Source organism: Choloepus didactylus, chromosome 8 (genome assembly GCF_015220235.1).
Source record: "Choloepus didactylus isolate mChoDid1 chromosome 8, mChoDid1.pri, whole genome shotgun sequence".
Lineage (NCBI taxonomy): Eukaryota > Metazoa > Chordata > Mammalia > Pilosa > Megalonychidae > Choloepus > Choloepus didactylus.
Genome location: NC_051314.1, coordinates 139203794 through 139275882, shown reverse-complemented (window position 1 = coordinate 139275882; position 72089 = coordinate 139203794). Strand labels below are relative to the sequence as shown.

Genomic DNA, 72089 nt, shown 5'->3' with positions numbered 1-72089 from the left:
ATAATAAATTCAACTCATCAAATATTTCCACAGAAATGTTTGTTCTGATCTAATTATGGCATTATCTGGAAATTGAAAATAATCAAATTGTCCTCAGGTAGGAGTGGGAGTAGTTTATAAAGGAAAATATCAAGGGAATTTGGCTTTGTTATAATAGTTCTTGAACTTTTTGGATAATATGCAGAAAACCATATCACAAAATTCTAAACACAGTTTCCTTGAAACTGATTCATGGATCCAGTTTCAGTTAAGTACACAGACTTTTGCTTAATTCTATGCTCTACTTTTCATCATGCTATCTAATAGTACCAAAAATTATGCTTCACCTCTCCTCACTGGTATTAGAACTTTAATGTTTTAAAAATACAGTTAAAAGGCAAGCAGAATTAATATTTATCCCAAAGTCAATAAGCTAAAACTCATCCACATTAATAAACCACTCAAAATTCATGGCAGCATAAAGCATATCCAAGAATTATGAGGAGAATTGAGCAAGCTGTGGGGTGAGATTGGGCCAGGGGGAACTTGACCTTGGTCTTCCTATATTATTACACAAAGGCAAGAAGACTGGGATGATGTAAATTCTTCCTGTTTCCTTGCAACCAAATTATTAGAATTTCCTGGGGAATGTTTGATTTGTGGGTTTTACTTGCTTACTAGTTAACAAGATGAAGTTTAAACTCATTCCATCTATTGAGATTCTGCCATGTGGTGGACACCGTGTTTAGGCTGTGAATATGAAAATTTATGAAACACAAAATTAGAGTTCCTGCTCTGGAAAGATGTGCAGTAACAGGAGTAAACTAGGCCCTGAGCAGAAGAGGAAGTGAATAAATATTAGTAGAAATTAACTTTGGAACTTTGGGGAAACATTGTCTTGAGGAAGTCATCTCGGATGTAAGCTTTGAGTAAATCTTAGGTTGTCTTTCCCTGCAAGGAAATAGGGTAAGAGCTAAAAATAACAGACTCACTGAAAACAGCTGATAGCTGAATTCCCACCCATCTTTTTAACTGGAAACTGTGGCACATAGAAGTTACTCTAATGTCATTATAAAGCTTATTAACATGAATTAATTAACTAATTTGCATTATACAGCTTGCTACATAACAGAGAAAGCTTGTTTGTCCCGAAGTACATGATAGCTAAGCATAGAACTTCTGCTATGGAAGAGAAGTGTTACAAAAAGCCTTTAAGGTGTAAATTGTTTTATTGCTCCAATGGGAGTCTTTACAATAAAGAAAAGATCCAATCCTTAATGAAAGGCAGACAGGAGTCACAAACCTTTTCCTTTCTCTGTCTCTCTCTCTTCCTGTAAGGAGAGACCAAAATCAAGTTGTGGATATGCTGATATTTTTAAAGCAATTAGGCAATGGACAATAGACCCATGTGTCATTCTCACAGTAGACTGGTCTATTGATAAGAAGCATCATTCAAAACTCCAACCTCCAAGCGAACTAAAGATCTGTTGTGAATAGACTAAAGGCAGCAAACAATGGATTGCAGCAAATAAAACCTTGAGGTTTCTAAGCCATGAATCAAGGGCTTTGTGCCCTATGAGGACAGCGATGACCTTCATCTTCCAAAGGCTTGGCACAATAAAATAAGTCTGAGGAGTAGGACTGATGTGGATCTCACAGGACAGTAATAAAATTGAACGATATTTTCTGTCAAATCACAAATGAAGAAGCACTTTTTGGTAGATTATTGGATCTAAGAAAATCAATGTTTCCACATCTGACTTAAGCATTTAAAATATTTGCAGGCATCTAGAGTTCTGCTTTGGACAATCGCCTCCTTTTGTTAAAGAAGGAGGGTGGAATTGAATTGGGGTCAGTTAACCACTGGAAGCCTTTATATTTTCCGTCAGTGAAATATTTGAAGACGTGTTTAAAGTGGCTCTTCTAAATAAAAATGAAAGCTGTGACAATGTGGAAATATCCAAAATTAAAATGAATAACCACTGAGTAGTGTTCTTTCTTAGCATTGCTGTGTCTTCTTGGTTTAATGAGGAGTGATGAGATTAAAGTGAGTAAAGGGAAATCTAGGCAGAATCACAGGTACAATTATGTACTAGTGAAATCTGTTTGTCTGCAGATGAGTCTCTGTGGGGAGCTTCTCCAACTGAGTTATTGAAATTCAAACTGGACAGAGCACATCAGAGTATATACCACAGATACAATCTTATACTTCAACTAGACATACTAGATAGCCTAGCAACTTTTGGTTTTGTTTGTTCAGTATTTTAATGAATGTGATTTTGATAACCAAAACTTCCTTAGCTGGGATGCCTATCATTCCCAATTATTAATTATGCCAAGGCAATAAGATCATCTGCTTAGGGTATGGCAGGGAGTGAGTTAATTTATTGGACTATTGTGTGTCAGAGATCATGCTTGGTAGCTTCCTAATAAATAAGTAAATAAATCCATAAATGTATTGTGATCTTAAAATTATGAACCCACTATTTCAGATGAGGATGCTTATTCTCAGAGAGTTTAGTGTTACATGCATAGTCTGGTAACCAGTGAGGAAAGGAAATGATGAAGGAATAAATGAATGAATGCAAGCTGGCATTTGAACCCAAGCCTCTCTGACTTCAATCTAATGGTCTACCCACTGAGGGATTTTATGTCTCCATAATAAGTCTAATTGCATTGATGGTATCTCCAAATATTGTGGAACATGCATTGATAAGAAGCCACCTGCGTATGACTACTAAGTACCTCAAGCTGGACAGTGCTGTGTTCTATAAATTACAAAATTGCAGTCATCTTTCATCAATTTGTCTCTGATTACAACTGTGAAAGTAGGATGAGTGACTGAGACTAATATCTTGCTCATGGGATAAGGTGATGTGGATAGAAAAAGAAGGAGAAAAAACTATTCAATAATCAATGGAAAATCAAGGATGCTGTCATATTTTCCCTCATTCAAATACTTCAAAAGAAGAAACCACTATGCTCTACCTGTGTAGAGAGGCCAGACTGGCAATAAAACCTAGTGTTTTCAGTCCTACTACTCACACATTATAGAAGGAACAAAATTAAACATAAGTGGTGATTTTTTTAAATATTGAAATTGAACTTAAAAACAACAATTTTTTAACTGTAGTTTAAATGGAAAAGGATCGAAGGACAGCTCCTCCTGACATGAGTGAGTAAATCATGAGGAAATTAAATCTAGCCATATACTAAAGAGAAATTATCCTCCTTCCATGAATGTAAAGGAACTTAAAAAATAAAATAAAATAACTATTTGCAGATATTGGATAGCAGGCTGTATAGGACCGTTATCCCATAAGGAAGGCAAACAACTGATGGGAGCCTGGAGATAGTAAGTCTTTCCACCTGGAGACGATTTTGGAACTGCCATGCCAGAAGATCCCAAACAGAGCCCAGAAATCTTGATGAGCTGAGGATACAGAGAGCAGATATTGGGGATGCTGAATGGGCTATAATATATTGGGCAGGGTACTTGAAAGGAGGAAATTTTGCAGTTTTCCAGAAATCTTTACAGAATTCTATTGATTCTTCGGCTGAATACTAATGTGCACATATTGAATTCTGGGTTAAGAGATTTTTTTCTTTCAGAACTTTAAAGATAATACTCCATTGTCTTCTGGCATGCATAATTTCTGATGAGAAGTCTGCTGTATTCTTCTCTTTGTGCCTATGTATTTTGGGGGAGGTGGGGTAGAGTGGGGTCTGGCAGTGTGATGTTAGGTTAATTTGTCAACTTTACCAGGTGATGGTGTCCAGTTGTTTGGTCAAGCAAGCAATGGCCTTATTGTTACTGTGAGGATATTTTGTGAACTTAAATCATCAGTAAGTTGATTGCATCTATGACTGATGGCATCTACAATCAACTGAGCAGATTGCCTTCAATATCGAGAATGTCTCATCCAGTCAATGGAAAGCTTTAAAAGTAGAAGTGATGCTTTCAGCAGTCAGAAGAGAGAATTTCCGTCTTTACTTCAGCCAGCCAGCTTCTCCTGTAGCATTTAGCGAGAACCTTCATTGGAGTTCCAAGCTTGCAGCATGCCCTACAGAATTTGGACTTGTACATCCCCACAGTTGCATGAGATAGTCTTATAAACATCTCGTAATATTTAGATATCTCCTGTCTGTTCTGTTTTCCTAGAGAACCCTGACTAATACTGGCAGATTTCAAGATTTACTCTTTATCTTGAATTTTCAGCAGTTTGAATATGATGTGTAGAGGTGTTTTTGAGTGTTTCATTATTATTTATACTGCCTAATACTCTCTGAGCTTCATGGGAATGTGGTTTTGTGTCTTTTACCAATTTGGGGAAATTATTGACCACTATTTGTCCTAATATTTCTTGTGTCCCATTTTCTCTCTCTTCTCCTGGAATTTCAAATACACACATGTAGGACAATTTGATATTATTCAAAGCTCTTGCTTGTATTCTATTTTCCTATTCTTTTATTCTCCTTGTTTATTTTAAAAATGTGTAATTTCTACTGAGCTAACTTTAATTTAATGTTTCTTTTCTTAGCTGTGTTAGGTCTACCAGTGAGTCTGTCAATGGTATTTTTCATCTAGGGTACTGTGTTTTCAATCTTAGAATTTTCATTTGATTCTTTTTTTTTTTTTTTTTTTTTTGGCTTTTTCAATGGGGATTTATTAGATTGTGAATTTACGGTTCTAAGGTCATGAAAATGTACATCAAGAGGTAGATACCTTCTCTGAGGAAAGGCTGATGGCATCCGGGGTTCCTCTGTCACATGGGAAGACACATGGTGATGCCTGAGGACCCTTCTTCTCCTGGGTTCTGGTCTCAAAATGGCTTTCTCAATTTCATTGGGTCCTTATTGCTTCTCCCAGGGCATTTTCTTCCTTTACTTCTCTCTCAGCTCTCTCCAAAATGTCTCTGATTTTTATCCTCTCATAGAGGACTCCAGCAAGGAGATTAAGACCCACCTTGAATGGGCTGTGTCACATCTCTGTGGAAACAACCTAATCAAAAGATCCCACCTACAATAGGTCTGCCCCCACAAGACTGGATTAAAAGAACATACGCTTTTCTGGGGTACGTAATAGATCCAAACCAGCACAATGAGATCATAGAATATTTGTCCTTTTGTGTCTGGTTTATTTCACTCAAAAGTATGTCTTCAAGGTTTATGCAAGTTTAGCATATATCTGACTTTCATTCCTTTCTCTGGCTGAATAATATTCCATTGTGTATATATACCACATTTTGTTTATCCATTCATCTATTGATGGACACTTGGGTTGCCTCCACCTTTTGGCAACTGTAAATAATGCCAGTATGAACATCAGTGTGCAAATATCTGTTAGAGTCCCTGCTTTCAATTCTTTTGGGTATATACCTAGAAATGGGATTGCCTGGTCATACGGTAATTCTATACTTAACTTTCTCGGTAACTGACAAACTGTATTCCACAGTGGCTGCACTGTTTTACATGCCCTCCAACAATGTATGAGGGTTCCTATTTCTCCACATCCTCACCAGTACTTATTTTCCATTTTTTAAAAATAATAGCCATCCTAGTGGGTGTGAAATGGTATCTCATTGTGGTCTTTTGGCACTTGTTACATTCTGCCGTGTATTGCAATTATTTCCCCTATCAGACTTTAAGTTCCTTGAGAACAGAGATTCTGCCTTATGAATAGTTCTATCCCTCATAATCAGTGGCAAATGCAAGGTTTTCAACAAATGTTGGTTAAATGAATGTTGAGTGAATAATTGGAAAACATGTTTAACAGCAAAGCATCTTTTTTGTGTGTGTGGAATAAAGAATAAACAAGAAAAGAGGCATGTGGTATTTAAGAACAGAACAAGTTTTGGGTTCAAATCCAAGCTTTTCCTTTGACCAGTTTTATGAACTTGGGTCACTACTTGACATCTCTGATCATTTATTTTTCATCTAAAAAATGGGAATCTAAATGCCCACTTGAAATCATTGTGATGGGGATTAAATATGACAATTTCCAGCACTGCTCCATAAATGATAATGTAATTATTAGTAGAATCCTACACATAACCCAGTTATGTCTCCATCACTGAGTTGTTTCCTCCTGTGGACCAGGTTACCTTTCTGAGCATTCTAGTCAGATGTTCCCTTAAAATTACCTGTTTCCCTCACGTACAAATGAAGTGTTTTGCTTCTTAAAGCATTTTCTTTCTCTTATTTTAAATGTAATTAAACCAACTTTGTAGGCCAAGAAAGAAAAAAGACTTCACACATACTGTACTACAACTGGGCATGTCTCCTCTTTTGGTCGGGCATTCCAGATGGCTGCTGCATTCCGTTAGCCTTTTCTTTACTTATGAGGCTTTTCTGGAATTGATTTTGTTCTCAAGAAGCACCAAAGACCCTTAATGAAACATGGCAGATGTTCTTTAAATGTATCACAGTAAAAATATGCATAGGAAGTGAATAAATCTGTTTGTGACTCCAAATCAGGAAGAAACAGGAGTGAAGCCACAGATGATTATCCACAAATCATGAGCTAGCCCCAGCAGACACCAAACCATCAGGACATTTTTGCTTTGCCTTAAATAGGGGAGCAAGGAGATGCCTCCTCTTTCCTCCACAAAACCACTGCAGACCTCAACAAATCATTCAGTTCTTTACTCCAAGGCAGTTTCTGCGAATTTTTAGGATCCTCTAGATGGAAACTTCAAGGCTTTGGGAATATGGGTGGTTGAAGGGTGAAGGGCTTTCAGCAGCATCTTGAAGCTGGGAGAAAGACCAAATCTGGGCATCATCAAGGTCATGCTTTCTCCCCAAAGACTGGCCTTCTGTTCTGGGTCTGGCAGCAGGTGCTCACTGGCTCCTCTGCCACATGGCAAGGCACATGGTGGCATCCCCTGGTCTGTCCCTTATCTTCTGGGTTCCATTGATTTCAGCTTCTGGCTGCTCCCCCTGTGGCTTTGATTCTTTTGTAAGAGTTTCTTTCTGATAAAATTCCCCATCTATGCATCTGTGTTATCATCCTCTGAAACAAGAGCCTTTATTGTTTTAATCATAGCTATTTTTAAATCCATGTATGATAGTTTCAATATCTGAGTCACTTCTCAGTCAGAGTCTGTTGACTGTTTTGTCCCTTATATATTTTCTTGTTTGTTTGTTTTTGTCCTTTCTTTACTGTGGGTCTCATAAATTTTGGTGAAGCCTGGAAATATTGTACACATCAGTAGAGAGTAAGAGAAATAGTATGTTTCTGGGATTGAGCATGGCTTTTATTTTTTTACGCACCTCTGGTTGGGTGGTGGAGTCAATGTAGTCAGGAGCTGAGCTGGGTTTGGGTTTTACTGTTGCTATAGTTATCCTCAGTACACTACAGACTTCCAATTCTTCTGTCATTACCTTGTGATTAGTATTATGCTGTATGCCAGGAGATTTTTATTAACATCTGTTCCACTCTCAATTTAAGCCTTCGTCTTTCACCTGCACTTCAGAGAAGTTGTTTCTCCATTTTCTTGCCCCTCTCCCTGAAGTAGACTGCTGTTACTTGTTGCTCAATGCTTGATAGACTGGTGGGGGTGATGAAGGTTGTCTTCTTTATTTTTCTGCTTCTGCCTTAACGTTCAATAGGTGAGGTGTTCCTGGGTCTTGTGGGTGGAAGCTTCCCAGTGATCCTGTCCCTCCCTGAGTCATAGGGGATCACTAACGGTCAATGCTCATGAGAGTTTCCTTCTCCTCTTCCAGTGTTCCAGCTTTTGAATTTTGTTTGCTTGTTTCTAATTTACTTGCCTCACCTGCAAGGGGTTACTGCTCTTTTCCTAGTGATTTATATAATTTCTTCCATAAGGGAGATAGGGAATAAGGCTCTGAGCAGGGCTTTGTGACTTTCCTGCAGTTCCTGCTGGTTCCCTCTCCTTGGCTTGCCAGCCCTACCCACAGTCTTTCTCATGAATGCCCAGTGAGGTCTGTAGAAAGAATCTGTGAGTGGGTTCAAATTCCCCAAATGTCAGTGGCTCCCATGGGTTCAGTCCCACTATCAGCCTTTACTAACTCATCATAAACTTTAGCTGATTTCTTATCAGCTTGTATAAAGTCCAGTATCTATCCAAGGTAAGCAAGTGCTTGCATCTTGTGTCTTCTTAAAGGTGCCATATTTCGTTATATTTGGAGTGATTTTGTTGCATGGGACCTCATAAAAATTACTGATTATGCAGAATACCTGCCGTTTTCTGTTGAAGGGGTGGAAGCTTTCTACAATATAAGAGGATTGTTAGGTAGTTTGTGACTTAGGAACTGATAAATGAAGCAGATGGTTGAAAAAGACTCATTTATATTCTAACGAAGAAATAAGTTTAAGTTATATATTTTTCTCTACCTAACTTCATTTTTTTCTCCACCCTCAAATTTCTATTTTAAGGTCATTTGATGTACTTTTTATTTGGTCAAACATGCTTTTTAAAATGTACTACAGGATTGTATTAATTTTGATTCTTCAAATTGAGTGACAGTGATTCTTCTGCAGCTTCCAGAAGTGGTATTTAAAAATATTTTTTCTAAAATTGCTTTACAATACTGACCTTTTAAAGGGCATATATGGTTCCTTTCCTCTTTTTTTCTTTATTTGAGTTAAAATTATTTATTTTATATGTGCTTTGATAACTGAAAGTACATATTGAGATTACTATATTATTAATCCACATCTTATTGCTGTATTATTGATGATAATCACCAACATCTATAGAAGATACAGTTTGCAAGTACTTTCACCTATAATATTATTATTTCCATTTGAAGGAGCAGGAATTGACATTAAACGAGAGATGGCCAGTAAGTTGCAGAGCAGTAATTTCAAACCAGATCTTCTACCTCCAGAATATATTCTTTTTCCAATATATCACAGTGCTTTGTGAGACTTACACTATTTACAAGCAGGTACATAAAAATACGTGGATCTCATGGAGGACTGTGAAACCATGACTGTAATGCTATATTTAATTCTAAATGAATCATGTTTTATTTTGTAGTTTCATTTCAATGTATGGGTATTTCATGGCATATAATTTGTTTGAATGCCCTTTTTATAAAATTTGAATCTCTCTCTCTATATATATACATATACATATATCATTTTAAATTTGAACTCTTATTTATCAATATAACTTGGTTTTTTTTCCTGAGCCATTAAATGTTTTCCAAATAGTTAACCTCATAATTTTATTCAAAATGTCATTTCAAATAAAATAAAATTAAAAGTATAATTTTTTAAAAGTCCAAAAATATTTATGCCTTTGGGTAAATACTAACTTCAGCTTTCTTTGAAGTGATTGCCATTTCATGCCTATAAAAATACATTTACTTGGTTCTGAATGAAAGGTTGTAAATGTGTTTCACTTAAAAAGAGCACTCAGGCATAATTATAAACAAAAACTTTATGTGTTGTTACTAGTGATAAATTATCAATAATCACTGGAATATTTAAAAAACCCATTAAATGATGCATTAAACAAGAAATCTAACCCATCATATCCAACTTATTAATGTTAACTATAATTTACTTCTGCATAAGTACCCATAGCTCTCCTCTATCACCACACAAAGAAATGGTGACATTTCATTGTATTTAAACTTGCCTTAAAGGTAGAGACTTTTTTTAGATTTATAAGGAAAAAAGGGCATACCAGCATTAGAGTAAACAATTCTTCCTTAAATTTGACACTAAAATCACAAAGAGAAATGAAAAGGCATTAACTGATCAGTTAGGAAGGAAATTACAAATCTGAGAATTTAAGAAAATTCTTGTATATGATTTGAACAGAGATCTTCAATTATGCATATCAATATACACCTTAAATGATTAGGGTGCATATTAAATCTAATGTATGAATTATGGGAATAAATTATTGTCTGAAGACTGTTAGGTACTTTAAATGTAAAGAATATTACTGTAATTAATTGTTTATTCTCTAATGATTTTTGCTTCTTCATTAAACCTCTGTTGTTGCTGAAATAATTCTGTTTTATAAGACAGTCTTTTTCTTTCTTTTCTAGGACTGACACCCATGTTCCCCACTTCCATCACCATTTTTCCAATATAGATGCTGTCCCAGGATAACTGCTTTATTTATTGTGCCGGTTTGAATGTATTGTGTCCCCCAAATGCCATTATCTTTGTGGTCTTGTGGGGCAGAGATTTGCTTGGAATGTGCCCCACCCAGCTGTGGGTAATGATAATTTTGATGAGATGTTCCCATGGAGGTGTGGCCCTGCCCATTCGGGGGTGGGCCTTGATCAGTGGAGCCATATAAACGTGCTGACTCAAAGAGACTGAACAGAGTGCAGCTGTGAGTGACGTTTTGAAGAAGAGCAAGCTTGCTAGAGAGGAATGTCCTGGGAGAAAGCCATTTTGAAACCAGAACTTTGGAGCAGACGCCAGCCACGTGCCTTCCCGGCTAACAGAGGCTTTCCGGACGCCATTTGCCATCCTCCAGTGAAGGTACTTGATTACTGATGTGTTACCTTGGACACTTTATGGCCTTAAGACTGTAACTGTATAGCCAAATAAACCCCCTTTTTATAAAAGCCAGTCCATCTCTGGTGTTTTGCATTCTGCAGCATTAGCAAACTAAGACAGATTTTGGTACCAGAGAAGTGGGGTGCTTTTGCTGCTGACTTTGCAAACACCAAACATGTTGGAACGGCTTTTTAAATGGATAATGGGGAGTTTCTAGAAGAGTTGTGAGGAGCTTGATAGAAAAGGCCAAAACTGCTTTAAAGAGACTATTTGTGGAAATATGGACTCTAAAGATACTCCTGACAAGGCCTTGAACAGAGATGATGAATGTGTTGTTGCAAACTGGAAGAAAGGCGATCCTTGTTTTAAAGTGGCACAGAATTTGGCAAAATTGAGTCCTGGTGTCAGATGGAAGGAAGAATTTAAAAGTGACAACCTGGAATACTTAGCTGAGGAGATCTCCAGACTACCTGTGGAGGATATACCCTGGCTTCTCCTTGCAGCTTTTAGTAAAATGAGAGCGGAAAGAGATAAACTTAGAACTGAACTCTTGGGTTCAAAGAAACCAGAAGCTGATGGCTTGGAAAATTACGGGCTTCCAGGGGGTGGAATCCCAGAAGCTACAGCCCAACGTGAGGATGTAACCAAACATGGAACCCAGCCACCATTTCAGTACAAGCCAAGATTGGAGATGGAATTATCCAGAAAGGATTTGTGGAAACTCCTGTTGTCTGATGGCTTTGACCCCTGTGTGCTTCATGCAAAGCCAACAGAATTTTTGCGAGAACTTTATAGACAGAGCCGCTGCCAGTCTGGACTGGAGGAGACAGACAAGGAACAAATTGCAGGAAAAATTTCTTCAAAGACAGAGCTATGGATGTTGAGGTCTGGAGTCAAGAGGCCTTGGGCTGGGAGAGTGGAGCAGCCCACATGCATGGAAAGGGTGAGTTTGCCCCGGAGGTCGAGGGTGGGCATTCCACCTCAATGCTCTGGAAGAGTTTTGCCACCCGAGGTCCCAAAGAGGGTGGAGCACATTCCCAGGGAATTGGGGAGAGCCTGGCTGCCACCACACTGTTCTCAAGGGGTTGAGCATGTGCCCCGGAGATGGAAGGGAATCCGGGAGCTGCCCCGATATTTGAGGAGGGTGGGGCCGAGAAGGTGGTCTCCCCAATGTGTGGGTATGTTGGAGAACTCACCCAAGCGTTTGGAGAGGAAAGGGCTGCCGCAAAGGCCCTTGGGAAGGGTTAGGCTCCCGCTCTCTCAAGCCCCAAGTATGCAACGTTATTCTGTTAATGACTCTCAGACTTTGAAATCTAATGGAGTTTGTCCTGCAGGTTTTAAGAACTGTTTTGGTCCTGTTAACCCTGTTTTCCTTACTGTTTCTCCTTATGGCAAAGGGAATGTTCATCCTATGAATGTCCCTCCTTTGTATATTGGAAGCATATAACTTGTTCTAAGTCCACAGATCCAAAGCTAAAGGAGAATTGTGCCTTAGGACTGACCACGCCTATATTTGATTTTGATGGGATTTTGTACTTAACTTTTGTTACTGAAATGATTTAAGTTTTTTGTGATATTGTGGTGGAATGAATGTATTTTGTGTTTGGAAAGATATTGTCATTTTGGGGTCCAGGGGGTGGAATGTGCCGGTTTGAATGTATTGTGTCCCCCAAATGCCATTATCTTTGTGGTCTTGTGGGGCAGAGATTTGCTTGGAATGTGCCCCACCCAGCTGTGGGTAATGATAATTTTGATGAGATGTTCCCATGGAGGTGTGGCCCCGCCCATTCGGGGGTGGGCCTTGATCAGTGGAGCCATATAAACGTGCTGACTCAAAGAGACTGAACAGAGTGCAGCTGTGAGTGACGTTTTGAAGAAGAGCAAGCTTGCTAGAGAGGAATGTCCTGGGAGAAAGCCATTTTGAAACCAGAACTTTGGAGCAGACGCCAGCCACGTGCCTTCCCAGCTAACAGAGGCTTTCCGGACGCCATTTGCCATCCTCCAGTGAAGGTACCCGATTACTGATGTGTTACCTTGGACACTTTATGGCCTTAAGACTGTAACTGTGTAACCAAATAACCCCCTTTATAAAAGCCAATCCATCTCTGGTGTTTTGCATTCTGCAGCATTAGCAAACTAAGACATTTATATTTACGTAATTATTTTTATAACCATATGCTTACAACTTATATTTATAATATTTTATAATAATCACTGAGCTTCAAAGACAGGAGAGTTTAGGCAAATGGGGATGAAAAACTAATAATGGCTCAACAAATACATAATTCACAGAAATTCCATCAACACTAAATATCTTAATTCTTTCTCTAAAGCTATACTTGCTCTTTCTTGGTCCATCATCATCTTGGTCCATTTAGCAATAGCATCCATTTCCTGAGCGTATTCAAAGCACACAAATTATAGTAACCACTGAGCAAATTTTTACTTGGAATAATCCCCACATCATCTATGTTGGAAGAAGGGGAGAGTGGTAATATAGAAAACCCGAGAAGATAAAGAATATATATATATATATATATATAAAGAATATATGTGTATATATATATATATTCATTTATGTATTCAAGAATGAAATACATTATGTTCATTATTATATTCAAGATTATATTCAAACACACACACACACACACACACACACACTCTGTTCCCACATTATTCCATTGTACCATTATACCTGGAATAATGTGGCTGTTTTCCCTTTTTAATATTATTATGTATCCTGATGAGTTGCTCATAATAATAATGAGTTGCACCTGAAGTCCCTACAGATGAGACAGTGAAAAATTGAAAATTCTCGTATCAATCACACAGCCAGATCTCACAGATAATTGGAACCATTGTCATTCAACATTCAGCAGTGAGATTAGTGGCAAGAGAGGCTCTACAAAACTGTTTACCTTGCCACCTTCCCCACTGTTCTGGTTTGCTAATGTTGCCATTTTGCGGAACACCACAAATGGATTGGCTTTTATAAAGGGGGTTTATTTGGTTATAGGTTATGTCTTGAGGCCATAAAGTGTCCAAGGTAATGCATCAATAACAGGGTACCTTCACTGGAGAAAAGCCATTGGCATCTGGAAAATTTAGCTGGGAAGGCATGTGGCTGGTGTCTGCTTTCTCCCAGTTTGTGTTTCAAAATGGCATTCTCCAAAATGTCAGTGTCAGCTTTCAATAGCCATCTTCAAAATGTCCCTCTAAGCTGCAGCTCTGAGTTCCTTCTGTTTGTCAGCTTTTTTACATAGCTCCAGTGATTCAATTAAGACCCACCCTGAATGGGGGAGGTAACACCTCCATGGAAATTATCCAATCAAAGGTCTTGCCCACAGTTGATTGAGTCACATCTCCATGGAAACGCTCAAAGGATTCCAACCTAATCAACACTAAAATGTCTGCCCCCACAAGATTGCATCAAAGGACATGACATTTTGGGGGACATATCACATCCAAACTGGCACACCCACCATGAAGATGAATGACTTTTACTCTAGTAACTTAGCCATTCTTCTTTTTGGTTCCATTGCCCTTTCTTTCTACTTTTGTTACTGATCCCAGTGAACCTCTGCTTTCAAATCTTTCTCTTTACATTCGAGTGTAATGGACAGAATACCTGATCATGAACAGCATCCCTACTGAATATGATTATTTCATGATAGAGTCCATGCCTTCTATAACTAAGGTGTTCATTGCTGTACCAACAGTTCAGCCTGGAAAATGATAAAAATAAAAATAAAAAGTAATGATAATAAAAGGTGTTCTTTTGTTTTGTTTTTTTTTTTAATTTCGTGTGTTAGAGACTCTTTTAAGGCTTTTACATTTGTTATTAATTTAATTTGCACTTGGCACAGGTAGCTTAAATAATTTGCCCATGGTTACTTGTCTAATAAGTGGCCAACCTGGGATTTGAATACAGTATTCTGACTCCAGAGATTTCTCTTTGAGCCACCATGTTACACTGCTTCTCTGGGCCTCTTTGTGTTTCCAAAAAATAAGGACAGGTCCTAAGAGTGAGGTCGTACATACATGTCACTCTTCATAGTTTGTAAAGTATGGCAACTTAGCCACTGGGAGCCACGTCTGCTGGATTTTGTCAGAAGAGTGCTGGGAACATGACAGACACATCTCCTCTTCCAAAATTCTGTTTCTGCATTGTTAATTCCTTAATGGCAATAGCTATATTTTTTTATAGTTTGCATACCTAAAAAGCCCCACCCAGTGGCTTGTGCATGTAGATAACTAAGGAAATAGTTCCTTGAGGAAGGTGGGAGAAAAGGATCCATATGTTAAGTCCCTCTATGACAAGGCAAATTCCTAGGTACAAACTTAATCTCAAAAGATGACGATAAAATGAACCCCTTGCTCAGAAATGACAATTCCTTTTATCAGTATTATAAATTCAGGAAGAGAAAAAAGATTCAGAATATTACAGTAACATAATTGGCTCACACAGCTAAGAAAAGAATGGGGAAAAATTGTGTGTATTCTTTGAGCCAGACATTACCCTGATATTTAACGTACATTATTTTATTAAACCTTTTCAGCAATCTTGATTGTTAGTTACCATTACAGAATTCTGTTAAAATTACAGAAAGGAAGCCAAGGACTATATTTCCCAGAATCCTATGCTGTGGTTGGTTGTAGGTTAGAATTTGTCCAGGAGAGGAAAGTGAGAGGAAAAGAAGGCAGACAGGAGAAGAGTCGGTTATTCTCAAGAGAGAGTGACTAAATACAGCCTCTTTTCAGGCTGCCTGAGCTCTGGCTTATCAACTACCTTCAGGGACTTCAATTTTGCAATTGTGACAGCCAGACATTGCCTGTGCTCACGTGTCTGTGAGCTCAGTCTTCGTAGTTGTGGGGGCTAAATGGAAAAGAATCTGACTTCTTTGTGAGAATCCACTTCTCCTTCAGTTTAATACATCAGATTGAATCATTTGGTACAATTTCTCCGGTTCCCCAGCTACAGACTTCTTATCTAGATCTTCACTCACCTACCTTCTCACAACTTTTCATATCCTGTAATCCCTTTATTAAACTCCTTTACACCCACAACAACTGTAGTGGCTGTTTTCCTCACTGAACCCAATTTGTGTCTCCATTTTACAGATAAGGAACCTGTGTCAGGAGAGATTAAGAAGCATGCTAATGGTTGCCAGATAGGAAATGGTGAAAGTGAGATTTAAACCTACCTATACTAGCTCCAGATCCCATGTCATTAAACAATAATATTTACTGTCACTCTAGTTATAAAAAGAAATGGGATTCTAAACCAACTTCAACTGACTCAAAAGATTTTGGTCCTTTCATCAAACTCTACTTTTTTTTCTCAAGAAGTAACGATTTTATGAAGTTAAGAGAGAACTTAGTTTTAGGAAGTGTGTGGAAAGTATTTCTTTATGGAATGTGGGTCTAATAAGAGTAGTCAAAATTCTTGGGTCATGATTCTCATTGTTGGTTTATTGGTGGTTTTCTCTTTTCTTTTCCTTTCTTTTCTTTTCTTTCATGTAGTTGAGCATTCATGTATTTTATGACCCAATAATTTTCCCCCTTAGTTATAATACTCAAGAAAATTGCTGGCACATATGCATCATGTGACATGTTCAAGCAAAAAGAAAAATATGTAGGAAACAACCCAGAAATCTATCAAATGGAGGCTGGATTTATTAACTCTAGCATGTTGATATATATTGAAGTTTAAACTAACATGGATGAATCTCAGCAGTACGATTTTTTTTTTACATAATTCAGTTTTATTGAGATATATTCACATACCGTGCAGGCATACAAAGCATACAACCAATTGTTCACAATACCACCATATACTTATGTGTCCATCACCAAAATTAATTTTTGAACATTTTCATTACCACACACACAAAAGTAATAAGAATAAAAATTAAAGTGAAAAAGAACAATTAAAGTAAAAAAGAACACTGGGTGCCTCCCCCTCCCCCTGTTTTTCTACTCGTCCTCCATACACTAGACAAAGGGGACTGTGGTCCATATGGCTTTCCCAATCACATTGTCACCCCTCATAAGCTACATTGTTATACAATAGTCTTCAAGATTCAAGGGTTCTGGGTTGTAGTTTGATAGTTTCATGTATTTACTGCTAGCTATTCCAATTCATTAGAACCTAAAAAAAGGTTGTCTATATAGTGCATAAGAGTGCCCACCAGAGTGACCTCTTGGCTCCTTCTGGAATCTCTCTGCCACTGAAGCTTATTTCATTTCATTTCACATCCCCCTTTTGGTCAAGAAGATGTTCTCCATCCCATGATGCCAGGTCCAGATTCCTCCCTGGGAGTTATATTCCATGTTGCCAGGCATATTTACACCCTTGGGTGTCAGATCCCACATGGGGGGGAGGGCAGTGATTTCATCTGCCAAATTGGCTTAGCTAGAGAGAGAGGGCCACATCTGAGCAACAAAGAGGCATTCGGGAGGAGGCTCTTAGGCACAATTATAAGCAGGCCTAGCCTCTCCTTTCAGCAATATGATATTAAGAGAAAAATATAAGACATAGAAGACATCATACAAACTGACATTTTTATAAAGCTAAAAATAACTAACAAAAACCTTTTAAGAATGCTTATCGATATATAAAACTACATAAAAAGGAAAGCAAGGAAATGATAGATAAAGAATTTAGGATGATTATTTTCAAAAGAGGAAGTCAAGAAGATATGCTAGGGAAGCCACAAGGTCAGAAAAAGGTCATTTTGGGGTAGCAAAGTAACCTTATTGGTGGTAAAAATAATCAAATTTTGAAACTTCATATTTTGCAAATATACTTAGATATTTTAAAGATCACTTTACTTGGTACTCCAGTTTGCTAATGCTGCTGTTTTGCAAAACACCAGAAATGTATTGGCTCTTATAAAGGGGATTTATTTGGTTACAAAGTTACAGTCTTAAGGCCATAAAGTGTCCAAGGAAATGCATCAACAATCGGGTACCTTCACTGGAGAAAGGCCAATGGCATCCAGAAAACCTCTGTTAGCTGGGAAGGCATGTGGCTGGCATCTGCTTGCTCCCAGGTTGTGTTTCAAAATGCCGTTCTCCAAAATGTTGCTCTTGGGGCATTTTATCCTCTCTTAGCTGCAGCTCCTCTTGAAAATGTCAGTCTCAGTTGCTCTCCAAACTGTCATTAATAGCTGCTCTTAGTTCCTTCTGTTTGTCAGCTTCTTATATGGCTCCAGTGATTTAATTCAGACCCACCCTCAATAGGTGGGGTAACACTTCCATGGAAATTATCCAATCAGAGGTCTTGCCCACAGTTGATTGAGTCATCTCCATAGAAACACTCAATCAATATGTTCCAACCTAATCAACACTGAAACATCTGCCTCCACAAGATTGTATTAAAGAATATGGCTTTTCCTGGGGGACATAATATATACAAACCAGCACACTTGATTAACATACATTTGCATATTCCTCTTTCCTATGCTACTTGACAAAGAAAATTCATCAAGAGACTCATGCTTCTCTGAACTCTATAGTCACTGAGTTTAGGAGTTTACATAAAAACCAGAGAGTGTGGGATTAGGATAGGACAGAACTTATTTGTCTCTCTCAAACACTTGCTTTCTCCCTTCACTCCCTTCAATTGTATATAACCAGTTTCTTCCAAATATTTTTTGCTCAAAGAAACAACTATTTGTTACCAACAATTAAGCAGAAGTATTGTGTTTGTATTTAAGTTTTCTTACAAATTATTTTTCCTTGGGGATCCTTTGGTTACTATAGTACTAACAGAAAGAAGAGTAAGTAAGGTGACCTTTTAGTAGCAATGGCATTCTGTGATGTAAGTTCAGATCTTGCAAGTTATCTATTTACTCCACATGCAAGAGGAAAAAAAAAAATAGCAGGGGGAAAATGGATATTTTGAGTCACAAAGGTATGCCGGAAAATAGACTTGCTTTGGTTTTACTCTATTTTACTCTAACAGCCCACACATGCATTTGCACCAGTCCATAACCATTGGCCCTTTTAAAGCCACAGTGAAAATTTGCCTGTAGGTTTCTTGCATATAGCTTATAAATTTGCTGTTTCTTTCCCCCAAAGAATGTATTCTCAATAACATTTCTTAACCATATTTTTATTTCTTTTCCTCCAGGACTTAATCCCATTCTAATTGTTGTTTCTCCATCATTCAGTGGACACTCAAACTTGCAAACACTTAATTCAGAAGTATACCATAGATCTCACGTCCATAGACTCTCCTCTATATTATTTGAAGACAGTAAGTGTTGGAGCAGAAACTTCTTTTTCTTGCAGTAGTCTAGATTCTGTCACAGCCATGGGTGGGAGGGAGAGGTATCTGATGAGAGTAAGGGAGAAACTGAGTCATGACGATTGTGATGTGCACTTTGCAATGTCATGAACCACAGAGTCAGATTAAATTTATTGCATGTTACCCATTAATTTATACAACTTATGAACCAAGTACTGTGAAGATTCTAGGGATAACAAGACTTTTGGAAAAGAAGACATAGTAAGAGACAGAAACAGTGATATGTAGCTAATCATAGTAAAGTTTAGAAGAGTAATGTAGAAAAAGGTTATCAGCTATCAGCATACAGGTAAGGGAGCAATTAACTTTGGAGATAGGAAGAAGAGTCATGAAATCCTTGATTAGAAATTGTAGAAGGGGATGATATTTAACTTTGACCTTAAACAGGAATTCACGAGATGGAGAATTGAAGATGGGGAAAAATCAGGCACAATGACACGTATAAAAGCAGTCTTCAGTAATCATAACCAAGCTGACTGTAGGTGTGATAGAGAAACCTTAGAATGAGAAAATATACCCCCATGGCCAAAGAGCGGCCGCTCAGATGTTTTCAGACCTAGAGGGCCCCAGCTGCCATATTCCAAGTGGTTAGAGAAGCACCAGGAGGTTTTCGATTATTTAATGCTTTGATCACAGGACCAGTCCGTCATGATGTCCATCCTCACTTCCCTCAATCCTAGACAGAAATCCAGGCCACCCAGACTATATATGAAAATGAGCTAATTCCTATACCATTGTCTGCACACCCAGTAATCTGATTCCAGTTCTCACTGCTACCTCCTATCTGATACGTCCACTGTGCCCTTTAAAATTCCTAGTCCATCATCGGGAAACTGCCTTCTAATTGCTAAATATTTCCTTCAGTATTTGCTCTGACTTACCTGACTGCTTTCCATGTTTTCTCACACTTTTATATGAAGTAGTTTTCCTTCTTGTTTCCCACAGTTGCCTCTTTTCCTTCTTTAGAACCCTCAGCTCCTTTGACTTCCCTCTTAGCAGACTGTACCTTTCTTTACCATTCCTTGATGTTGTCATCTATCAGTCTTCCAGGAACGCCCCTTCACTCTTTGATGGTTTCATTACTTCCAATATTCCTAGTACTATTATTCTTGGAGATATCAACCTTCCAAACTCTGGCCTTTTATTTGTTTGCCCTCCTTAGTTCCAACATTCTTTTTGCATCTACCCCTGACTTAGCCACCCAATGATTTCAAGGAATCCACTTTCTGACTACCATCTCCCTTCCTCTGAACTCACTAAATCTACTTCTCCCACTTCAGCATTTCTCCAATCTCACTGAGACTGAAATTCATTTCACTATTCATTATTCTACCAGGGTCCTTTTATACAGCAAATAAGTCCTTCCAGGGTCCTTTTATACAGCATATAAATCCATTATCTATCATTAAAATACTCCCTTGCCAAAACTTTTAACATACCTGCATCACTCTCCCCCTTTCTTACCTGGCAAAACTCAATTCCTGGTTAAATTCAACTATGTACTTTTCTATATCTGTATTTGAGTGAAATATTATGGGAGAAAAATCATACAACCATCTTGAATGGATAAATTTCTGGATATGAATTTCAACTTGGCATAAAACAATAAAGGAAATTGTTAGTAGGTTCTCTTTTCCACACCCTAGAATGCCCATTTCACATCTTCCCTCTAATGAAACACTACATTTCCCCCTAAGGACTTCTCTACAAATACCTTAGAGAAAATAGAATCAGCAGAGAACTATCTTATCCTCAAAATCCAACAATTCCAATGTATGTGTGATCTCATACTCTCTGCTTAAATTTAAATCCTACCTCTCCACTCACTTCTTGGAATTTTTGTTTGTTTAACAAGTTTAATCTTCTCAATGACTTTTTCTCTACAATTTCCTCTATCCCTCTGTATCATTCATTTCTTTCTTTTTAACTTTAATATACCCCTTGACAAACAAGTATTTCTTTATATTCCCTACTTTAAAAAACACTTAGCCACCTTGATCTTGTGTTTCTTTGATTTTCCACCATGTTTCCCTGCTCTTCATCATAACAAAATACAGAAAATTAATTCTGTATGCTTTCTGACTCTATTTCCTTTCTCTTTTCTCTTCAGTTGACTTTAATCATGCTTCAAAATCAACAAGATCCTGAATTGTTCACAAAATAAAGATTTCATTTCAGTCCTCATCTTACTTACTTTTCAGCAGTATTTGGCAAACTCACCCCATCTTCTAATTGAAGTATTTTCTCCTCTAGGCTTCTGTGGTATCATACCTTTATGATTTTCTCTTTTTTCTCTCTCATTGATTTCTCTTCTTAAAATGTATTTGCTGGCCATAGTAGTCCTCCAGTACAGACAGCTAAATGTTGAAATGTCCAGTCTCAGTTCTTGGTCCTGTTTTCTATCTCCATGGTCTACTTAATTGATCTCGTCTAGTACCATGGCTGCAAAGTACTTTCTATCAATTGATCCCTCTCAACACAACACCCAGAGAATGACCTTTAAATGTTAGATCATGTGAATTGTTCTGGTTAAAACTATCAAATGGCCTCCATTTCATTCGGAGTAGAAGCCAAGTCCTCACACTGACCTGGTGGCCTGTCCCCCATTACCCCTCTCACCACTTCTCTTACTACTCTCCCCTTCCCTCATCTGCTCCAGCTCACTGGATTTCAGAGATGTTCCTAAAGCAGGCTGGCCATGCCCCCACCTTGGGCATCTCATCTACACTGGATGGACCCTCTACATGGAACACTAGCCCCACACATGTCCACATCACTAATTCTATTGACCTTCAAATTGTTGTTCAAAAGTCCCCTTATTAAAATCACATCTTCTTTGGAAATCTTGTTCCAACTTGCCCTGATATTTTTCTTCATTAACATTTACTTCCTCCTATCATTCTATAGATAGAACACATTTATATTTATTTTTTGTTCTCTTAATATTTATTTTTTAAAATTTCTTGCCTTCTCCCACTAGAATCTAAAGCCCATGAGCCATGGGAAATTTTTATGTTTTGTATACTTCACTGGCTAATGTAACCCAAGTGCCTATCACAAACCTATATGGATATAGTAGGACCTCAAAACGTATTCATTGGATGAGTGGATGAAATTTGTCCAATCCAAACCACTTCTATGCACACATCATATTCCAATTCAACATTTTCCACTGAATGTGTCATAGGATCCTTAAAGTTACATGGCTAAAATACAACTGCTATCTCCTCTCACCCTAATTCTCTTATTTCCAAGGCAAGTAATTGGCATTGTTATTCACCCAGTAGTTCAGGTAAAAACATTAGGTATTATGCTTGATTCTAGTATAATCCACACATCGCATACAATTCAGCAACAAAACTCCACCTTCCTCTACTTGTTATCACCTTGCTTTTATGACTTTGAATCCAGTCACCATCTCTCAACTGAAAATCAGCAATCGCTTCCTAACTGTTGTCCCTGTCTCGTCTCATTCTCCCACAAAGAAGCCAGAGTAATTATCCTGCTTAAAAAAATTGCAATTGCTTCTCAATATATTAATAAATAAATATTTAAAGACTTATATAGCCTACCAGGCCCTACATGACCAATCGCTGGCTCTTTATTTGAACTCATGTCCCTTATCTCTCCATTGTTCTAAAAGCTCCTGCCACACTTGCCTTCTTTTATGGTCCTGAATTTATCTGTTTTATGCCTTTTGTTTGTGGTGCTTTCCCCTACATCTGTGTCTATCTAGCTCTTTCTCATCATTAGGTTCCAACTGAATATTCCCTCCTTGGAGCAGTTTTCCTGAGCCTGCTACCCATCTCCATCACCATTTCTATATAATTGCAGTTCCAGTCTTTGCAGCAACTATCATGCCATGAAATTATTTACTATTTGTTTACTTTTTTCTTTCTCCCTACTAGATTGTCAGCTTCATGAAGGCAATAAATTCTGATTATCTTCATTACTCTGATAGTTAAGTTCATGTATCACAGTGGCCAGGTAATGGTGTCTAGTTGTTTGTTCAAGCAAGCACTAGCCTGATCATTACCATGGGGATATTTCATAGATGTAAATCATCAGTAAGTTGATTGCATCTATGGCTGATTGCATCTACATTCAACTGAGGAGACTGCCTTCGTCAATGAGAGAAGTCTCATCCAATCAGTTGTAGACCTTAAAAGAAGAACTGGTGATTTCAGTTGTCAGGAGGAAGAATTTCAATTTCTACTTCAGCCAGCCAGTTTCTCCTGGGAAATTCATTGGAAACTTCATCAGAGTTCCCAGCTTACAACCTACCCTACCAAATTTGGACTTGCCTATCACCACAGTACATGAGGCAATTCCTATAATAAGTCTCATTTTATTAAAGGTTCCATTTCCCTGGAGAAACCTAATACATATCTTAAGCACCTAGAATAGTACCAATCAAAAAGCAGGTACTCAGTTATTACAGATTGACTGACTGTCTGACTAGTTCTAAAGATTAGTTCATAGAGTGTGTGAAACACATAATTACAGAGATAGCAGTGAAAAATTAAGGTTGGCCAAGCTTTAAGGACCAAATGCCAAAGGAAGGAATTTGAATTTTATCTTGCACATGATTACAACTTATTGCTATTTTTGGTTTTGGGTTTTTAAGACTTTTAAACATTTTTTAGAGATACAATTCATCATTTTAACCATCTAAATGTATAATTCAGTGACTTCCAGTACATTTTCAATGTGTAACTGTTCCGGTTTGCTAATGCTGCTGGAATGCAAAACACCAGAAACGGATTGGCTTTTATAAAAGGGGGTTTATTTGGTTACATAGTTACAGTCTTAAGGCCATAAAGTGCCCAAGGAAATGCATTAACAATCGGGTACCTTCACTGGAGAAAGGCCAATGGCATCCAGAAAACCTCTGTTAGCTGGGAAGGCAAGTGGCTGGCATCTGCTTGCTCCCAGGTTGTGTTTCAAAATGGCATTCTCCAAAATGTCTTCATCAGCTTCCAACTGCCAATTTCAAAATGTCTGTCTCAGCTACAGCTGTGCTCTCAGCTTCCATGCATTCTTCGAAGTGTCCCTGTTGGCTGTAGCAAGCTCGCTCCTTCTGTCTGAGCTTTTATAGGGTTTTAGTGAACTAATCAAGGCCCATGCTGAATGGGCGGGGCCACACCTCCATGGAAATTATCTAATCAGAGTTATCACCTACAGTTGGGTGGGTCACATCTCCATGGAAATGCTCAATCAAAGAATTACAATCCTATAAACACTAATACGTCTGCCCACACAAGATTGCATCAAAGATAATGGCGTTTTAGGGGGCATAATACATTCAAACTGACACAGTAACCATCACCACTATCTAATTCCAGAGCATTTTCATCACACCCAAGAAGAAACTCCATGCTCATTAAGTAGTCTTTTCCCATTTCACCCATTCAGCCTTTCCTGGCAACCATTAATTAGCTCTCTGTCTCCATGGACTTCCCTGTTCTAGACATTTCATTTAAGTGGCATCATATAGTATGTGGCCTTTTGTGTCTGGCTTCATTCACATAGAATAATGTTTTAAAGGTTCATCCAGGCTGTAACATGTATCAGTTGTTCAGTCCTATGTATGGCTGAATAATATTTCATGGTCTGAATGCGACATATTTTTTGTTTATCCATTCATCAGTTGAAGGACATTTAGGTTGTTTCTACTTTTTGGTTATGATGAAAAATGCTACAAAGAATATTTGTGTATAAATTTTTGTTTGAATGCCTGTTTTCAATACTCTTGGGTATATACTTAGGATTGGAATTGCTGGTTCCTTTGGTGATTCTATGTTTTACATTTTGAGGAACTGCCAAACTTTTTTCCATAGTAGCTGCCCTTTTTTACGTGCCCATCAGCAATATACAAGGATCCCAATTTCATCACCAACACTTGTTTTCTGTTCCTCATTATTATCATCATCATTATTATTACCATCCTAGTGGGCGTTGAGTGGTTTCTTATAGTGTTTTTTATTTGCATTTCCTTAATGACTATTAAAGTGGAACAGCTTTTCATGTCTCATTGGTCATTAGAATAACTTCTTTGGAGAAATATCTATTCAAGTACTTTGCTTATACTTAAATGGATATTTTGTCTTTTAATTTTTAAGTGTTTTTTATACATTATGAATAATATGCCCTTATAAAATGTAAGGTTTGCAAATATTTTCTTCACTCTAGGTGCTGTCTTTTTACTTTCTTGATAGTGTTCTTTGATGACCAAATGTTTTTAAATTTGATCAAGAGCAACTTATCTATTTTTTCTTTCGTTACTTGAGTTTTTGGTGTCATATCTAAGAATCCATTGCCAAATCCAAGGTCATGAATATTTACCCCTATCTTTTCTTCTAGACTTTTATAGTGTCAGCTCTTATGTTTAGGTCTTTGATCCACGTAAAGTTGATTTTTTTAATGGTGTGAGGTAGGAGTCCAACTTCATTCTTTTTGGATATACAATTTTCTTACCACCATTTGATGAAAAGACTATTTTTTCCCTACTGAATAGTTTTTTTTTTTATTATTTTTATTGGGATTGCTCAGATACACTACAATTATCCAAAGATCCAAAGTGTACAATCAGTTGTCCCTGGTACCCTCATACAGCTGTGCATCCATTACCACACTTAATTTTTGTTCAATTTTTAGAAACTTTTCATTACTCCAGGCCAGAAATAAAGTGAAAGATGGGGGAAAAAAAAAACGGAAAAGAAAAGGACTCTCGAATCCTCCCGTATCCCTAACCAACCCCCCTAAGTTACTGACTCGTAGTGTTGGTATAGTACATTTGTTACTGTTTATGAAAGAATGTTGAAATACTACAAACTGTAGTATATAGTTTGCAATAGGTATATATTTCTTCCCTATATGTCTCTCTATTGTTAACTTCTAGTTGTATTGTCATACATTTGTTCTGGTTCATGGAAGAGTTTTCTAATATTTGTACAGTTAACCATGGACATTGCCCACCATAGGATTCAGTTTTATACATTCCCATCTTTTGACCTCCAACTTTCCTTCTGGTGACATATATGACTCTGAGCTCCCCATTTCCACCTCATTCACGCACCATTCAGCACTGTTAGTTATTCTCACATCTTGCTACCTACACCTCTGTTTATTTCCAAACATTTAAGTTCGTCCTAGTTGAACATTCTACTCATACTAAGCAACCACTCCCCACTCTTAAGCCTCGTCCTACATCTTGGTACCTTATATTTCATGTCTATGAGTTTACATATTATAATTAGTTCTCATCAGTGAGACCCTGCAATATTTGTCCATATGTGTCTGACTTATTTCACTCAGTGTATTGCCCTTGAGGTTTTGACATCAACCCATTTTTTTTAAGATGGTTTTGTTCATACCCCATACATTCCATCTAAGTAAACAATTGATGGTTCTCTGTATGGTCACATATTTATGTGTTCACCACCTTCACCACTATTTATATAAGGACATCTACGTTTCTTCCACAAGGCAGGAGGGAGCATCAAAGAAGGTAGAGAGGGAAAAGAAAGAGGAAAAAATGACAGCTAGGAAGTAGCAAAAGGAAAAGTAATCTTAAATCAAAGTAGGGTAAAGAGTCAGACAACACCACCAATGTCAAGTGTCTATCATGCCTCCCCTATCCCCCCTTCTTATCTGCATTTACCTTGGTATATAACCTTTGTTACATTAAAGGAAGCATAATACAATGATTTTATTAGTTACAGTCTCTAGTTTACATTGATTGCATCCCTCCCCCAATGCCTCCCCATTTTTAACACCTTGCAAGGTTGACATTTGCTTGTTCTCCCTTGTAAAAGAACATATTTGCACATTTTATCACAACTGTTGAACACTAGATTTCACCAAGTTACACAGTCCCATTCTTTATCTTTCCTCCTTTCTTCTGGTGTCTCACATGCTCCCAACCTTCCTCTCTCAACCGTATACATAGCTATCTTTGTTCAGTGTACTTACATTGCTGTGCTACCATCTCCCAAAATTGTATTCTGAACCACACACTCCTGTCTTCTCCTATCACTCTGCATTGCTCCCTTTAGTAATTCCTGTAGGGCAGATGTCTTGTTCACAAAGTCTCTCATTGTCTGTTTGTCAGAAAATATTTTGAGCTCTCCCTCATATTTGAAAGACAGCTTTGCTGGATATAGGATTCTTGGTTGGAGGTTTTTCTCTTTCAGTGTCTTAAATATATCACACTACTTCCTTCTTGCCTCCATGGTTTCTGCTGAGAGATCTGCACATAGTCTTATTAAGCTTCCTTTGTATGTGATGGATTGCTCCTCTCTTGCTGCTCTCAGGATTCTCTCCCTGTCCTTGACATTTGATAATCTGATTATTAAGTGTCTTGGTGTAGGCCTATTCAGATCTATTCTGTTTGGAGTATGCTGAACTTCATGGATCTGTAATTTTATGTCTCTCATAAGAGATGGGAAATTTTCATTGATTAGTTCCTCTATTATTGCCTCTACCCCTTTCCCCTTCTCTTCTCCTTTTGGGATACCAATGATGCATAGATTCTTGTATTTTGTTTCATCTTTAAGTTCCCAGAGATGTTGCTCATATTTTTCATTCTTTTCTCCATCTGCTCCTTTGCATGTAGGCTTTCAGGAGTTTTGTTCTCCAGTTTTTGAGTGTTTTCTTCTGCCTCTTGATGTCTGCTGTTGTATGTTTCCATTGTGTCTTTCATCTCTTGTGTTGTGCCTTTCATTTCCTTAGATTCTACTGGTTGTTTTTTTGAACTTTCAATTTCTGCCGTATATATGCTCAGTGTTTTCTTTACAGCCTCTATCTCTTTTGTGAAATATTCTCTAAAGTTTTTGAATTGATTTAGCATTAGTTGTTTAAATTCCTGTGTCTCAGTTGAAGTGTATGTTTGTTCCTTTGACTGGGTCATAGCTTCATTTTTGTTAGTGTAGGTTGTAGTTTTCTGTTGTCTAGGCATCTGACCTCCTAGGCCACCCCAATCAGGTTTTCCCAGATGAGAACAGGTTCAGGTCACAGAAGGAGGAAATATTCAGTATCTGGTTCCCCTGATGGTTTTTCTTAGAGGATTAATAACACCTGTGCTTTTCTGTTTGGCAGGTGCAGTCTCACCTCCTGTGTAAGGGGTGTGGCCTGTGGCTCTCCTCCCCCAGGCTTTGGGGTCTGGTTCTGGAAAGGCGGGAGGTAAAGCTGGGCCCCTCCCTTTCCTTTGGGAAGCTATGACCCCTCCAAAGAGGTCACTGCCTATCAGGAAGTTCTTTGTTTCTTTGACTCTGCTGATCAAAGTATTTTGATTTTAAAATAGCTGAGTCTGTCTTTACTGCAAAGTGCTGCGGGCTGAAAGCAGCTGAAGTTTTCTCCACAGAAAGCAAAAGGGACAGAAAAATGCCCAGGTTCACCCGTCAGCCTCTGGGCTTCTCGTCCTGAGACAGATATTTCCCCCGACTCTCCCAAGGTCAGTTGTCCCCAAAAGCCTCTGTCTGCTTGTTGAGGATTCACTGTCTGTATTTAGCAGTTAACATTAAAATCCCAGATGGAACTGGGCTGTGGTACACTAGCTTGTTCGGAGAGTGCTGCTCTCTAGCACCGCGCAGCTTCTGTGAGGGAGGGGCTCCTGGCTCTCGGCTCTTGGCTCTCAGGGCGGGTCCGCAGTTTTACTTACAGATTTTATACTGTGATCTCAGGCATTCCTCCCAATTCAGGTTGGTGAATGATGAGTGGGCAATCATGTTTGTCTCCCCGCAGTTATTCCTAGTTATTTACTAGTTTTTTGGTCATTTATGAATTGTTCTCAGGGGACTAACAGTCTTCCACTTCTCTCTATGCCACTATGTTTTCTCTCCCCCTACTGAATAGTTTTGACACCCCTGTCCAAAATCAAGTGGCCTTAGTTGTATAGTTTTACTTCTGGTTCTCAATGCTATTAGATTTATCTACATGTCTACCCTTATACTAGTACCAGCCTGTTTTGATTATTGTAGCTTTATAGTAGAAAGTGGGAAATGCTTTTTTCCTTTTTAACTTGGATGCATTATATTTCTTAACCTTGCCTAATTGACTCAGCTAGAATTTCCAGAATAATATTGAATAGAGTTGGTGAGAATGGCCATTCTTTTCTTGTTCCCAATCACATGGGGAAAGCTTTCAGCCTTTTGCCGTTTAGTGTGATATCAACTGGGTTTTTCATAGATGTCCTATATTATTGCTATGTTTTAAGTGAAGGTATTATATATAGAATTGAAGACATCTAAGGTGTTTGTCTCCCTGGCAACCATAACCCCTTCTTGGGTGACAATTCACCTTTCCACTGAGTACCTTAAATTTTCCACTTCAGTCATCAGCTCTAGTGAAGGCTGTCAATAACAGTCCTGTACTCTCTAGTACATCACTACTGGTTCACAAATGGGCATGGAACCCAAGCCAGTGCTATTAGAATACATCCTTAGGGTCTTACCACTGGAATTCAAAGAAAGAGCTGTGGAGAGAAATCGAGTTTTGGTATCAGCTTTAACATGTCTTAAGAGGCTCCAATCTTATGAAGGCAGCTGGCCTGAGAGGATATCACCTACATTCTGAGAAAAAAAGGAGATAAGGGAGATGGGATGTAATAAGAAATGTAATGAAAGTGATGTAGCAACACTGAAGATGAAAACAAGAAAGAAAGTTGTCTTACCTTTAAATATTCCCGGGCTTGATATTGTGGCTGGAGGTAAAATATATATTTACCTGATAGACGAGAGCATTTCCCTCACAAGAGATGAGTTTGTAGTGGAAATGCTGCTACATTCCCAGTCCCTACATAAGAAGATGACAACTTAATAACATTTCTATTGCTCTAACATCTTAGAAAATTATACACCTGAGTCTTATGGTCTCAAAATATTTTAGACAAGTATATGTCCTCTTCACTCTTCTTACTAGAGGAAGAATTCACAGGTCTGGGTAATATGCTATTCCCATTGATTGATCTTTATATCCTCTTTCCCTCTAAAATCTTTTTCCACATTGAAAAGCTTATATTAAATTTATTTTGGACATATTTACCCAATCTAAGGTTAAAGCAACCATATGTATTCTCCTGATTTTAATTCACTTCTCTGTTATTTTATCTAAATTTGTTTCTTCTTGTCAACCAAGACAAATTTTGTAGGATCAACATCAGGACTTCTGATTGCAATAATCTGTATTCTCTAGAGATTTTCGATGAATTTCTGCTGATACAATGGAAACACTACTTTTAGACTATAGTAACTAGGTGGGTATGGGAAAAGTAGATTCAACGCAAAGTACCAGTAGCCACCTGCTTTTGAATATGTGAAATTCCAAAAGTCCACATATGACTAATCATCTGGGAATCCATAACAATCTTCCAAAGAAACAATATTAGAATAGGAGGTTAAATTCAATATCTGGTTCATAAACAAAATTACATATATATGTAACCCATGACAGCACTTAATGAATAGTATTATTAGAAATGACCAAAAGTTACTCCCAGGACTTTTGAACTTGAGCCCTATTTTGTTATCCAATCTTACTGAGCTTTTAGACTCTCAGCTTAGTGCAAGTCCTGATTGTTTATGTTTCCTGGAGGAAGTAAAGAGGGAGAAGTATGTGTATAGGTATGAGTGGGAAGATGATGATAGCTCAATTAAGCAGGGATAAGGAAGAGTGGGGTGTCCTATTCTAGTGGTTTTATCTGTAAGAAGAGGGATAGCTGAGCAGGAATAACCCAAGAGTGGCATCAGAGAAGAAATGAAAGATGGAGAAAGGGTCATGGGGAATGCATGTGAGGGTCCTTTGCAGTGCAAGAATTTTCTAATAGACTGCAATAAGAATCAGTTTTAAGTTCATTTACCTAAAACAACCAACAAATTAGCAGAAGACTTAAGAAATAGGATTAAAAAATAAAGTTAAACATAGAAAATATCCCACAAAATTTGTCATATGTTTTTCTTTATTTTTAAGTTTAAACTATGGCAGACCTAGGTTTATGTAAAGAATCCCGATTCTACAATATGCTAGATTTGTGACATTAAATAAGTTATTTAGTCTCTCTGACTTTGCATTACTTTATCTTCAAAGGAGGATAATAATAGCCACCTGCACAAAACCTGATAGGTGAAAGATATTCATTAAGTGGTAACTATAATTTCATCATTGTAAGTGTAAATGAGAATTTAGGTTTTGGTACAATGACTATGGTTTCTGTTGGAATTTTGATAAGCTCATGTCATGCAATCATTCTTCCTTATCTGGGTGCTTAATAAACTGGACAACAGAATCAAGAAACAGAGTCTCAAAATATCACCTTTAATTACATAAAGAAGTTGTGTTAGACTTAGCATTTAGCTCATATTTTAGCGTCAACACAGGCTTGCTTACTTTCTACTCTCCCACGTAGATTTTAGAATAGTCCCCCACGAGAAAAGTTCAAATTTGAAGGACATTCACAGTTGCCCAAGTTGCTACCCTCTTGTTGGGAGGAAAATGAAGAAGAAAAGACACCAAATAATACAAGTTCAGGATTATTTGGAAATTAGCCACAACAAATCAAGTATCAAATACTAATGGCTGTTGCTCATCAACTATGTAAAAGCACTCCACCTATGTAGAAAGGGGGTGGGGACTGAGACAAAAGGTTAGAAATATTTGGGTTAAATTTCTTCATGCTAAAACCACTGATGGAGAACAGCATGACATTTGATGTGCTAGAGTTTATTGAGTTAATTCTTTAAACCCTTAGCAAAACAGTAATGTTAATAATTGTATTTGTTTCCTAGCTGCTAAAACAAAAACTATGTAATGGGTTGGCTTAACAACAGGAGTTTGTTGGCTCATGGTTTTGAGATTAGGAGAAGTCCCAAATTGATGCATTAGCAAGGTGACACTTTTTCCCCAAAGACTGCGGCTTTCTAGGGCTGGCTGCCAGTGATACTTGGTCCTTGGCTTTTCTGTCATGTGGCAATGCACGTCTCCTTTCTTTTCCAGGTTCCAAAAACATCCAGCTTCTTGCTTTTTCCATGGCTTATTTTTAGTCCAGTTTCCTTTGCTTGTAAGGACTTCAACCATATTCAATGTAGGCCCATCCGCATAAAGTTTGGGCACATCTTAACTTTAAATAACATCTTTAAAGATCTTACTTATAAATGAGTTTGCAGCCAGAGGACCAGGGGTTGGAACATGTCTTTTGTGAGGGGCATGATTCGCTCCCCAAGAATAATTAATAGGAAGTGAGATTAATTATGTCAGTGGAGGAGATTAGCAATTTTTCAAGGTGGTCCTAATCCCAATGTGATAAAGCCATAACACCATCACTTTTCCTTTAAGAGTCCTCTGGCCATCAGAAAGCTCTGAACTTGGCCTCAACTATCCTTTTAAAATATATAATAACTTTACTTTCATAGCAGTTTTAGGTTGACAGAAAAATGGCATAGAAAGTACAGAGAATCCCCATATGCACTTCCCCCAGATCTAGTCTCCCCTATTATTAACATCTTGCATTAGTATGGCATATTTGTTACAAGTTTTGAACTAATATTAATATATTATCAGTTACTAAAGACTGTAGTTTACATTAGGTTGACTCCTTGTGTTGGGCACTTCTATGCTGTGAGTTTTTTTTGTTTTTTTTTTTTAAGGACCAGTCATTTATTGAGGGATTGGATAAGAAAACAGTGGAGAATGAATTGCACTGGCCTTTGAGGAATGCTAGCTACTGCAGAACTGCATCCCCTACAAATGTCTTTCAGCAGTCAGAGAAGGTAAGGTAGAATTTCTGGTGCTGCAAGAAGCTGCTACACAATAGCTATGAGGTGCAATCAAGAAAACAAAAAAATGATGGCACTTTCAGGGGTTCTGTTTTAAGTCCTAAACACAGGAATTGGAAGAGAACTTGTAAGTGGCCAAGCATTTAAACCAAAAGACTGAGGGCGGGAGAGAAGAATTGGCAAGCCAAAATACAAAAAGTAATCCAATTAGACAGCGAGATGGCCTAAATTATCAACAGGAGCACTGGCTGTTGGTGGCTGAATCGGTGGGACTCCAGTTGGATTTCAACCACCTCCTGTTCCTTCGGTGCAGGTGAATTACCTCTGAAAGGAATGGCAGGAACCACGCACTGAAATAGATTTTTCACACTGTAACCGGTTTTAGCACTGGGCTCCAAAAGCATCACATTGCATTCTCTGGATTTTTCTTCCCCTTCTTCCGTAGAGATTGTCTTTGGCTGTTCAGATCAATCATGTTACTTACCAACATGATGATGACTTCATCACCTCTTTCTGCTCGTACATCTTCTATCCACTTATCTACCTCCTTGAAAGAATTGATGCTTGTGATGTCACAGACAACCACCACAACAGATGAATCATGAATGTAACTAGGAATCAGGCTGCAAACGCACTCCTGCCCAGCTGTGTTCCAATGCTGCAGCCAAATTGTTCGATCCTCCAAGTACTTGGTTTTAGATAGGAAGTCAGTTCCAGTGGTTGCCTAGTAGATGTCCAATGGTTGCCTAGCAGTGCGCTGGAAGTTGTCAAACGTGAAGCAGGTAATTACCTATGTCTTTCCCACGCTCTGCTTCCCAGGAAGACGAGTCTGAACTTGAACAAGGGTGACCAGTATTTGGGTCTCTGGCTGGTTTCTAGCCCGAAGCTCCCTGGCTTGCATGGGTTCTTTCGGGCATAGAAAGCATACGTCAGTGCGGGCAACGAGGGCTCCAGTCCCCTTGCGAATCCGACTCTCCTCTGGCGCTCGGCCCTCCGCGACCTGACTCTACACAGCACTCAGAGCTCTCCAGGTCTATGTTTTGACACATATGTAATGTCATGTGTCCACCATTACAGCATCATACATAATAGTTTCACTCTGTGCCCCACTTATCCATTTTTCCCTGCTCTCCCAGCCAGAACTCATAACAACTGCTGATCCTTTTTTGTCTCAATAGTTTTGCTTTCTCAGAATGTACAGTAAGTACCCTTTTCAAAGTGGCTTCACTCAGCAATTCTCATTTAATATTCACACGTGCCTGTTGTTGATGTAATAGTTCATTTCTTTTTATTGCTGGACAATATTCCTTTATATGACTATGCCACAGTTTATTTATCCATTCTCCTATGGAAGGCTATCTTGGTTGCTGCCAATATTTGGCAATTATGAATAAAACTACTTTAATATTCATGTGCAGGTCTTTGGGTGACTATAAGTTGTCAACAACATTGGGTACATGCCTAAGAGTGTGATTGCTAGTTGTTGAGTTTTAAGAATTATTTGTACATTTTGGATGCTAGTTCTTTGCCAGACACATGTTTTGCAATTATTTTTATTCCAGTCTTTGGCTTGACTTTACAGTTTCTCAACAGTGTCCTTCACAGAGACAAAATCTTTAATTTTAAAAAAGTCTAATTTCTCAAATTTTTTTACAAATCATGCTTTTGGAGTTGAAATTAGACAGTAAAACCCAAGTAAGATTACTACAAAGAAAACCATGTCTAAAAATAGAAGTAGAAATGAAATGAAAACATAATTCTTTCTTCATGTCTAGAAATAGCAGAGTAAAACTTCTGAAAATGAAAGACAAAAATCTAAAAGACCCAAAGGAAAGAAACACATTATCTCCAGTAGATCAACAATGATCCCAACATCTGGCACCTCACTAAACACAATGGAAACCGGAAAACAATGGAATGGAATATTGAAAATATCAATAAGAAACTAAATGATAATGTAGAATTCTATATCTAACAAAATATTTTCCGAAAGTGAAAATTACATAAAGATATTGCCAACATGTAAAAAGGAAAAGAATCAGTGGACAGCAGATAAATAAATATGTCAACAAACATAAATGAGTATTTCACGTATGGGAAACAGCATTGCTAGTGAATTATGGTATCTAAATTACATGTGGCATTACAGTGCATGACAACAATAACACTAGGGTTTGTGGATAGATTGTTAGCATTAAAGGGTAAGCATTATCAGGGTCTGGGACAAAGTATAAGTGCTAATCCACAATGGACTATAATAATTCAAAAATGCACGGTGTTATTTTCTAGTATAACAAACTACTGTGTAGATATATATATGTGTGTATATATATATATACACACATATATATATAAAGAAACAAGCTAATGAAAGTTACAATGGAATTAAGGAAAAACTTTTTTATATCTTACAAGCATTGTTATATCCTAGTGGCTCTGTAGTTTTACATTTCTGACTTATTTTGGATTAATAAAGTCTGCAGGAGGTATTCATGCCATTTTTGTAAACAAAGTTTTCTTATACAAAATAGAAACCAAAATAACTGTACAAAAAAGATTGATAATTGGACATAATTACATTTTTAAAGCTAATGAAATACATTAAAAGAATAAAAGAAAAAAAGCAAAGCAAAAAGAAACAGGCCAAAGATTAGGAGAAAATAATGCGATTTTATGTCTTTGACTAATACAAGATGTATCTAGACTATATAGGCATAGTTCCTATACATAACAAAAGAAAAGGACAAGCAATCCAAGTTAAAAAAAAATGTGTAAAGATCAAAGCAATGGCACTGCCAGGAAAATGTGATATAAAGATAAAGCAGACACTGTGGCTGGAAAAAAATTTGTTAAGATCTCAGAAAGATAAAAAATGGTGCCCCAGAGTACTATTCAGTCACACAAAAGGCCCTTTAAAGAGAGTAAGTGTCTTCCTCACAGATCCTCTCAACCAAACAATAGTCTCTTGGAAGCTTAAGGATATTGTCCCTCAGCAGTCTTGGGAGGAGCCCAAGGTAAAGAAGGGCTTATCAGGAAGAGATTTGTGGTTGTGACATTTGTCTAATGGAGTTAACCAATGAGACTGACTGGAGACCCACAATGTTAGTGAGAATTAAATCGACAGAATACTGGCAGCTTAGACTGAAAGGGACACAAATAATACAATGTGAAAAAAGGACTTTGGACTACAGAATTCTACCAGCAGGAAACAAGCAAGGAATAGATGCAAACAAGTGCTACTCTTCAGGAAGAAGGAAAGATGACTCAGGGAGAGATAAATAGCCCAGAAGAAGGCTGAAAGCCATGGAAATCCTTCCCATTCCTTGAGACCTAATCAAGCAACTTCCAGCATTTGCACAGTTGTGTATTTTAGAATTTCTATGGATCAGAATTGCTTTGTGCCACACATATTCCATCTTTTTAAACAAAAATGCATGTTTAGCCATTGGGAATCAATATCCTTAAAACTATTATAACACACTTGCTTCTCCAAGGCCGAACTCTGGATTACATATCTTAGCTTCTCTCTAAAATGTCTCTTTCAGTTTCTGTGGGTCCCCCTTGCTTATCCTGGGGGCAAACTCTGCATCACATCTCTTCGCTTAGCATCTCCAAACATTTTTTTGTCTGCATCTCCAAGTGTCTGGGTCTGTGTTGGCTCTGAGCTCTCTCTCTGTCTCTCTCTTTCTCTCTCTCTCTCTCTCAGCTCTCTTAAGGATTCCAGAAAACTAAGACCCACCTTGAATAGATAGGGTCCCATCTCCATAGAAATAAACTAATCAAAAGGTCCCAGCCACAGTTAGGTGAGTCACATCTCCATGGAAGCAACCTAATGGAAAGATCCCACCCGTGATTAAGTCTGCTCCCACAAGAGTGGATTAAAAGAGCATAGTCTTTTATGAGTGAGTACATTAACAGATTCAAACCAGTACATATATGATCATCACAAAAGACACAAAAATAAATTTGACAAAACTCAACACCCAATCTTGATTAAAAAATAAAACTCCTTCAGCAACTCCAGGAGATTTCTAAGCCTGAGACAAAGGCACTTTTGAAAAAGAATCATACAGCTACCATCCTACTTAATGATAAAGGATCTAATGTTTCCCCCTAAGATCATAAAGGCAGGAATAGTCACTCTTGTCTTTTCTATTTAACATTTTAGTGAAGGTCCTGGATTTGTCAATTGAAGAAGAACAAGAAACACATTGGAAAGGAAGAACTAAAAGTGTTTTCATTTCATGTAGAAAATCTGTTGAAAATGCTATATCTTACAAATGAATTTTTGCAGGTTTCAGAATGCAAGGTTAATACACATGAATAAATTATCACTATATATTATGAATGAACAGCATATTACAACTTTTAAGAGCAATTTAAAATAGCTTCAAAATATGAAACACATAGGAATAAATTTTTTTAAAATATGTGGTGGAACACTACACTGAAAGATACAAAATCTTGCTGGGTGTCATTAAAGGAGATATAAATAATGGAGTGATACACTATTTTTTATGAAATTAGAAGATTTAAATAAATCTACTGATTCAGTGCAATTCCAATAGATATCCTAGCAGATTTTTTTTTTTTTTTTTAGAATTTGACAACATGAATCTATTTTTTAAATGACAATGGAAAACACTTAGAATTTTGAAAAAGAACAAAGATCTAAAACTCACACAACTTGAATTCAAAACTAAAATATATAATAATTGAGACAGTGTGATATTCGGATAAGAGTCAGTTGAATTCATTGGAACAGAATAGAATCTAGTAATATATCCACATACATGAAATCAATTGATTTTCAAAAATACATGCCAAAATAATTTCATGGAAAAATGAGAGGTTTTTTTTTTCAAAAAAAACATTAAAAAAATGAACAAATGGATATCTTCATTAAAAAAAAAAAAAAAAAGAAATTCAACCCATAACTCACAAAACACAGAAATTAGATATAACTGACTTATGGCCCTAAACTTGAGATAAACTTGTAAAACTTCCATTATTAAGAACAAGCAAACAAACAAACAAACAAAAAAAAAAAACATAGACCAAACCATAAAAGAAAAAAAAGTGATGCATTGGGTTTCATAGAATGGAAAAATTTCTGCTCTTTAGAAAATGAAAATGCAAGTCACAGACTGGAAGAAAATACTTGCAGAATGTATACCTGCTATAGGACTGTTTCCAGAATATATAAAGAACTCTTTCAACTAAATAATACGATAAACCTGGCAATACAAAATTATCAAAGGTTTGAACCAAGTTCACAAAACAAGATAAGCGAACAACCACATGAAAAGTAGTTCAATCTCAGTCATTGGAGGAATGCAAATTGAAACAGAGTTTCTGCTTGGGCTGATGAGCAAGTTTTGGTAAAGGATGGTGGTAGTGGTAGCACAACAGTGTGAAAGTAATCAACACCACTGAATTGCATATTTAAAAGTAGTTGAAATGGGAAATTTCAGGTTGTATATATGTTACCAGAATAAAAATGTGAAAAAACCCATAAAACTATAAAGTATAGTGAATTCTAATGGAAACTATGGAGTATACTTAATTGTGTAATTATAATAATTTTGGTTCATCAATTGTAACAAAGTTACTACACCAATGCAAAATGATAACAGGTAAAACTGTGTGTGAGAGAGGGGCAGTATATGAGAACTCTATCCTTTTTGCATTATTTTTCTCTAAGCCTACAACTGCTCTAATAAACAAACAAACAGAAACAATGAGTTTCCACATGGATAAATTTTTAAAACAACTGACAATATTGTATGTTGATGAAAATGCAGAACAACTAGATCTGTAAAATGGTACAATTACTCTGGGAAAAGAGTTTCACTTTTCTTAAAAATTAAACGTATTTTCCCTTTACCCAGCAATTTCTCTCCTGGGTATTTATCCAAGAAAAACAAAACAAAATCAAACAGCTTCCACACAAAGGCTTGTACAGGAACATTTAGGAAAGCTTTATTAATAATAGCTCTAAACTTGGAAAAAGACCTAAATATCATTAGCAGATGAATGAATAAAAAAATTGTGGTATAAACATGCAATGGAATACTACTCAGCAATAAAAAGGAACAAACTGCTAGCAACTGAAACATGTTTAAATCCCAAAAGCATTTTGATGGACGAAAGAAGCCAGACCCCAAAGAGTACACATAATAGGAATCTAATTATAAGGAATCTAGAACAGAAAAAGTAATTTATAATGAAAGAAGGAAGATAAATGCTTATCTGGAGCTGGGGAAGAGCAGAAAATAAATATTTTATACCTATATTGTGGCAGTGGTTTCTTGGGTGTAAATATTTGCCCAAATTCACTGATATGAACACTTAAATGGGTGCGTGTTATTGTCTGCAAGTTGCAATCAAGTTGATTTAAAAAAAAATATTTAAATTCTAGCTTTCCAACTTACTAGATGTATAATCTTGAAGAACTTACTTGCCCACTCTAAACTGAAAGATGTTGATAATAATAATTTAAGGTACTTATTGGGTTACTGTAGGTTAATATGTATAAAACACATATGCCTGTCATGTGTTTAAAAATATACATGCTATTTTTTACATTTATTTGGGGGATTCACTATTTATTGGAAGTTGTTGAGAAAAAAAACTTGCATTAGATATATTTGCAGTTGTTAGATATTTGAAGAGCTCTTACAGGGAAGAGCCAATAAAATTGATATATGTAGTAGTAGAGGGCAAAACAGGTGGGAAATAAAGGGAGATATATGGTGACCCAAGATAAATAGCAAAATTTTAAGACCAAGTGTTTCCTCTAATCAGGGTGGGTGCCCCATTAAATGCAGACCTTACTGTCACCGTAGATATTGAGGAAAACCCTCAAGGTCACGTCCCAGGAGGTCGAGAAAAGTGACTTCCAAACCATGTTCTGCAGAGTCTATGAGACTCTGCACCTCTGCAGAGGAGGCTTACAGGAAAGAGGGACATTCTGGTTGCTCCAACCCTTCCCAGCCAGAGTAACTCAACTTTTTTTTCTATTTTGTATAACAAGTTTATAAGTAGAATTCTTTTTGAAGGAAGTATTCTGCTACTAAAATGAACACTTAAGCATCACTGTAACAGATAATACAACTGCCCTCTAAGGAAGGTTAAACTAAACCACCTCTAGGTTACTTCCTATTCTAAGATGCTGCATAACTTGCCTAAATTTTTCCCACAGGAGTAAAAATACACAGATGAGAGAACTCACAGATTATGCATGTTTTCCTGAAATCTGCCTCCCCTCAAGTTCACACAGTGCTTGTCAAGTAGAAACAGTTCTTACTTTTGTAGCTTTGAATTTTACCCTTACAGTAGATCCACATTGCTACATTTAGCCTTCCATTTTAGCTTTTGGAGACTTTATTCATTCACTCAGCAGTGTATTGATGCACGATACTGTCATCTAAAAGCAAAAGTGAAGAACTCCAGGCTATTTTTCAAAGTGCTGCTCCCTGTTAATGGCAGGATTTTGAAATGCCACAAGGGAAATTACTAGAAAGGAAAGAAGGAACCACATCAAGCCACCCTGGACATTTTATTTTAAGAGAATAATTTTAAAGTCTTTATACATTCTAAGAAACAAACAAAATTATTTAAAGATTCATTATCTTTAGCACATTGATTTTTTAATAGCTAAAGTACAGTACAACTGCAGGGACTTATATATACCCACACACATTTTATAGCCTTGGAGAATAAGATTGTAATGTTAAAATCTTGACTATTTTGGAGTTCACGGTTGTTTTTTTGTTGTTGTTTTTTTTTTTTTTCTTGATGATTCACTGATTTTTAAATCTGGGTCTTTGTTCAGGTAAACATGCCCCCCTCAAACCATGAGAAGCTTGTTCCCATGTGGAAACATTATCTGCTTTGCATTAATTCACTTTGTATAATGGCTCTGGGAATATGTAGTGGCATTACAACCTTAAAGTTATTCCACTGAAATACCTGTCAATATGATGTTACATTCAATTTTAGATTTTAAGGATTGAATGCATAGGATTATATACTTACTCAAGCTTAGAGTATTTCAATAGCCTTAAAGTCATTTTTCAAGCAGGTAACAATTTCTAACTCTAAATTTAGATTTAAAATACCTGTTTGGCAGATTCAGTCTATTAGGCAACAATTTCCAGACATCACGGGGCAGCAAGAACAGATCAAAGCAGTTGATTTGAAGTGGTAAATCTTTCTTTTCCTTAACTTAGGTAAGTTTTTATGGCAATCTGTTCCAGTATGTGTGTGTCAAATAATAACAAAAGGCAAATATTATGTAACTCAAAAAACTGTTTTTTGTAGATTCTTAAAGATATTTTCCATTACCCTTTGGTCCCATTAATTTAATTTATGTTGGAGTCTAGTTAATGGAAACTTAAAATATACAGGCATAGGGTTATTCAACATTATGCCTTTAAGATTCTAATTGTGTGTTTCATTAAGGTAGGGAACTACATGACAAAGTACTAAAATCTCTTGTTCTTTACCATTGGGAAAGAAGAAATGTTTTATCGATGTTTTAAATGTCTTCCATGGATGATGCATAAGCATATTCTAAATACAGAATGATGTAGACATTTCTCAAGTAATTGAGTGTTCAGTCCTTATTGATTCTTTCAGTAGAATGCATCATAGCTATTTCTGGAATTTTATTACATATGTTTTGCTAAAGCAATGCTCTTAGAATGGTTTGGTTTTAATATTTGAATTGTTAGATAATGAACTGGAGACCAGTTTGATCAGTTTTTTATTGAATAAAAAAAGAAAATGAAATCTACAACTGTGGTGCACTTTTTGTCACTAGGGAACATGTTCTAGGACTTACCAAGTTAATTCTACAATTGAAGAGATGGGCAAAGTGAGGAAATGAGACACATAGGGTTGTATGAAAATGAGGCTTTCAGTTCATTTTCCCACTTTTGCATGTTCAACAGATCCTTTATTATGTACTTTATATGTACTGATTCAAAATTATCTGACAGTTTACTAGATCTTAAGTACTGTGGTAGATCCTGGCAAGAGGCGGGATGTCTAATAAGCTGGGCTCGCCTTTAAAGATATGAGAGTTGTGATTGATGAAATTATGTACCCCAATGAAAGACGTGTTCTTAATCATAATCTCCATCCCTGTGGGTGTATAAATAGAAACTTTTGAAAATGTTATTTTTAGTTAAGGTGTGGACAACTGAATCTGCGTGGTTCTTAATCCATATTACTTGCAGTCTTAAAAAGAGAAGACACAAGAAGGCAGAAGGCAGAGAAGGCTACAAGGGAGAAACTGGAAATCAGTGGAAAACTTAAGATCAGAGATGAGTGTGTGATTTTAGGCAGAGATGCAAGCCAAGGAAACCCAAGGATCGCAGCCAGCCAGCACCAGAACACTGCAGTCTCCAGGAGAAGGCATGGTCTTGCCAACGTCTTGATTTTGGACTTCTCACCTCCAAAACCATAAGCCAGTACATTCCTGTTTCAAAGCCAATTAGTGTGTGGTAACTGTCATAGCAGCCTGGCAAATCAAGACAATAGTCTTTTGGAAGAGAAAAAGCATGTGACTTGGCTGTAAAGAAAGAACAATTTTTGTTTCCTTGTATAACCACCACTCACCCAACACTTCAATTTCTTCATTTTCCTCTTTACATGCTCCTGTGAAATGAAGAAATTTTAAGTCTGGGAAATTCATTTACAAATTGGTCTTCTCTCGGGACACCATCTGCGTCCTGAGGTTTCTTTCAAAGCAACCAAGATTTGCTAGTCACTGATTTTAGAAAAAAAAATGGGGCTATACAAATTCTCCATGATTGGAATACCCAGGAATCTAATTTCTTCTAGTTTTCCCCCATAAACTATTTCATGGTTTGCTAGGGCTTCCACCAGGAGGTGGAAGAAAATGATAAGCACAAAATCACTGTTATTTCATAGCAATTTTAGAAATGCTGTGTAGAATGACCTAAGCAGTTGAAACTGAAAACAAAAATAAAGTTTGAAAATTCAAATACCCTGTCTAATTTTATGCTTTGATTGCACCCACTTTACAGGTAAGGCCATTTTACCACTTTATAAGCATAACTAATTTTATTATTCCACACCTGGGCCCTTTCCTATGACTTGCTAACAAAAGAAACACTACCTGCTTAGAGAGTGCTATTTTTGTGTTAGTGTGTGCCCAACTTATCAATTATTATCTAGAAAGATTGATTAATAAATATACTCTGAGAACATAAGTGTGGCCTGGGCAGCAGAAAAATAATTACAGTGAAGTAAATGACTTGATCAACTAGGACTTTTTCCTAATCATACCCCAGAGGATCTGTATCTCCTCCTTACTTATTACTACATTTTGAGAGAAGCTGTGGAGCTCTGTTCTTATTTCATAAAAAGCCCCATTATCCAAAGCACTAAAAGCAAAGGAAAGCAATCATCTTTTACTTATTCAGATACTATCAGTGATACGGGAAGCTGGGTAGTTGTTACAATATTCTTCAGCAAAACTCATTTCTTTCTGTTCCCATCAAATATGGCTTTATTAACCCTAGTATGGTATGTTTCATAGAAAATAAAAACCATTAGGTACCTTTTACAGTCTTTTCTGCAGATTGTTTAAAAAATGCACTGGATTATATGAAATGATACATCCAGTGTCAAAAAAAAAACAAATTAACATTTATTTCAGTGATTGCAAGAAAAAAAAAACAAAAAAAAAAAACACTGTATCCTATTGTTATGTCTTGTTTTAAACAAGAGCTGACTGATGAAACTTTAAACTAGTCATAATACCTAATGCCAATATAGAATTTTAGACAGGATGGAGCAAATATTGGGGGTGGGGGAGAGTGAGAACAGGCCAGAAAACATGGCAACTTTATACCTTATTCTTTCAAACAGCCGACCTGAGTATTAGAAAATGTTTTTAAATTATTTGTTACATACCTGATAATGCTTTTACTTGTGCCACCTTGTGCTTAAACCAGAAAACTATTATGCAAAGACAATCTTTATTTTCTAGGGAATGCAGCTTAAAAAGGAGGTTCATGTAATTCCCTATTTCCCTTTCTTTCTGAGGAGAACTCAGAACAAGGATATATCCATGGGAATCGATCCAGTCTTCAAAATCCAAGACTATCTGTTGGTACTTAAGAAATGCACTTGTTCACAAAAGAGCCAGTCTCTACCAGGAGAACAATGAAATAGTGTTGGTTGCTTAAATGCCTTGCTTACTCAAGTGACAGATTTTTCTTATCTGTAGTGGGGCATATGCTACATTTCATTGGTCTATAAAATATTCAAATTAGAGTATTTCCTCATATTTCCAGATCATTGGATCTGTTCTGTTCCTAAAGGTTTTGGACTTACCTAGTGCAATAATGACAAATATTAGCTTGACCTATATAATGTCACAATTTTCTGAATTAAATAAGTCATATTTGATAAATGCCTACTATGCACACTGTACAATTCTTTAATCTACAAAGGCTCTCATACTTTCTGTTTAACCAAAGCCCTCTCTTTAAAAACAATCAATGAAATTCTATTATTCCATAAGATTTCCCTCAAATTAAGCCAGAAGAAAGCTCTCCTACTGATAATTATGAAGATGATGGGGAAGAGAGAAGGGAACTCAATTGTGATGAAATCCTGCCCTGTGTCACACACTGTGCTATAACATTTTCTTTCAAAAATAAACTGTGCATCTTAAGTGTTAAGTTCCCCATCAAGCAGAAGAGAATAAGAGATGAAGACAGGAATCACTCATCCAAAATCATATTAGTGAGGACACGAATCCAGATCTTCTCACAAAGTTGCTTCACCACAGCAATTTTATACACAGACAGTGTTCACTGTTGGAATCTTGTTGGGTTATATACAGTTCATTGGAAAGTGATATAGTGGAATGTTTCAAAACATGGACTTTGGAATCAGGGTGACTTGAGTTTAAGTTTAGTCTGTACCACTGAGAATGCCTGTGACATTGGAGAAGTCACTCAATAGATCTGTCTCAATTTCCCCCATTTATAAAAGGGGTTAATGATACTATCTTACAATATTATTATCAACATTAAATAAGGTAATTTATGTAAGTGCTAAAGCATAAAATAATATATTTCAGGTATTATAATTATTAATAACATAATGTGTTCAGGCTAACCTCTTTATCTCCCTAATTGAAGTATATTAATGGCAGAAATGTGACAAGTAATTTCCCCCAAGACAGGGTTTCCTATTCATCAGATTAGAAATGATATATCTATTTATCTATCTATGTAATCTATAGATCTATACACACATAAGTGTGTGTGTGGGTGTGTATATATATACATATATATATGTGTGATGTACACACACACACACACACACACACACACACACACACACAAAGTTTCAAAGTCAAATAATGTGCAGACCTGAAAGGAAAAGCTGATTTTTCTTTTTACTTCAACTTCAAGACCCTTCTATGTTGCTACAAGAGAATCAGTGCAAATAATTTGAGCCAGTTATGAAGTTGGCTTTTGCAGGACAACACTTGAGAATTATCCACTACAGAATTTCTATACATACAGGACACAAGGATCACCTATCAATCATAAAAAAAATCAAAATTGCTTTCCAGACTATGTAACTAAGTCTGGAATTTGCTTGAACAGCTTCCCTGTACTGACTACTGAGGCAAATAAAGCATTTAGTCTTTCTATCATAACAAGTCGAGCGTCTTCTAACTTGTCACTTGACAATTTTGAAAAGAGACTCACAGACTATGGTAAAATACATTATGTTGGAGGATAAAAAATATATAACATTAGCCATCTTTTCCCCCAGCATTTATAGACACAAAACTTGTTTATTGTCATATCCAGTCTTGAAATCTGAACTTATTTCCTCATAATGTATGGCTTATTCCTAGTTTGATCATGCTATGAATCATAACGCTATACTTGCAAGCTCATAGGGTTATTGTTGAGTTCACTGTGGAATTAGGCTTTGGAGTAAGAGAAATGAGGGAAAAAGAAACTCTTAATTGAGGCAGTCCGTATATTCAAACAATAAATTAAATAAGGTCTTCTGTTCTCCATCATTTTGTACAGAGGCTTTATGTAATTTCTCAAATCAGCACTTGCTCTAATTTGTGCCTCTTTTAAAGAATACTTTGTAATAATGGATAGACTCCCACAAGTCACTTCTTAGTACAGTTTCCATTTCTGTAAAATAGGTATATCTGTTTCTCCCCGTGCTTATAAGATGTTGCAATGATAAAATAAGCTCATATTTAGGAAAGAACTTTCTATAAAACCACTAAATAAATATGAAAATCATTAACAATAATTGCTACCTTAGCCAGGGTTCATTTCAGAAATACTTGCTATTAACCATTTTTATAACTATTTTAAGATATAAGTCACATACCCATAAATTCACCCTTCAAAGGTGTTTAATCCAATGGATTTTAGTTTTCAGGGTCTTGTGTTAAGTAATGGTTTCTCAGACTTTACCCAAAGCATAAGCAGCAAAAGAAGAAAGTAGATAAATGGAACCTCATCAAAATTAAAAGCTTTGGTGCATCAAAGGACTTTGATATGAAAGTGAAAAGACAACCCTCTCCAAAGGAGAAAACATTTGGAAACCACATATCCAATAAGGGTTTAATATCCAGAATATATAAAGACATCCTTCAACTCAACAATAACAAGGCAAGTAAAAATAGGCAAGAGACCTAAATAGACATCTCTCCAAAGAAAATATACAAATGGCCATAAAGCACATGAAAAGATGCTTAACATCATTAACTGCTAGGGAAATGCATATCAAAACCTCAATGAAATGCCCTTTCACACCCACTAGAATGACCACATTAAAAACTACAACAAAAGATTACAGGTGCCAGAGAGGATGTGGAGAAGTAGGAACTCTCATTAATTGTTGATGGGAATGATGCAGCCACTGTGGAAGACACTTTGGCAGTTCCTTAGAAAGCTAACATTAGAATTACCATGTGACCCGGCCATCCCTCTACTAGATTTATACCCAGAAGTATTGAAAGCAGGGACTTGAAAAGACATTTGCACACCAATGTCCATGATGGTGTTATTCACAATTGCCAAATTATGGAAGCAACCCAATGCCCATCAACTGATGGATGGATAAACAAAATGTGGTACACACATAAAATGGAATATTATTCAGCTCTAAAAAGGAATGACATTCTGGTTCATTCGACAACATGGATGAACCCTGAAGACATTTTGTTGAGTGAAATAAGCTAGTAACATAAGGACAAATATTGTATAATCTCACTTTTATGAAATAATTAGAATAAGCAAATTCATAGAATTAGAATCTTTAATATAGGTTACCAGGGCTGGATTTGGGTTAGGGAATAGGAGATGATGCTTAATTTTTACAGAATTTCCATTTGGGTTGATTGTACAGATTTGGAAATGGGTGGCGATTATGGAAGCACAACACTGTGACTATAATTAACAGAATTGAATTATATATGTGAATATTCTTAAAGGAGAAATTTTAGGTCACGTAGAAGTTACTAGAATAAAAATTAAAAGAAAAAAACATAGAACTCTACAACAAGTGAATGCTATTGTAAATGATGGACTATAGTTTATAGTATAATGATAAAAATGTTCTTTCATGAATTGTAACAAATATATCATACTAATGCAAGGTGTTAATCATAGGGTGGGAGATGGGAACTCTATACTACACATATAGTTTGTCTGATATTTAGGTAAACTCACAACTTCTCTAACAAATAAAATTATTTTTTATTTTTAGAATCTCGTTTCTCTTTCTTTGATTAATGTGTCTATCCTTACTGCAGTGCCATACATTCTTGATTATTGCAGCTTTGTAGTGAGTTTTGAAATTTGCAAGCATGAGTTCTTCAAATTTAGTTTTGTTTTGCTTTTAAGATTATGTTGGCTATTCTGGCTCACTTTCATTTTCATATAAATTTTAGCATATGCTTGTCAAATTCTGCAAAAAAGAAGTAGGCATTTTGATAGGGTTTAAATAAATCTGTAGCTCAATTTGGGGAGTATTGCCATCTAAATGATTCATGTCTTCTGACCCACGAATATAAGATGCTTTCCCTTTACTTAGGTCTTCTTTATTTTCTTTTTTTATTTTGTAGTTTCAGTATAGCAGTCTTGCATTTGTTTTATTATATACTTTCCTAAATATTTTAGTTTTATGCTATTGTAACAAATCATTATCTTAATTTTCATTTTGGATTATACATTACTAGTATATAGAAAAGCAATTGATTTTGTTTATTCAATTTTATTGAGATATATTCACATACCATACAATCATCCAAAGCGTACAAGCAATTGTTCACATTACCATAATATAGTTGTTCATTCATCACCCCAATATATTTTTTAACATTTTCCTTGTACCAGAGAAAAATGAAAATAAGAATAAAAAATAAGTGTACAAAAAGGACACCCAAACCATCCCACCACTCCCGCCCTATTTTTCCTTTAGTTTTTTGTCCCCATTTGTCTACTCATCCATCCATACACTGGATAAAGGGGAGTGCAATCCACAAGGTTTTCACAATCACACTGTCACCCCTTGTAAGCTACATTGTTAGAAATACGTCTTCAAGAATTAAGGCTACTGAGTTGTAGTTTCATAGTTTCAGGTATTTACTTCTAGTTATTCCAATACATTAAAATCTAAAAAGGGTTACCTATATAGTGCATAAGAATGCCTGCCAGAGTGACCTCTCAACTCCATTTGGAATCTCTCAGTCACTGAAACTTTATTTTGTTTAATTTTGCATCCCCCTTTTGGTCAAGATGTTCTCAATCCCACAATGCTGAGCCCAGATTCATCTCCGGGAGTCATATCCGGCATTGCCAGGGAGATTTACACCCCTCAGTGTCAGATCCCATGTAGGGGGGAGGGCAGTGATTTCACCCACCAAGCTGGCTTAGCTAGAGAGAGAGGGCCACATCTGAGCAACAAAGAGGCACTCAGGGGGAGACTCTTAGGCACAATTGTAAGCAGTCCTAGCCTCTCCTTTGCAGTAACAAGCTTCATAAGGACAAGTCCCCTCACACATCAAACCACCAGTCCTCAGTGCTTGTGAGAACATCAGCAACCATCCAAATGAGGAAGCCCAACACTTCAGCAATTTCCCCCAGCTCCTCAAAGGGGCTCTGCATATTTTTTTTTTCATTTTTTTTTAATTAACTTTATCAAAAAATAAAAAAAAACAGACAATAAAAAAAATTTCAAGCAAAACCAAAACAAAGGAATAAGAAAAAACAAATAACCTAAATTAACTACATTACTTCCAACATGTTCCTACTCAACCCCAAGAAAAGAAACAGACTATAATCCAGCAAAGGAATAAGAAAAACAAATAACATAAAATAACTACATTTCTGTGAGCTTGTTCCTACCATAACATCCAGAAATTAACAAACCATAGTCATTCCTGAACATTCCCAGAACATTAAGTTTACCCACAATAACGTATCTGTTATTAGATTATTGTTCTCCCTTGACTATTTGCTGTCTGTCTCTAGGTCCCCTACATTCTACAATATAAAACACTTATTTTACATTTTTCAGTGTTCACATTAGTGGTAACATACAATATTTCTCTTTTTGTGCCTGGCTTATTTCGCTCAGCATTATGTCTTCAAGGTTCATCCATGTTGTCATATGTTTCACGACATCGTTCCTTCTTACTGCCATGTAGTATTCCATCATGTGTATATACCACATTTTGTTTATCCACTCATCTGTTGAAGGACATTTGGGTTGTTTCCATCACTTGGCAATTGTGAATATTGCTGCTATGAACATTGGCGTGCAGATATCTGTTTGTGTCACTGCTTTCAGATCTTCCGGGTACATACTGAGAAGTGCAATTGCTGAATCAAAGGGTAACTCAATATCTAGTTTTCTAAGGAACTGCCAGACTGTCTTCCAGAGTGGCTGTACCATTATACAGTCCCACCAACAATGAATAAGAGTTCCAATGTCTCCACATCCTCTCTAGCATTTGTAGTTTCCTGTTTGTTTAATGGCAGCCAATCTAATTGGTGTTAGATGATATTTCATTGTGGTCTTAATTTGCATCTCTCTAATAGCTAGTGAAGCTGAACATTTTCTCATGTGTTTTTTGGCTATTTGTATTTCCTCTTCAGAGGACTGTCTTTTCATATCTTTTGCCCAAAATATAATTGGGCTGTCTGTACTATTGTCATTGAATTGTAGAATGTCTTTATATATGCAAGATAACGGTCTTTTGTCAGATACATGTTTTCCAAATGCAATTGATTTTTTATATTGATCGTGTACCCTCCAACAATGCTGAATTTCTTATTACTTCTAATAATTTTGCACATTTATATACAAGATCATCATGAATATATATCTAAATAGTTTTACTTATATAGATAAACATTTATCTGTGTGTGTATATATACATATATATATATATTTATCTGTGTATATTCATAGTTTTGCTTCTTCCTTTCCATTCTGGATGCCTTTTATTTCATTTTTTGTCTAATTTCCCTTGCTAGAACTCCAGCACAATGCTGAATAGAAGTGGAGAGAGAAGACATCCATGTTATTCTTTATCTTAAGGGAAAGCATTCTGTCTTTCATCAATAAGTACATTTTAGTTGCGGGTTTTTCATAGATGCCATGCATCAGGTTGAGGAAGTTTCCTTCTATTCCTAGTTTGTTGGTGTGTTTATTATTATAAAAGTGTGTCAGATAATGCTTTTTCCCAACTCTTGAGTGGATCATGTGTTTTTTTTTCCCTTTATTCTGTTAAAATGATGCATTACATTGTTTGTTTTATTGATGTCAATCCTACGTTACATTCTTGGGACAAATCCTATTTGATCATAACCCATTATATATGCTGCTGGGCTTGGTTTTTGTTATTTTTTCAATGATTTTTGCATCTATATTCATAAAGGATACTGGTCTGTAGTTTCTCATGACAATTCATAGTTTAAATTTGATATAACTGTATTTCCATCTAATCACTAAGAAATCAAAAAATATTTCATTTTCTCTTATGTGCAAATGTTTACATATATAATGTTAAGCTTATGCTTAATTTGGACTACTCGATGCTTCTTTATTCCATCTTTTTCTGTAGTGAACATGCGTTTACCTTAACAATCAGTTTTCTATTTCTATTCTCTCTGTCGCATTACAGACAACAATAAAATCAGCAACAACAATAACATAATGGCCATATTGTTACTCCCACTCTTTCCCCATTCCCAATAGAGCTAAAGTCTGCAAAGAAACAAGAAGTCCTGGATACTTCCCTACATCACATTATGGTAGTATAAATTAGGTGTAACTGGGCATCTGATTTTTCTCCTCTTAGCGAGTGGCTTTTTCCAATAGAGCAATCAGGACAGTCTCTTTCTCATATGCTGCCTCTCTTGCCTCAAAGATTGACGTTCTCTCTACTGTCACAGAACGCTACTTGCAATTTCAGGTTCTATTCAAGAGAGGTAGTGACGTGGCCATCTCTCCTGGAGGCTGGAATAATTTGGGGCAGAACAAATCCCTCCCCTTCCTTAGCCATCTTGATTCACTACTTTCAACTAGAACTTTACTCAGTAAACATCATCTTTATTGTGGTGTAAGGAATGATGATGTAGGAGGACAAAGTTCAAAGTTCCAGTCTACATGAACTTTCCTATTCACCACTCAAAGGAAAGGTACCTGAAGAGACAGCTGGGCCTCCAAAGAAGGGTATCTCACGAACTATCGTTCCACTACTGAGGTGACTCTCCTGAACTCAGGTTGCATCTTGCATCCAAACATGCATCTCTTAAATGACCTATCCTACTCCTTCCTTAGGAAATCTCCACCCTTCCACAAGAGGAAGTCCAACTTGTTGGCTCACTTCCAATTCCACAGTCTCAAAAAATGCCCAGGGTTAAACCAGATGGGAATTGATAGTTCTAGTCCCTTAGGCTATGGATGGAATATGTGCTCTAGCTTATTATCTATTCCAACTTTCATTAAAGAGAGTCCGAAGTGTCTTTCTTCCCTTACTACGGGAAACATGATATAAAAGCAATCTCTTAAATATTGTTTTTTTTTTTTTTTCATTCTGAGACAACATGTCATTGATATATCTTAAGACTCTAGTAATTCTAACCCTTTAGGAATAAAGGAACACCATTATTGTGGTTAGGGACAGTGGAATTATTCCTGCTTTGCCTAGGACCTGGAATGATTACCAAAAAGAGTTTTCTTTGTTACCCAGGACAATACAGGAATTTGCTCTAATAGAAAGTATTTCACTTGGGGTTTCAACCTCACTGGTATCTCTCGGTTGGGTTCTATGGTGTTCTGATTAACCTTAAAATTGGTGGCTCCCCAGCATGACCAGTTCAAGTCAAAGTTAGGAAACAACATGTGCACTTGCATTTTCCTAAATGCTTTCTTGAACACTTAGAGCAATCATTTCAGGGAGGTCCAAAGAAACATTTATTTACCTTATTAATTGAGATGGAAACTAAAGCTAAGAGCCGAAGTTGCAGATATTTGTGGAAAAAGCAGAACTTAAATCTTGTCCTTTTGATTGCGAGGCAAGTTTCTTCCCAAAATACTGCAGCTGCTTATCATGAAAATATCACTACTTGTGAGATGTCAACTTTCTAATTTGCATTTGGGAAAAGGAAAATTTGTGGTGTGTCAATTTAGGAAAGTCGAGTTATACACAAACAGCTATTTTTACTGGGGACTCTTAGAAGCCCTTAACATGGATAACTAACATGGAGCTAAAAGTAGAGGATACGGTGTGGGGCTTTTCAAATTTACTTGTCTAAGAAATCTTTTCTCCTCACTGCCCTGAAATCAGCATTTGAGGCTATCAATGGGCTTCTTCTCCTAGTTTCAGTACTATAATATCTTGTGATATAATGTAGATTATGTATATTTTCTGGTGTCCTCCCATTCTCCCTTCAATTTCCTTCTCTACTCTCCTGTGCCTTCACAGCCTATTTATTAGTTTAGGTCCTATTCTTTCTTTTTCTTTTTTCCATTCTTATCAGATAAGAAATCTTTTTTTTTTCCATCCTTATTAGTTAAGAAATCTTTTTCTTCCATCCTTATCAGATAAGAAATCTCCCAAAAATATTTGTCAATTTCTTAGAAATTAACCTTAGATGCTTAATTTCCCAGTCATATCTGCATTTTAATTGAGAATTCTTTGGAGAGTAAAAGTAATTGAGTTTCCAAAGAATGAATTCCAATGTGGTATTTCAAGCACAAATTCAAAGGATGGGGAACATACTTTTGAATATGGAAGCCTGTTTATGCCTACAAAATCACACTACATTGAGCACTTATGTAAGGCTGGAGCTGATGATGAGGTGGAACCTGTGATTCACTTTCATACTCATCAGAACCCAGAGACACTGGAGACTCTAGTACTCAGTCCGGGAAAACCCAATCAGGAGTGTGATGAGTAAGGGATAAACTCTCAAAGGCCAAGAGCTGCCTGCTTCTAGACTGTCTGGGAAGTGATGGTAGAATGCCGCATGCTGGTATCTAGTGAGATTTGAAAATCATGTCTACCACCGTGCAATTTTATGATAGAATGGCAGAAAGGAGGTGAGTTTTCACTAGCATCTTTAAGTTTGCCATTTCTTTGTTTCTTGTTAATCATTTCTCTCCCCTGAAGATTAATTATCTAAATTAAACAATTATTGAGAAGTTTGATAGCAACAATTCTTCCCAAAGACTTTGTACCATGGACATGATTGCTAATTTATTCAACTCATTGCGCAGAGCTCACACTTGACAGATGGGGAAAAACCCCTCATTTAGAAAAAAGTATTAACCAGAGAAATAAGAGTAGGGTGCCTCTACCTTTCAGTCAAGAATTGCAAGAAAGCTGCCACAATCAAGATTAACTCAAATTGTTCTCCCTCTTCTCAGTAAGATAAATCAGTAACCCAGAAAACATCACGAATGTTTACAAGGTAAAAGAAAATCTCAGAACTTTCTCTGAATTCAGCTGGCAATTTGAATTGTCAAACAGATCAGAAGAAAAAAAAAAGCAAGTGAAGTCTACTGTTCTTTGTATTTAAGAAAAGACAATGATGAGAGCTTTAGAAATATAATATCTGGCAAGACCACAAATATGATGTTGAATTTATTCCGATTCATACCACTTATCTTGATGTTAAATCTGTTCAAGTTTTATGTCCTGCAGGACTTTCTGATTCAGTTTGTAATGGTGTTTGTGATTCTATACCAGCCTTATTTTCAAATGTGACTACATTTATTACCTTAGCTGTATCTTCAAAAATAGGATCTGAAATCCCAGTAAGTCTCTATGTGGTATCCCTAATCCACGTCTAGTTTTTAGCTGAGGCCGTGCCATCATACTTTTCCTCTTTCCTCTGGCTTTCTCTTATTTTCTTCCAAAGAGTGTAAATTTGCTGCAAACTTGTGGGGCCCTTTATTGTGCCTTGATCCTGTGACGCAGTTCACATTTTCAGTGAAAGTTCTACAGGGGGATGGAGGGCAGTACCCTCAGAAAAACTCACAAATGGGCCAGCACATCCATCTGGTTTAGAGAGAACCATCAGAAACTGTGACAAGGACATTAGGAAAGACAGACAGGAGAGACCATTGAGGGATTTTTCCTCCCTCGGATGTGACTAAAAGAACTGAACCGAACTGCTTATTCCTTGCTCTACGGAACATTAGCAGCAGAATGGGAAGGATTTGAAAGAATATCTCAGCTGCAAAACTTCACTCTAGGGACTATTTCTTTGAGTTGGCTCCAGCTACTTAAATTGAAAATGAAATTAAGCATTTTCAGGGATTTTTTTCAATTCCTCCCCTGCCAGCATCTCCCAAATCGTCTTCACTAGTGAATGAGGCCAAAGGTTCTTGGTAAGATTTGTCCTTGAAAGCACCTGTGACCCTCCCACACTTCACATGGTAGAGACTCTTTGTTAAATTTCATTCAAAGCTGATGTGCACTTTCGTGGCTGTGATGCAATTTGGGTAGTTCTTAAAATGCCTTTAAATTAGACATATAGCATAAACAATGACTCAGGAGAAATTTGCAGCAATTTCAAGTGATATGATTAGGCAACAAGGGACTTTCTGAGAGGGTTGGGATCAGCCACAAAAACATAAAAATGAAAAATAATATTAATGAGTCCTAGTTTCCTTCTAATTGTGTTACAAGACAACCTTCCTATATTATGGGTTTCATTGTGTTCTCCAAAAAGATGTGTTGACATCCTATCCCCCAAAACCTGTGAATGTACCTTATTTAGAAGTAGGGTCATTGTAAATGGAATGAGTTAAAATGAGGTCATACTGGGGCCTTAATCCAATATGGCTGTTGCTCTTATAAGGAAGGGAGAGGAGACATAGACAAACGGAGAGAGGACGGCCATGAAAACATGGAGAAAGAGAATGATTTATGCCACAAGCCAAAGAATGCCAAGGATGTCCAGCCACCCACAGAAGCCAGGAGAGAGACACAGAACAGAAGGAACATGGGCCTGTTGACTTCTAACTTTTTTACTGTGAGACAATAAATTTCTGCTGTTTTAAGCCATACAACTTGTGTTACTTGGTTATGGCAACCCTAGCAAACTAAGACACTTGTCATAAGAATTCTTCCAGACTCTTTCAAAATTCTCTAATAATCTCCATCTGTAGGAGAACTGAATAGTTGACTCGTGAAGTAGTTAGCATAAGTTTACATAAAATAAATATTTTAAGGCTTATAAATGGTCTCTTATTTTCTCTTCTCAATAAATAAGATGAAACAATAGGAAACAAATAATCTTTATCTAAGAGAGAGAAATTTCTCGTGGGCAGGCACATTTCTTGACAATGTTTTTCCTTTATTCTTAGAATAAAAGCCAAATTCCATTACATGTCTTAAATGAATTGTCTTACAGAACTAGGTCTTAGCAACCTCATTCTCTACCACTTTCTTCCTTGCTCAGTGTGCTGCATCTATGCTAGCCAATTTACTGTTTCTCAGATATGCCAGGGATGTTTCTGACTTCATTCTTGGCTCCATCCACTTTCCTTTGTACCTTACTCATAGATCATTTTGTTAAGAGGGGCATTCTTTGACCTCATAATCTAAAGAAGCATTCTTGTTCCATCTCTCTACCCTGCCTAACATTTTGATGGAAAGTGATAAGTACTGAGAAGACACATGTTATTTCTATAAATTCTCCACTTGGACTTGTATGTGCACACAGTTGGCACTAAATAAATACTTGTAGAAGGAATACATTCATGTATGAGTGTAGTCATCATTCCACTATTTCGCAATCTAAACTTGTTGATCGCTTTCTTATTCTTTGATTCAGTTTAAAGATTTGGGGGAGATTACTATGTTGGTGACACTGTGTATATTTTCCCTTGCTCCACATCCAGATTATCCCAATAATTATTAACATGATGACAGCCAGAACTCCCATGCAAAAGTTTCTCTTTTGTCTGTGTTATTAACAAGTAATTGTTGGAGTTAGTTGTATATATTCAGATAGTATATATATTCTTTTCCTTGATAATCATTCATGCACAATGTTCAACATTCTTTGATGACCCTTGCCTTAATCAATTATTACATTGCTTGTGGCAAAATGGGTTAATTTAATTCTCTTATTCCTTCTTATATGGATTAAATAACACTTTTCCATAAAGTAGAGCTTTCACTTTCCATCTTCTTTGTTTTCCTTTTCCTTGTTCTTTTTCCTTCTTTCTTTTTGATTACTGCTATGGAGTAATGGATTATTTTATTCTTTGTGTATGAAAATCCATTACAACAAAGTTTTAGGATGCTCTTTTTGTCTGAACTTGACCAGTGGGAATTTCTGCTTGGGACATGTCCAGTGCCTTCATTATTATTTCTTTTCCATTCCTTTTTTATTTTAGCACTTTCTCTAGTCTGAGAAGAGGCTCAACTTGTAGTTCCCTGCCCCAGTCTTGAGGCTACCCATTTGTTCAAGGAGCTCTTGTTCTTTTCACTCAGGAATTGTATTTAGAAACCAAGCTCGTGGAGTTATTTGTGCCTATTGCTACTGAAGTCTCATGCTTCTAGGCAATTTCAGTGAGCAGAGCTAGGAAATATATAAAATCACGAGTTTATTCCAAAGCCTCAAATTAAACCCAACCCCACTGTGCTGGAGTTTTATATGTTTTTTTCCTTATCTTCCCCATTCCTTCTAAACATGTATCTACAGTAAAAATCTTGGCTCCCAACAAAGTCAATACATTTACTCATTTGTTCAGTTTGAAAATTTATACAAGAGTTCAGAATTACTACAGCAATTCAGCATCACTGTTAATAACAAACCTAAGGGAAATTCAAATGCCCTTTTCAGTTCTTTTTGTCCTTAGAATACATCCTACAGACTTTGTACAGTTAGAGCATTGTTTCCAAAAATTATGTAATCTTGGTGGGATTATATTATCAATTTGATATAAAGCAATGCTTCTTCATTTTTGTTTACATTCATATTTAAGGTCTTCATTTTCATCCTTGTGGACTGATGGATTGATACATAAAACTATTCCCTTTTTCACAAGCCAACATTATCTAATATAGCAGCTTTACTCAGAGACTTGCCCCAATCCCTCTCTCCTCCACCATTGCCAACCACATCTCCCACTACAGGAAATCTTTTTCAATGGTTTCAGGTTTATTTCTAGAGGTTGTTTTTGTTTGTTTGCTTGTTTTTAACGAATAAACAAACAAAAACAAAAATAGTCAAGTTCTTAAATGTATTGTTATTCCTCTCTTTATTAAACCTAAGTTTTGCATCCTGCTTTGTTTTCTTAAAAGATACCTTGGAATAATCAATAGGTATCACAGAGAGGCTCCTGAAATTTTAAGCTGCATATTACTCTATTGTATTGGTTTATAATATGGTTGAGCATCGAGATTACCTTTCACAAATTGTCATTACAAATACTGATGCAATAAATAAACTTGTGCATGTATAGTTTGGTATTAGTGGATGTGTATCTTCAAAGTAAATGGATAGAAATTGCATCATTGCCTCAAATAGTAAATGTGTATATAGTTTTGTTTAATATTGCCAAATTCTCCACATGCTATAATATTTTGCAATCCATCAAAAATATATGTGTGCCAGGAGCAAATCTTTTGTTGGCAAATTTCTTTCTCTTTCTTTTAACCATATCCTACAACAGCAGCTGTCTGGAATGTAGTAGCAATTAAAAAGGTGGTTCCCATTCTAAATACCTTCACCACTTACAGTTAATAAACTTAAGCCTTTTCCAACAACATGAGAAGCAGATAGTATGTTTTGTTTTATTTAAAGCTTTTTTTTTTCCTATACCTATATTGGAGGGAGGATAAGTGAACTTAGAAGCACATGTAGGAAAATTCCACCATTTATGTGCAATATGCAATATTTTTGAGTTCATTTGCCAATCAGTATTTTCACTCACCACATAGGAATTCCATCAGAAATCCTGATATAACAGTATGGAAATCACTGTATCTTTGAACATACATATAAGAAGAGAGTAATAATCATGAACCATTTAGAGAACAAGCACAGAAAGAACCAGGGTTTGAAGGTAACTTGAAAAAGAGAGAGAGAAAAACTCCACCAGAAATGCAACTGCCATCCTGAGGCTTTTCTCAGAAACAATGAAGGAAACACATCACAAAAAGGCTGCTGCTTAGGAAACATTATCCCTTGCATCCTGAACGATAAGAGGGAAAGGCATCCAACGGGAGCCTGCACACTGGGAAGCGGACAGAGCACAAGGCCACACAGCTCCAAACGCCCTGCAACTGAAAATCTGTTAAGCACGGGTGCTTCCTTAGTATCTCAGACCCCAGGGTTAAATGCATTTTTGACACCATCCCTTGAGCAGCTTCATCCACACTTCTTAGATGTTCTATTGAATAATAACAGGAAAGAGAAGCTCATTAATGGTGATATTCCAGCTGTTGACAACTTGCCATGATTAAACCCACACTGACAAGACAACAATCTGAGCATGCTGTGGTAGCCACAAACAACGGATAAATATTTATCAGCACCCACCAGATAGGTCTTCTATGAAAACACTGGCTTGACAGCTATTTTCTAGCTTATTAGTTTCTTTCTCCTAGCAGCGTGCAAATCCATTTACAATTCACATTCAAATATTAATTGAAAATGTATATTCTTAGGATATACTATTATTTATGTTCGGTTAATTCACAACTATCCCGGTGAATGCGAATTCAGATTACATGTTGAATTACTTTACTATTTTGTTTGTCCTCAGTGCCTGTCAACACCAAATGTTTCTTCATTTTATAACCATCATAAATTTTTGTGGCACTTCTGTTGCCGTGAATCACCATGATATCATCCATATCAAACAGGCTTTGCCTACGTTATATCACCTAAACTATTAAATTGTAATTTTCAAGTAAAATCAAATGATTGTAAAAGTAAATGCCTTGCAATCAATTTTTATTTTCCTTTCAGTGAGTATATAATATAAATTTGAGGAATGTGGTGGGGTTATGCGATCTTTAAATTACAGAGTCATTTTAGTGGGTACTATATAAGGTGAAAGAAAAAGTATATGTCACATTTCCTTCTATCCTTGTGAAGGTACTTCTTTTTTGGAGGGTAGGATAGCAAAAGACAGCAAATGAAATTCTTTATTAAAAGAAACAAATGATAATTTCTATCACAATTTCCTTCCAAAAATATCAACTTCAATCATATTTTGTCACATATATTAACTATCAATGCATGTCTTAGAGAAGTAAGCTTTTAAAACTATCCAATTTCTGATGGAAAATTTCACTGCATAGTCTGTGATTGGCTTAGCATCCCTTTGCCAACAGCACCCTCTATGTTCCATATCACAGACAGTTATTTTTCAGGTCAGACAAACTGTAGATGTAACATTTTGTGATAAATACACTCTCAGAAAAGACCATAAGTTATTCAGAAGAATGAACTAGAACCATAGCACGATAGGCTTATGGTTGCCCATATTTTCAAAGATGCATCTTATTGTTTAAACAAGACTTTTATTACTTTTGTTCCTTATCTTTCTAGAATTGATTCATTCAATTGCTATTTTAATCACATTTTATACATACTGAACTGTCATGCTCCCCCTCTTGCATCATCATTTACTACTGGCTGCTAAGGTGTAACTTCAGAATCTTTCTCAACAAAATACTCCTTACTCCCGCAAAGTCTACATAGTAGATATAAGTTACTTTTCATTTCTGTTAATATCGCCCATTGCATAATTACCTCAAAATTTTGCTGAAGCAACCATTTTGAAATGTTGATATACTCGTTGAGAAATGAAAAAGTATCATCATACTTGTTTTATAGAAATGTATTTATTGGGGGTATTTTTCTAAAATCCACAGTTTAAGTACATTTGAAACTATTCCATCTCCTTTTATCAAGATTCTAATGTGATTCCTGATAAGTAACTTGGTCTAAAATTACTTGTTTATGCAGAAATGTACATATAGAAGAGCCATTTTCACTAAGTGGTATAAAACCTTCTAGAAGTTGACAATTTTAGGGCTAATATTTATATCCACTTAAAAAGCAAATGAGTACACCTCTTTTTGAGCATTTGTTATGTGCTCTGCATGTAAATATACTTTACATACATTTTGTTATTTCTTATTTTCCACAATTTAATTAGGTATTATTTTTCCCATTTTTATGGTTGGAAAACTGTGGCTCAGTTTCAGAGAAAGTTTAAGGAATTTTCTTAGGCCACACAGCTAGTCCATGGCAAAGTTGCAAAGCAAACTTAGATTTTTCTGACTCCCAAACTGGTGTTCTTAACCATCACATGATATAGTCTCCCTTCCTTATTAAGTTGGTCTACAAATATGTAAAATTGACAATGAGAAAGCGAACTATATAAATTATGTGTAAAATACATGACATATAGACATACAATTACCTTGTAATTGCTTTATTTAAAATTGCTTTATTTAAAATTATTTTATGCAAAACAAATTGTACCTGAGGAAAATATTTTCATCAGATAGAAGCACATATGTAAGCAGTCACAGTATAAAATGATATATAATGTAAAAATGAAACTTACACATAGAAAGCCACAAATAGCAAAACTTGGAAATTGTATGAACAGAGAATACAATGAAGAAGAAATACAAACATCTTATCAACACAGCAATCTCAACAGTAGTCGAAAAAAATCTAAAACAGAGGTAAGATATACTGCTTTCCTTCAGGCAAAACATTTTTAAAGATTCATTAAAAAGTTGTTTTTAAGAGTGTAGGGTAAAGGAGAATTTCATACACTGATGCTGTAACTGTATATAAGTCACATGATAGCATTTAAAACTTCTGCTTTGATGTAGCCAATACCATGTCCTCTCATAGCCCATTGGCCAAAGTCTGTCCATGACCCGGAAAAGCCTTTGGCTAGGAAAGCATAGAAGGCAGGGATGGAAAGCATAATTGTGAACATATATTACAATCTATCATTACGACTGAAATATAACGGAGCATGTTGATCACACTTTTTTCATCTCCTAAATTGGGTGTATCACTCCAGTGTTCAGGAGGTAGTCAGACAAAAGGTGTGCACACTTACTCACACACACATACACAAACCCAGAGACAATAATCAATCAATGAGGATCCGTTACTGCCTCAGTATGGCTAAAATGTTGCACAATAAACATTTGGTTATTAAAGGGATGGCTGTTTATTTAAAGTGTTAACTATGAACAAGTAGCAAAGTAACACCTAGTTTGTTCTCAATGAATAGAGAACTTAAAAAAATGTCCTTTCCATATATATCTCTCAGGAATCCAGAGTTGTTCTTAGCTTGCATGGAAAGCCACCCCAGCTTTAGTTACTGTCAAGATAACTGAGTGGCAGACACCAGTGGCATTAATAGCGCAAATCTGATGCAATATGGCCAGAATGCACAATTCTGATAGAAAAACAAATCACATCAATCACATCAATAATACTCCTTGTTAACTATTTAAAAGGGTTGATTCAAAAATATTAAATCAAGTTTATCTAACCTCTTTGCATTAAGTGAACAAAATGAAACAAAACTAATTTTCCTAGCCCAGGTAAAGTAATGGTACATACTTTCTTTCTTATAATAAAAGAAAAGCAAACAAACAAAGGACATTGCATTAGCCTACTCAATGCCAATTTAATTTTTCTTACTATGTAAAGCATAATCACTTTGATATTTAACTGCTTATATGTATCATTTATCCATTATCCCATACTAATTCAAATCTCTGCCAATTATGCACAGACTATAGCTAATCACATTCTATCCTGCAGCAATTTCCATAGGTAGCTACACATGATTTATCACTGATTTCATCTGAAAGAAAACAAAGTAGAAAAATTTACATTAATTCTAACTTTTTGTTTTTTTGATTTTTATAAATGCTATGTATATACATATATTGAGAAATATGTATGAATGAATTTAAAGTTTCTCCAACTCTAAAGTTTCTCAAATTTTTCTCATCTTATCTATTCTGATGCTTCCAGGTCGATAAAAATATTTCTATAAATCTTGCTGAAATTGAGAACAGTTAACCTTTGGAAATATTCAAAACTTAGCATTTTTTCAAACTTATGTTTCTCAGTTTTAATTCATATCTATCTCCTGTGTTTCTCACTTAACACTCTGTCTCACTGCCTGTCCTCTAGCCAACCTTCTGCCACTCTCTTGCCTGTTGAACCCACCTGAACCCATGGCTTCTGATGGGCAGAGTGCTTTACATACCAAAAATAGAGGCATAAACAACAATAAAAACTTGGATGCTGATATAAAGAGGAAGAGGGAACTGCTCTATTCTACGTGCAAAGACAAGGGGCAAGTAGTTTCCTGAGGGAACATTTACAGACTGAGAAGCAGGAGAGTACATGAATCCATGGAGTTTAATCACCCAGAGTTTAACACCCAGACTTGAAGGACAGCCTGCTCCATGGCCAACCTTCCGGTAGAGAAGAACCTGCCTCCTTATAGGCCACAAGTTCACAGAGTTGGGGTGGGGGTGGGGGGTGGTGTGGAGAGCGGTGCAGGGACATCCTTGTAAGGATGCAGCCATGGAAAACCCATGGGCGAGGAGAAGTCTTACTTGAAAGGGGAAACCTGAGGAGCTCAGCAGACTTTCCTTCCACTGAGCTAACTCAGACCTGCTAAGGAGGCAAATTCCTGAAAATGGGGAATGAGGAACCTCTGGGGGGAGAGTCATGGGGCAGGAAGCTCCAGAACCATCAAGAGCAGAATGTGCTTCTCCTAACCTTCACGTTATCAAACTCAAGCCACCAACTGCATTGCCAAAGTACTGCAAAAGTACAAAAAGAAATCAATGTTGTTTTTGTTGGTTTCAGAGTGTACATTATTGCTATGTGATATGCAAATAGGTGGTTAGTCTGGAGAGCATCTATAAGCCTGGAACCAAAATCGTGGAAAATATTTTGCACCAACCACAGGAGCCATTCAATACTAATTAGTTATTTAATCCAATTTACATCTGGATACAGTTTGCAGTTTATATCTGGACAAGGATCACAATCCGTTTTGCTCTAAAATATAAATATTTAAGCATTTAGTTTTCTATCACTATCTTCTCTTACTATTTTCATTAACATTTATGAAATAATAGAAAATAGGGAAAAAGACAATTCACAAAAATGATATAAAAATGGCCCTCAGGCATAGAAAAAATAATGTTCAAACTCACTTATGATTAAAGAAATGAAAATTAAAATATCACCGAGATACCATTTCTCACTTATCAAATTAGCCACAGTTAAAATGTATGGAAATACATTCTGTTGGGGAGGTTGCGAGGAAACAGGTAGGAATACTACCTGCAACATAGTAACAGATGAAACTAGAACTCATTATTTTGGTGCTTAGGCCAATGATCCATTCCTCATTGGTAAATGAAAATAGACAACAACAATAAGAAACCACTGAAATCTGAGACTAAGTAAGAATGGAATTACTGTTAATGTTATTTATTTTACATTTTGCAAAATGTCTTATTGGAACTATCAATTCATTTCCTAACTAAAAATTTATTGAGCACTTTCTATATCCAGACACAAAATGTTGAGTATTTAGGAATAAAAACAAAAAACAAAAAACAAAAACAGTCTCAGTTCTTGAAGAGTTTATAGTCCACTGGGAAAAATAAACATACAAATAATACAGTGTATTAACTCATGAGGACAGAACATTTTAAGTTGCTCTTTTGTAATTATCTTCAGGGTCTTTAGCTTTGTTTTATGGTGGCGTGTTATTATTTATTAAAGGTAGTTTAAATTATCTTAAATCAATAAATGGTATGAAAGTTAAGTTTCTTCCACCAGATATTTTTTTCTATGATTAAGCATAACTTTACTAGTGAATGATAGGATCTGTTTATACACTACCCTTCTGCATCTTCCTGTTTGTTTCTGTCTTATAAGCTTCCCCTTTGGATTTTTTTTCATAAGCACTTACACATTTTTTGTAATGGTTATCTTTGTAATGATAATCCCTAGACAAGCACCATCCAATCTAATTTTCTGCAAGGATGGAAATGTGTATTTGTGCTGCCCAAAACAACGGCTATTATCCACATACGACAAATGAACACTTGAAATGTGGCCAGTGTAACTGAAGAACTTAATGTTTTATATTAATTAACTTAATTTTAAGTAGCTACCTTTGCTTGTGGCTATCATTTTGGACACTACAGTTCTACACAACAGATGCCTTTCAAATAAGCAATTCTTGGTAAACACCATCACATGCCTACCTTCTATAGGAGAACTTGCTTTTCCTGTTGATATCTCAAACATTGTTGTCTAAAAACTAAAATTTCAAACCTGAATAATAAATACAGGAATTTCTGAATGCAATTCAGTAACTAATGATTTGCATTACATTATGCTTTATTTTTCACCATAATACCTTTTGCTCACTGACCTCTTAAGACCCAAAAATTTAATCATGGTTATGCAATGCATGTCAAAGATTTAAGGCATGGTTCAAACCACAGATTTGAACAAATTTAACGTCTCGAGCTTAGAATTTCAATAAACAGAGAACAAACACATGAAAAGGAATATTGACCAACATGCTTTACAAGTAAGGTAAAAATTTTTAAGACTTTTTTAAAAAAAGAAAACTGTGACAGGAAACGGAAAACTTTGGACATACCAGTAAGGCAGGGGCCGTATCTAATCTCTTCTGTTTTCCCCTTAAATGGCTTCTACTTTGTTGTGAATGGTAATCAGTTTTAGTAAGTATTTGTAAGCTTACCGATATGAATGTGAAATAAAATGATTGTGTTAAAGGGATATTGGTTGCCCTCAAGGATTTAAAGTTTAATTTGACATTTACTGGTCATTAAAACTGGCTAGTGCAGTCTTGGAAATTGAACTTAATAGCTATCAACCTCCAATTCACTGCAAATCTGACTTTTACTAGCAAACACTAGAGGTCTGTGTCTGGCTAGAAGCAGCAATGCAGAGCACGGTCAATAAGAGCTGCTGAGGGTCAATGTATGCAGATGGCTCTTCAACTTTGTTTAATGGAAAGGAGAAATACTGTCTGCTTGAATTATAGAGGAAAAGAAAGGAAGCCAGCCTCATGGATCTATTTAGTGCATAAGCAGTAAACTGATTTCTGTGACCTCCTAACATGGGCATCCATGTTAGTTTTCTATGACAATATGGGTGGTTTAAAATAACTAGCATTTATCTTCTCACAGTTTTAGAAGCCAGAGTCTGAAATCAGAGTATCTACAGGATCACATCCTTCTGAAGGCTCCAGGGAGATTCTGTTCCATACCTTTCTCCTAGCTTCTGGGGGTGTCCAGCAATCTTTGACATTCCTTGGCTTGTAGACACATCACCCAATATCTTCCTTCATTGTCACATGGTGTGTCCCTTATGGGTCTGTGTCTATGTCTGTATCTTTTCTCTTCTTTTTATAAGGGCTCCAGTCATATAGGGTTATGGTCCACCCCAATTCAATATGACCTTAACTTACTGCATTTTAACTTGATTGCATCTGCAAAGGCCTTATTTCCAAAAGAAAGGTCACATTTTGAGGGACTGGGACTTAGGATTTCAACATAAGTTCATTTGTTTGTTTGTTTGTTTGTTTGGGAGGTCACAATTTAGCCCACAACAGCATCTTTGGAACAGAGTGAGATGTGGCCCCCCTTAGAGACTGCCCTCATAGAAGTCACGTGGCATAGCAAGGCTGAAATTCTAGTCAAGCTGCAGATTATACCCAGAGAAATAGCAGACTTTTTTAGGTGCAGTTAAACATACAAGTGGAGTCAAGTTGTTAACCAGAAGTGATAGAAATGCCACATTCAGAACTGTGAAAGTAAGATGAAATCAAACCAAAAGAACCAAAAATTGAAGACCAAAGAAGAAAGTTTGGTAGAGCTTAACATAATTGTTGGGGATACAGTTTCCTTCTTTTGGGCCATTTTAAATAAAACAGGCTTATGCCTATCTACACAAAATGAAAAGGCTTTCAAAATTTCCTGAGACTTCCTCCCAACAATTTAGCAGAAAGGATTCAGGCATATTAGAGGCAGGGCCGAGGATAAGTGTGTTGAGGAGTAGATGAAAACTGAAAAAGGAAGGAAGGAAGGAAGGAAGGGCGGGAGGACAAGTGAATGTAGAATACTCAAGTAGTTTATGTAAGGAAAAAACAAGTTCTTTTATGGATATATGTTTTTCAAATGTTTCTCCCTATGACTTGTCTTTTCATTTTCTTAACAGCTTCTTTTTTGTTTGTTTGTTTTTTAAATTGGTTTTATTGAGATATATTCACATACCATACAATCATTCATGATGTACAATCAACTGTTCACAGTACCATCCTATGTCTGTGCATTCATCACCCCAATCTATTTCTGAACATTTTCCTAACACCAGAAAGAATCAGAATCAGAACCAAAAATAAATAAATAAGTAAATAAAGAACACCCAAATCCACCCCCCCATCCCACTCTATTTCTCATTTCAGTTTATCCCCATTTTTCCGCTCATCCATCCACATATTGGACAAAGGGAGTGCGATCCACAGGGTTTTCACAATCACACTGTCACCCCTTGTAAGCTACATTGTTATATAATCCTCTTCAAGAGTCAAGGCTACTGGTCTTAACAGCTTCTTTTGAAAAGAAAAACTAAATTTTAATGAAGTCCAATTTATCATTTTTTTCTTTTATGGTTTTTGCATTTTGTGCCTTACCTAAGAAATCTTTGACTAGCATAATGTCATGAAGAATTTCTCTTAAATTGCTTTAGATATAGCCAAGTTTTAGGTCTCATATTTAGGTTGATAACATATTTTGAGTTAATAATTGTATGTTGTGAAGTAAGGTTTAGGTTGGTTTTTTTGCAGATGATTATCTAATTTTGCCAACATTATTCATTTCAAAATCGCTCTTTCCTCATTGAATTGCCTTGGACTCTTCGTTGAAAATCAAATGTATGAGTAGGTTTGTTTCTGGATTTTCTATTCTATTCCATTGGTCTATATGCCCATCTTTATGATCGTATTGCATTGTCACTTTGTTTTAAAATTAAGTACTTTTATATAGTTTAATAAATTTGTCTATAAGTTTTTAATAGTTATGGGTGCAATTATAAATGATGTTTTTAAATTTCAATTCCTGATTGCTTATTACCAGTCTATAAAAGCACAATTGCTTTTTGAACCTTGACACTGTATCCTGCTGTGTTACTACACTTTTACTACTCATAGAAACTTTTTTTGTAGATTACTTAGGATTAACTATGTAGGTGATAAATAACTATAGCTTTACTCCTAATTAACATTCTGTATGCCTTTCAATTCTTTTTATTGGCATTAATGAATATGGCTTCCTGCACATGTTGAATAGAAGTGGTGAGGACAGATATCTAAGTGAATTCTGTACAGAGCCTGGATATCCTGCAAGGATGAGAGCCAAAATGTATTTTGAGATTAACAAAAATTGAGAATGATCACCATGAGCGGATCCTCAAAAAATGAAATTTTAAGGAATTCACTTTAGCATAAATAAGACTGATTTGATTGAGGCAGAAAATTTTGAAATGCCAAGATAAGAAGAAGGAGAAGGAGAAGATGAAAGAAAATGAAAGAGGTAAATATGTGGGGAAACGTAAATGAAATTAGACTGTATAGAACAGTAATAGTATAGATTGGCAGGTTAAATATAAATTTCAAATGTTGTACAATACATTCTATTAACATATTTCAAATTCATATTATCTAAAAAGAGATTAAAGATTTTGATTAACTTTAATTGCAATAAGCTAGCTATGCCTTTTTTATTTTATAGAGAAACAAGTAAAAATATAGAAACAGTGTACAGGTTGCAAGGCAATAAAGGGAAAAACTGAATAACATAAAAAACCAGTAGATTTAAAAGACAGTATTATAAGAAAGTAAAAGGATCCTAGAAAAAGGTGAGACAAATAAAAAGTGCAAAGCAATCATGTATTTAAACCCAACACATCAGAAGTTATATTAAAAGGACTAACTGTTCAGTTAAAAGCTAAGCATTTTCAGACCATATAGACCTTTTATGAAAAAACAGATTATATGAATTAGATTTGATTATGTTGTTTTAAAAATATTAGAAAATAGAGAAATCTATCAAATGTGCATTTTGTGTAAAAGCATGTCAATATTCCTTCTATTTGTTGAGCAAATGTCATGTTGTTATTTCTTTATTGTTTCATAATTTACTTTCTATTCATGAATTAGGCCCATTGATTGCTTTGAATATTGCAGTCTATGTAGCATAACAATACTGCTAATGGCAAATGTATATAGAATTTTATACATTTCAAAGCTATTTCAAGCTTTCAATTTTTCTCATTTATGAAATCAGAGTGTTGGCCTAAGTTTGTAAAGGGAAGCATCACTACTTGTTGAGTATATGTAATTCCAACTACCATCTTCTGAGGAAAGCTGATCCCTGGAACATTCCAGAACAAATATAATGTGTTGGAGAAAGCTCCCTAATCAAGAGAAGCTAATTTTAAACTTTGTAATATAGTGATCGGGAATGAGAGTTAATCCACAAATGTGTCTAATCCTAACAATTAAATTCTCTTTTGGAGAGATTCCATCTATAACATATACAACAAATCAAATGTAAGCAGAGAGAGGACAGAAGCCAGAAAATAAAGAGAGGCTAAAGCAAAGGCACTTGAATCACGAGGTACCAGCAGTCATGGATGGACAGAAGTCATGAATAAGTAGAGCCATGAAGTGGAAATGAAAGTAGAGGTAAATCGGTACAAATCACTAAGATGGTGGAATAAGGTACCAAAAAGTTGAGGGATGATGATATTGGAGTAAGAAGCAATAGATGTTTGCTTCTGAGAGAGAAAAAAAAAAAAAAAAATTAGGATTCCAGATTTCTCTTGGTCCCCTAAATTTGCCTTAATTTACCTTCACACTATTAAAATTAATTCTGTCTTCAACAGTATTCCAGAGCTGTAAGATGTAACTAAGAGGCTGATCCTATCTCTTTTATTAAAAAAAAATTCTATTTTCCAAGTAATGTGAACAGCCATCTTGCCACCTGAAATAATCTAAAACAAACAGACTATATTTCTTTTCATTCAAGTCATTCCTAGAAGAAACTCATTAGCTGATCCCTGAAGACTAGACAGGAGTCAACCTATAAACCATTACACAACGGCAAGCCTGAACACCCAGAGGCAGGGGAGTATGGGAAGGAAATGAGGTTGGGGAGGAAAGCAGGAGCAAGAAAGTAAGGGACCTTATATAAGTCCCAGGACATTTAGATTTCATCCTATTAACTAACTGGAGATATAGAAGGATTTTCAGCAATGGAAGCAACATTTTTGCATTTTATAAAGATCACCTTGGTGGCCACGTGGAAAAGACCACCGAGACTCAGTTTACCCCGGATGCCGGTTTAAAATTTGTTGCTGTGATAGAGACAAAGCACGTGAAAAAAAAACAAAAAAAAACAAAAAAAACGCAATATTGATGTTAAGTAGGCACTCTGCTGGGTTTGGGGGATACTGAGATTAAAGCTCACAGTGCCTGAATAATAGGAACTCATATTATTGGTACAAAGCAACAAGTAAACAGACAGTAAAGAATAACAGGTATTAAGATGTTTTTACACGATACAATTGGAATATGCAAGAGAGGAGTGTAACATACTAGGGTGGGTACCATGTTCAAAGACACTAGGGTGAGAGAGAAGTTTGTTTTAGGCTCTTGTTCTTATCAAACAGGTCTACTTATTCTCTTCATCCTATATCAGATTCCTTCTCTACTCTCTGATGTGTTGCCAAAATGTGCCCTTCCTCTCTTATCTGTTCTCACTAGTACAAAACCAGCTCAATTTCTCCATCTTCCCAGTCACACTCTTTTCCTTCTCTGAATTCTACTTGCGGGAATCATTAGTGCCTTGGAGTTAACATGTACCTATTGCTAGCTATTTTAATCTGCGTTTTGGCTTCACAGTTAAACTGTAAAGGTCTTTAGTGAAATGGTCATATTTTTGATTCTCTCCAGAGAACCTTTCACCTCTCTTGTTTTGTAGTCTGCAATCCACACCCTTACTAGGACAGATGGAAAAAGGTAAAGAACCTCACTGGTTTAGTCCTAACAATTAGTTCTAAGTATCATTGATTTTAATAAAATAAAGGAAGAAAAAATGTTATAATGTAAAATTGTGATTGTCATCAAACAATGAAAGAAATGGGTTCTCGAAGCTTTATGTGCATTTTGCAGCAATTCTCCTCCTGTTAGGCACAATCAAGTCTTTAAAGGGGTCTGAAATAAAGTGACAGCAAATACAGAACGCATCACTAAAGGGCCAGTTCATGTTTAAACCCTAACATATTTTACAAAAAAAAGTCTCATTATCCTAAAAGCATTCTGGATCTATAAAATGTTCATGCATCATATTCTCCCCAAATGTTCATATCCTTTATTCTTTCATTGTGAGACTATTTGTAAAGTCCCTAATTTGATGCTGTGGCCTTTAATCTGTTGTTCTCGGTATTTTCCCATTATAATTTTCTACTTCCTTTCCTCATTATTTTAGTTGACCTTCTTACATTGGCAGATTAGAATTATTATGCATACGAGATTCATAGCAATTACTGCATTGAGTGCTAATAAGTATTTGTTCTGATTTTATTAGGAATAATGTTATGATGTTGAATTACTGAAATGTGTGAATTGTTAATGGGCCTCACACAACAAAGCCTCTAAAAACTATTGCCAAAAGCAAAAGTAAACAAAACTAGGTTATTTAAAAATCCCTTGCTAAAATAAACACATAAAGGTTGTTAAGTAAAAGTACCAAGGCAAGTTTTCACCTATGGTGACAGAGTTAGGAGGGTAAAGAAATGTGAAATTCACTCTAACATTTCTGGAGAAAAATTGTTCTAAGAGCTCCTAAAAATCACTCATTGTGTTTGCTTTTCTTTAAAAGAATGTTTCACAACCCTGGCTTAGAATAACTATGAGTCCTTTTCATTCCCCTAGAGACTCTAGATAAATGGCTATAACGGACAGAAGCAGTTTGTTCCATGACCTAAGATCATGCCCAGATGCACAGGTCACCAAAAAGATCATGATGATATCTAGGTACAAGACTTTAAGACGTGTATGTGAATAACAATTGGTGTCAAAAATCAATAAAATGCAAGGCTAGTGACAAAGGTGGTGGAGCTAGAATATAATAACATGATGACAGGCCTTAGAGCAAGTGAGTTGTTGTAGATGAAAATTCTTCAAATAAAGTGTTTGATTAGGTGGTCTAGTTAGGTCCCAGTAGCAAACAGTATACCAAGATATCAGTCAATAAGCTTGTACATTTCCAATTTCCAAGGATTCTCTGATAAAAGAAATGTATACTGCTTTTCCAATCACTGAAATAGGTATTAGTTTTTTTAAATTTCAGCTAAGAAAGGCGATTTGGGGGAATATCTGTTTTGTCCCCTGCTATCAACTACTCTGAGGTTTTTATGGAAGCAATGCCTCTTTGCACCTTTGTTTCTTAATTTATATGATGAAAAGGATAATGTTGAACAATTTCTGGGGGCATGGCAATTAACTTGTATTTACAAAATGCTTTAAAGTGACGCCATGTCAGAGCAAACTATTTAATGTAAACCAGTAGATAACTTATAAGCATACCATCCAAATGAGAGCTCGGTACCAACTGAAATGGCCAGAGGTGTTAAAAGAGACAGCTGGAATTTAAAAGTAAAAATTTAAAACTCTGGCAATTAATCCACAATTCTCAGAACATACATACATCTAATGATTATGACTTGGCTCTTCAAAGAACATAGTAAGTTAGAGGTTTTATTATGGTAATTCTTCTCAGTGACTTGGCTTCCACCCACAGGAGAAAGAGGCAAATGAAAGATTTTCCAATCAATCA

At 36.2% G+C, this 72089-nt stretch overlaps 1 pseudogene; it reads right to left on the bottom strand.

Moving 5' to 3' along the window:
- Nucleotides 1-32778: 32778 nt before the first annotated feature.
- On the bottom strand, nt 32779-62697 carry LOC119542953 (annotated as a pseudogene).
- Nucleotides 62698-72089: the final 9392 nt, after the last annotated feature.